We start from the raw sequence: 72,089 nt of genomic DNA on the forward strand, positions 1-72,089 counted from the left end.
GCTTGAAGCCGCACTGACCGAGTTAAACCACGCTAGCTGGCCTGCAGCCAAGCCACACTTGGGACGACATCGTTTCGACGTCTTATGAAAGCAGCAGCCATCTAGCTTGCTGCTTAACAAACCAGGCCACATGCTTGGGTTCCTATCGTTGGGCCATGCAGCGCCTCCAACCCACACTCAAGCCTCCAGGCTAAGCTTGTCCCTTTAATTTTTTCCTCAACCCACTTTGCATGTTGTTGTGGACTTATTTTTTTTTATCTCATGACCAGTACTTTGTTGCAGATTGCAGTCAACACGCTGGGTTACCTTTTCCTAATAGCCCACTTGGGCTTCTATTTGTTTTGGCCTGCACCCAGCTGCTGTTGGGGGTTATAGACATCAAATTTCTGTGTTTACAGGGGTGCCCTTTTTGTTCCCTCGACCTAAGCCCACGCTGGGCTTTATTTCTTGGACAAAATCTAGCAATTTTCACTGCTTACCCAAAACAAATTTTTGGCATATACTGCTTCTAGCCCACACCTAAATAGGTTGGGGTGCCTACGGCCAAGCCTTATTTAGGCTATTTTTTTCTTAATGGTTTGGCACGAAGCTATCTAAGGTGAATATGACCCGAATGTCATTATTTTACTTCCACAATCGACCCCGTATGGTCCATAATCTATTGAATTAATTAAAAGTGACTAGCAGTCCATTAATCTAATAATTAATCCAAAATTATTGGCCTGAAGCTCACTTTTTGACATTAATGATTCAATAAATTATTTTTCTTCTTTGAACCGTTGTCATCCTTTCGTATTCCCGAAGCGCTCACACTTGAGTTCCTGAAACAACTCAAATCCACTACACTTAAATCATCATATTGTATTATGTGTTCTTGTAGGAACCACTAACCGTTCATAAACTAAATTGAACATGTTTACACCTATGAAAACTTGACTTTTTTCATGAAAACCATGTCTTAGAACTCGAATATTCTAACTTTGATGCTTATGGATGATTCATTCCCATAACACCAATCACAATCTTGTTCCCTCCATTCAATGGATTGTTGAATTGTCACAAGTTCGATCTTACTGATTTGGACGTTTCTAACAGAAACCACTTTATGTGGGTATAAGACGTGAATCTCCATTTGACTATCAAGAAGCTAAGAAACCATTGTAACCAACAATGCCATGGAAGAGTTAAATAAGCCTCCGTCATAATCTTCATATGAAGACTTATGCCTGAAGCATTACAAACAAAAATACTTCCTGAATGAGGATTTCATGGCTATTTGGCTCGCCTCTACGGACTGTTTAATCATGAAAGATATTGCCTGAAGCACATCATGATTACATCCATGAATGAGTACAATTTTGAAGTTTATAAATCGAATTGAATTTTGACTAGAAAATATTTCTCTCGTCTTTCCATGTTTGTAACTCGCTCTTGAAGTAATAGTGTAAAGAACAGAAGTTTGCCAAAATTTTCAAATCTGATTACTACCACACTTGTGAGAGAAAGGTACCCCAGCAATTCAGCAGGGGGGTATAGACCTAGTTTTGGCTAGAGTCTACCGAATGGTGATGCCCTGCTTCGACAAGGATGCACCGAACGGTATGGCTCTGCTTTAGCAGAGGCCTACCGAACAGACCCCTCCAACTTCAACTAGAGCCCACCGAACCCAAGTTTGGGTCTGTCTCTCTCACAATCTAATTTCGAGTTTGTTTTTACAACATATGGTAGAATTAGGGCTTGCCAAGGTTTGGCATCATGCCCGAAACATGATCATTGGCACCTAAGACCTAAAACTTCAAAAATAAGGGATAATATTCCTGAACCTTAATTTACTTTCGTCTCGATCGAATAGATCATTGGTTATACACATGTTCGTGCCTCTACCAATGTCGTTGAGGAGTACCATTCTCATAGTCAATATGTGAAACTAATTTTGCTCCACTGAACACTGCTGGAAGAGCAGAATTTTAACATGAATGGCCTTGTTGGCCGAATCCCCTTAGTAATTTTGATTTACTTTGTGAACATTTTTCAATGTTCTTGGGTTCCAATTTGGTGTTTGTTTTAGTTATGGATAATCTTATTGATATTGTCCTCAAATATGAGTTAATTGAATCATGTTTCTTAAAACATGTGACCGAATTCAATTAAATACGTAATTAGGTATGAATGTGGGAAAGTTAGTTGTCTGGATGAATGTGATACTACACACACTAACTTTATACCTAAATCACCTCTTTAGCAATGACTTCAAGTCTATCCAACTTGATTAAGAGCATTGGCACGCTTCTCGTTGTATGAATGGTACTAAATTACCATTTCAGAAACCTTACATTCTCCCTGTTCCTGAAGAACGTCATTGAGCTTAAAAATATTCAAGAGAACAATGATCATGAATAAAACCACTAATGGAAAATAGAGTGAAATATCTTGGCACCACCTCCAAATCACCCATTGCTTTAGGGCCAATGGGTTGTCTCCCAACTAGGAACACGCCACATGTGGCCGACCTATAGCTTGGTAATTCGAGCAGTTTACTTGCCTTGGTATGACCATTTGGGACATTTAGGTTGAACAATGATGCCACGACGGATCTCCCTTACACGAAGTAAGGATCTTGTGCCTACAAGCACACTTTGCCAAGCCTGCTCATTGGGAAAATTGATTTTCTATATCATCCCTAGCAAGGATACGAAACGACCCTTTTTTCAAGGGAATATATGTGGACTAATCCAACCAAAATGTGGACCATATAATATTTATGGTTTTGGTTGATGAATCAACAAACTGATCACATGTTTGTCCACACACATTTCTACTAAACTTCCTGGCCAATTTTAAAATGTTCACCACAGGTTAATTATCCTATAAAGTCTGGAAGACTGGATAATGCCAAAGAGTTTATATCGAAGGTTTTCGATAAGTATTGCACGTCTTTTGGGTTTATAATTAAACATCAAATTCCCATGTTCACCCTAAAACAGCCTCGCAGAGCGATCATAAAGCGTGATCGCCTGAACCTTGGTGAACGCACCAAGCTTTTGGTTTCTGCCTAGGGTAATGTAATATTGTACGCAACTATGTTGGTTCATGAGACCCATTGCCACCCAACTTTTTCGACGTTACAGTTGGTTACTGGGTACGAACCTGATGCTTCATATTTACGTATTTTAGGTATGCTGCCTAACCTGACACTTCGTATTGACGGTTCGCCTTGAGGCCCATTGCCACCCAACCTATGTTGTCGTAACGTACCAACATGGCTCCTCAAAGAAGGATGTGAATCTTTGTCGATCATGATTCTCCTTCACACTAACTCCCTTAGAGCCTCTTGCAAACGATCTCTTTACCACCCATTTGTAGATTCTCACTTCAATGAGACAGTCTTCCCACCGTTAAGGGAAGATAAGAACGTCAATACTCCTGTAGAACGACGTGAATTTGTATAAATGTTGCCCGCACAAGTGTGATAAGCAAGTGAGATGAATTCTAGCTTTCAGAATGTTGTTCCAGACGCGTTCCTCTTATCTAGCTAAAGTGATGAGATCATATACCAGCTGCAAACATGCCTACAAAGATATACATACTTAAAGGACATCGAGTCAACATCCCCAAAGGGTGTGCCGCCTCTGTTGGACGGTGTGGCCTCTCCTATTAGACGGTCCGGTACACCAGTGGATAACTAATCAATCTGTCTTAGCCTAAAACATGATAGATCACTCAGCCCATAAGATTCACTTGCCTAGAAGAGCAAGATCACGTCACAAAATGAATCTATACTTGATCGTTGTCTCAAGTCATTTCCATCTCATGAGATTAATCCGGATTACTCCCGAGACTTAAAGTTCTTGGTCCAGTATACTAGTTTGGATGAGATAATGGAATTGGAATGAGATTATCATCGATGATGTTTTCACTTATATGGTAGCTACCAACATAAATGAAAAGCGATGATATCGAACCATGTTCCGTTGATTAGTGACAACATAAAACTGATTGGACAACCGAAATTACAATCCAGGTTAAATTCCTTACCAAAGTGTGTTTGAACTTATCGTTCCTACACTGCCCAAGGTAACCCTGCTGTGTTACAAGTGGGAAAGGAAGCGTAATGAGATTAATGAAATAGTGCGATGTAATGCACGCCTTATGGTGCAAGGTTTCTCTCAGACGCCCTGTAATTGATTGTAGCATTATGAAATGTGGTTAGTGTTTCTCCATGGGGATATTAATATAGAGATTTACATGTAAGTTCCCGAAGAATTTAATGAACTGATTCATATAGTTCCAAACAATGAAACACCATCTTAACTCTTTTTGAGGCGTTTACTTACATATTAAAGCAATCCGGTGGATGTAGTGTACCCGTCTAGGTGATTATTTGATTAGTTAGGGATATGAATTATGCCCTTGCATGTTAAACTATGAAGTCTTATTTCAAATTGATAGAGTTACAGTTTATATATGTCAAATGACATGAATCTCACTAAAACTCTGGAAGAGCTTGAGAAAATTGCCTCGCACCTAAAAATGGAATTTAAGATGAATGATCTTGGGAAAACTCATTTATGCCTTAACTTGAAGTTGAAACATTGTTTTGATGGTACTTTGGTCTACTAGTCAAACTACACATTAAATGTGTTGTCTTTGAGTATATCTATGATCTTTCTTACGTTATATGCAAATGAAACCCTTGAAGAGGTTATGGAATCTGAAATTCGATATCTGAGTTCAACTTTACGCTTTGTTGTACTTAGCTCATTGTATTAGATATGACATCTCATTCGTTGTTGATCTATTGGTAAAGATGCAGCACCGCGCATACATGCAACCACTGAATTGATATTAAAGAAGTTTTCCGCCACCCTGAAGGTACTACGAATTTGGGCAAATCCCAATGCATCCCGAGCGGATCCAACCCCCTTGATCCTCGGAATGATGCTTGCCTTGTTTGTTATGCTGACATTGGTTACTTATCAAACCTGCATAAGGCACATCCCCGAATGGTTACGTCTTTACCATTAGGGATATCGCAATATCTTGGAGGTCCAAGATAGACCTTAGTTACGAAATCTTCGAAATGTTCCAAGACTCACCTCACTTCACTACGCCACATGTGATGGTTACGAGCTCTTATTGAGCATATTCGAAGTACCTGCACTGTTTTCATCCATCGTTAAGTCTCAACGATGATTCATAAAGACTATGCCAACCCGACCAAGACATGATACATCAACAAAGCCAACACCAAGACATATTGTGTCTACATCATATCAGCAAAGCATAATGAAATTGAAGTCATGCAAGTCGATCCCAGACAACCTTACCAACCTCTACACTACGTCATTGCCGAAGTCAACCTTCTAAAAGCTTGTCCAAGGAATTGGTATGCCTAACTATTCATATGCAATGCTTGTAGTTCTCATTTGGAAGTTCTATCAAACTTAGGGGGAGTATCTAGAAATATTTTCACTTGATCTTAATGTAATATTTTCCCTACGATTATGAGCATTTTTCGCACTATGTTTTTGTTACCTAACTAGGTTTTGACAAGGCACCCATCCTGGATTGGTCATACCCTTGTGAGCTCTTCTACTTGGGTCCATAAGACGTATAGTTTTGACTTAATGCAACTTCTCACTCTTCTCCTTAGTCTATGGGTTTTTCTCCCACCTTAGGTTTTACCATAGCAAAGTTTTGTGAGTTTTACCTTTTTTGCATTTCTTCCGTTGATTTGAGACTCGCATTCGCTCATTGTGTCGACGACTTCATCAACTGTACTTACTTCATCGATGAAGACCTGATGCGTCATTTGTTTGAGTATTTACACACTCAAGGGGGAGTGTTGCAATCCTATTAGATTATGAATGTGATTGTGTAAATCCTAGTGTATCTAGGGATATCTTGGAATATTCTCTAGGATTAGATATTATCCTGTTAGAGTTGTAATTCTATTCGGGTAAGGATTTAACCTTCTCTACTACTATAAATAAAGGCACAATGAGATGAGATAACACACACCTCACAATTACACGTCTCTCTCTTTCTCCCTACTATTGCCGCACCCCGTCTCTTTGGCCTTCATAATTGTTCAGTAAATTATGTTTACAACAATATTTAGCTTCTACAAGTAGGCATAATTAACTTTCATGCTAAGAAATCTTCTTTAAAAAGAAATAAATATTTCATGCTAAGAGATAATATATTTTTGACAGTTGATTATAGCGGAAACTTCGTTGGAGTGAGCGCTTGAACATCCGTGTTACATAAGTAATTGGATCGAATCTAATCCATATATATTTCATCAAGAATCAGTTTGAGTCATTGAAGATAATTTAACTGCCAAAGCGCGGTTGCTCGTTATTAAAATTGGCGCGCAACTTCCCAAAAGAAAAAATAGATAAACACGCGCAACTAAGGAATACAAGTGAGGGGTGACAAATGAAGCAAATAGTTTCTAAAGTGATGTGAATAATTTCGAAAGTGATGATTGTAAATAAACTACGTACTACTTATTGGTTACAAAAACCAAAAGTTAGATCCAATAAAAATACAAAACATGCTCTTTAGTTGTTTTTGCAGTTTTCGTATGTTTTAGTTTTGCCTTTCAAGTTAGGATAATGTTATCCACAAACCTATTTTTACCTTTCACACATCTTTATTCATTTTGGGTCATTGATCTTCTTTAATGTTGTAAAAAGATTTTAATGAAATTTTTCCAAAAGAAAGTGAAGAAAATACCTTTATAAAGTTTTAATTGTTTGAAAGGGGAGAATTGTGAACACAAATTCAAATAATGAACTCTTTTCCATTTAGATTCATTATTTTCTAAAAGAAAAAAGTGTGAAAGTGCCAGATAATTTTTAATACAACGATATATTTATATTAAGGGGTTGAGAGATTTTGGTTAAGCCACAAAATAGGTCAATCATAATAATTTTGTATCAAACTTGTCATTCATGGGAGTTGAACCTAAAGTCTCTCAATTATAAGTGGATAAGAAATCACTAAACCGTAATGCTATGTGACCAAAAAAATTTCGAATTCTTGACCCTTTTCCATATTGTACATTTTTTATACAACATGTCATATTTTACATTTAAATTCACAAAAAAAAAAAAAAAAGTTCAAATGTCTTGAGTGTCTCAGCAATTGTATCACTTTGGTATGTCTAAACAAAATTATTGAATACTCTTAGGCCCCGATTGGAATTGTTTTTTTTCTTTAAAAACCACTTCGCTTTAAAGTGAATGACCTAAAATTTGTCTGGTTAATATTCATAGACCAGCTTACTTTTAAAGTTTGAGCCTTTTCACAATATCTTTTAAAAGTTACTATCCTCTCCGGATCCCTTCCACCAAATCCTCATAACCCACCAATCCAGACCTTTGAAATTTGATCCAACAGCTAAAAATAAGGGGTCTAATTAAAAGTTATAATAAATTTAGCCATTGAATCAAATTTCAAGGGCCTTGATTGATGGGTTATAAGGACTTGGTGGAAGGGATCCGAAGAGGATCCCTTTCCTTTCAAACCCACTTTTTTTTTCGGTCAAATACAAAACCACTTTAAAAAAAATAGAAAAATATAAGAAAAACTAATTAAAATGGCTTGAAAACTTTGAATTTTAACAAAAATGACAAAAATGTGTTGTAAGTGAATAGTACCAAGATTGACTTTTTAAAGTAAAATTGTGGTTTTTCGTTAAAGTGAACAGGTCTGACATTGCAACAAATTTGTAAAATGAGGTATGACATTGTAATGTTTAAAACATGAGATATGAAATTGTGGTTCAACTCATAGTTGAGGTAGTTTTGTGTAATTTATTCTTTTAAATTAAGGAAAACTAATGAAAATAGTTTGAAAACTTTGAGTTTTAACGATAAAGACAAAATAAAGGGTAAAGTGAATAGTACTAATATTGACTTTTTAATGTTAAAATGTGGTTTTTCGTTAAAGTGAACAATATCGGGGCTTTTTGTTAAAGTTCTCTTTAATTTATTAGTTTGAAGTTGGGAGAAAAGTTACAACAGCATAAGTTCTTTGATTTTGCAGTAATCTTTTACCATATTTTTGGGCACTCTAGCAATATGTAACATAACAGAGCAACAATCATGTTATTTATTGTCATCGTTGATGGTAAGCTTAAAAAATAGTTTTTGTTTTAAAAAAAAAATTGACATCATGCTCATTTGTGTCATGATACAAAGATACAATGTTTTTGTATTAATATTTACCAAACGCTTTTATATTGCATACTTATAACAATTTTAAATATGCAGTTTACCAAACGCTCAGCCATTTTACGTTACAGTTGATTATTCTTAAAGCATAATAGAAACAGTTTTTAAAAAAATGCAGTAATCCCAAACTTGCCCTTAGTGACTCACTTAGATAATAGATTGTCTTAATATTTACGCGTAAAAATCTATTGTATTAAAAGATGTCCCAAATCCAAATTCCCATAGCATTGATAAATATATATATATATATATATATATATATATATATATGTGTGTGTGTGTGTGTGTGTGTGTGTGTGTGTGTGTTGATTTAGAGTAACTCTTAGCTCTTTTATCTCCAAAATGCAAATTCCACTTGTTTGATATGTGCGTCTCTCTCTTGGGGTTTGGTCAACTGACAATTATATCCACTATTCATTTCTCAATCACAGTCGTATGCCAGAGAGATCATCTATTTGAATTATATTTTGTAAATTACATGATGTGGCAGTTGATGGTTGGACTCCTTCTTTAAATCATTAACGAGGTAATTCACTCATTAACAATCACATAATGTGGTATACAAAATATAGTTTAAAAATATTATCTCCTTAGCATTTTCTATTTTAAGATGAATCCCATCATTACCCACAACCAATAATTACCAATTTTCCTCGTCACACCAGTAAAATTCACAGTATCAGTCTTCCTCTAGCTCATTTACGTAACCAGAATCAAAACAAGAGAAATTGAATTGAAGATGAATTGAATTGAGGAGGAATTGGAATGAGGAGGAATCAGAATCAGATTCATGTTGAAGTTGTTTACTTAAATATTTTGGAATCGAAATAAAAATAGTACTGAATTCATATAAGTTGTTTACTAATTCACCTGAATCGAAATGAAAATCAGTGTGATTACTATAATGCCCTTCTTTAAAAAAATTAAATTTGTATACAAATTTATTAGAAAATCTCTGCAAATCTCATCCTTCCTTGCTTCTTGTGGAAGCACCAGTGCTCTTCACCAGAGCCATGATTCTCTTTTCTTCCTCGAGGAGACCCATGATATCAATAATGCCCTTATTCAAACCCAGTTGAATAGAACACTCCTCTCTCCCTGCAATTATTCGTATTTTTTATCCATGCCCTCACCTCCATCTTCCCCGCTCACCCTACCCCATGGCCACCACCTCTTCTCCCTGCACATTATTTCATAATTTTTTGGGTTTTTCGGATTTGTGAGTTTGAGTCTAGTTTGAATTGTTTATTTTCAGGGTTTGGGTGATTGATTTTGAATCCGGTTTTGGGATACGTGGATGGGGTTCTTGCGCTGGTGGGTTGGGTAGTGAAGGTCGCATGGGGAGGTGGAATTGGAAGGTAAGGTGTGCCGCATGAAGGCAAAGTGCGTAGGGCAGGATCCAAACGGGGGCCCTTACATGACCTAAAATTTTCGTTGCTATTTTTTCTTTTATACTTTTTATTTTTTGTGTGTATAAATTGATATAATGCACAAGAAAATAAATATAAAAAAAACATGGTGTGTTGGGTTTGTGTATCTATATGCATCCCTTATGTTTTTGGGTTTGAAACTCCTTGCTTTTTAATAGAAAAAGCATGGTATGGTGGATATGTACTTATCGTATCATCATTCAAATATTATACTTAGAACCATTTTTGCTCTTTATTATCATCCAGAGTTCATCTCAAGAAAAATTTATGTGTTAAACAGATCATTGATATATGGATGACAAAATGGTTTTGAAAATTAGATGACCATCAAATAGTGACTAGAAGATAAATGGTTAAATTCATAATTAAAAAAATGGTTAAGTTCATAATTAAAAATAAATGTATCCGTTTGTATTTAATAATACTTATCTAGCTTTGGAGGAAAAAAAAAACCCCAGAAAAAACCTAATATGAAATAAACACAGCTGAAAAAATTCATAATTGTAAATATAGGCAAGCAAGGACTCGAACCCGTGCACAGATAGATAGCAAAAATAACACCTGCCAAATCGGCTATGACTGCTTTGTTTAATTTGCTCACGTTTATGGTATATATCTTGTATATTTCAAAGGTTATTAAATTTAGGGGCCCCAAAAAAAGGGGGGCTCTGTGCGGTCGCACTCCTCGCACCCCTTCAAGGCCGGCCATGGCTCAGGGAGCGGTGGGGAGCAATGAGTTGAGTGACAAACTTGAAATTTTAAAAATAATGAGAGGGCATAATAGGCAGGAAAAATGCATTCCCATTACCTCACTCTCCTGGAACTCAAATACCATATCCATATAGGGAGTTCATGTTGAAATGTCCCACATTGACCGTATCAATGACAAAAGAAGAGTTTAAATACTCTAATCCCACTCCAACTAATACCGAGGCCTTTTGTGATAAAACCCCACACCTAACAGATTGTGCAAGTGGTAATTACCAAGTTAGGGACAATATCGGTGTTGTTGGAAGTGGGCCGTATGACCCGTCTCTGTGATATTTCTACATGGTATCAAAGCCAGCAAGCGGGCTCGCACCGTACTGCCACGTGATGGGTGGGTCCCCTTGGCCTCGTGCGATGATGGTGGGTCCCTTAGCCCCGCGTGTAGGGTGAATCCCCTTGGCTCCACGTGGTTGTCGATGTTTGGATCTCCCATGTGTGACCTGCTAATTGGGTCCCACGTGAGGGGGCGTGTTGAAATGTCCCACATCGACCGTATCAATGACAAAAGAAGAATTTAAATACCCTAATCCCACTCCAACTAATACCGAGACATTTTGTGATAAAACCCCACACCTAACGGGTTGTGCAGGTGGTAATTACCAAGTTGGGGACAATATTGGTGTTGTTAGAAGTGGGCCGTATGGCCCGTCTCTCTGATATTTCTACAGTTCAATTCCTCCAATTTGAAGAGTTGGATTCCCTCTTTCGTGTGGCCACCACGCTTTTGATTCCTCCAAAATTAGTAAACAGTTCAACAATACTCCGTAATCGGATTTCAACTCCTTGTTTTGATTCCGATTACATGTACGTAAGCATGCTATTAAAGTTTTACCTCACAAAAATGTCTCTATTGGCAAAAGATGCTCATATTGGGGTGTACTGTTCACACATATTTTTTTTTTAAATTTTATACATCGTTATTAATTTTTGTCTATTAAATTTCAATAAGATAAATGAAAATAAAAAGAAATATATGAGAAATAAAAATATATGTGTGAATAACATCGTCTTAATAATAAATATCCATAGAGAACTATGTCGTTTTACATAAAAAAATCACCATGTACCAAGACATGTCAATGATGCGGTTGTAAACCATGCAGGTTTACATGACCAATTGAAACTCCAATTTAGTATAACTTGTCAAACATTCATCTGACTAGTCTTTCAAATGATGTAAATAATTCGTACATATACTCAATCAGCAAACAGAAAATTATAATAATGATCATTTAACTTTAATTTAATTGGAGTAATAATTTTTTTAATTAAAAATATGTGACCATTGATCTCTTAACTTATCAAAACAAGTAGTTATAGTTTTTTTCGTCAACTCTGTTAAAACCTTCGTAAGTCACGTGCCATGCATGTGAGGTCAATATCAAAGGGCAAATATGAGAAACTAAATGAAAAAATTATAGAACTTTAACCCAACTGGAGAATAATTCCTCAACTTTAACTCAATTGGAGTAATGGTCTCTCAACTTTAACCCAATTGTAACAATGATTCTTCCAACACGACTTTTTTTTACGGAAGTTCTAAATTAGTTGACAAAAATGACCAAGATGCATGTTTTGAGGAGTTAAGGGACAATTGTTCATGGATTTTTAGTTGCTTGACCATTGCTCCAATTGAATTGAAATTGATGGACCATTACTTCAATTTCTTCATCGTCAAAAGAGAAAAGGAAAATTCATAGATAAGTCCTCCAAAATTCTACCACTTTTTCAACCAGAGTTTTACCATTGTAGTAACGTCTCTTTAACCAGAGTTTTACCATTCTACTGCTTTTTTTACCATTTAATCTAATTTTGCTCTCTATAACTAAAAAATCATCACTTTACTCTCAGAAAACTCAAAGTTCGCTTCATTTTGCCCCTTGGAACTCAACTTTGATCCCATTTTGCGCCCTAAAACTTGAAAGTCGTCTCTATAAAACTTAAAATTCGCTCAACATTGCCTTAGATCTATTAATTTCTTATATAGATTTGATTCGGGTGTGCCAGGTTAATCAATTTTTTTTTTCTTCATCCTTTCAATTTCTATCAAACTTAATATTCTCTAATTGTTAAATCTTAACACATAATGAAGATTTATAATCAAATTTATTGCACATGTGGCATAGTCTTATTGGGTGTTAGGTCCCACATAGATATAAGAGAGAGTCTACAAGTGAAAGTGAAATGAATTTTGAGTTTTAGAGAGTAAAATAGTAACTTTTGAGTTACAAAGAACAAAGTAAGATCAAAATGGAATTCCCGAAAGCGTAGCTAAAAATATGTATTATTATAATGAACTTTGGTCACAATTAGTGAGTGGGCAATGAGTCGTGTTTAGATTTATTCATTTATATTTGTGATATCTCACAGGTTGATCAACACATAAAAAATGCCAAACTCATACTATTCATCTAAAAATTTGAGAAAGATTACCATCTATTAATGAAATATATATTTTTAGTAGAACGCTAAAGTTAATGAATTAGACAGTTAGTTGTTAGGCGAAATAAGAAATCTATGGGAAGTGAACACACACCAAAATACATATGCATAATTATTTTCGTCACTACGATAAAGTGACATCTAATCTATTAATACGATACTAATCAAACAATATTAATCGTGTACACATGATAATGTACTTTAATATATTCATACGTAAGCGTGTCATGTGTTACAAATTTTGAATTATAAATAAAAACTTGTTACCTATGCAAAGTTTCAATTAAATTTTCTAAGGCTTAAGGTTTAACAATGATCCTAATCCTATGTAGAATTTCATTAGCTCTTTTCAGATTTCGCTTTTTAAGTATGCCTGGCTTCTTTCTTGTTCTCTCCAATTATGCTAAGATTGTGCCAATCTCCTTAAATTGGTAGTGGTGAATTATCTTGATAATTAAGGTATAACTCTTCAATTTATTGCGTTCTAAATTGAAGTCCTCTTCTTCTTCTTAGTAGTGCAGATTATCACTTGTAAAAATAAAATAAAAAATACAATTATAGTGAGAGAATCCTAGTAGTAGTACACCAAATTTATTGTGTATTCATTTTTTGAACAAAGGATATTATCCATATTAAAGGAACGGTGGATTTAAATTCACAATGAGCAGCAAATGTAGTTCAAATTCGCATTTGACTATAATCGAATATAAAACATCTCACTTACATGTGAAGAGAAATACCATTAAGGGGAGAGGGAGTTTGGCAAAGCCACACAATGGACTAATTTGTCATCCACGAGATTCGAACCTAAGACCTCTCACTTTTAAGTGAAGAGGAATACCACCAGACTGTAGTACTGAGTGACAATTGTTTACATTTAGTAATATCAGAACTATGAGCATAATATCCACCATCAGATTAAGATTGTTTATGCAGTGAAATAATAGTTTAATTATTTAATGTTTAAGCCTCATAATTTATACAAATTTATATATAGTCACAACCTTTTGGATATTATGGCTATCCACTACTTATCATTGTTATGATGGCAGATTCTATACATCAATCTAAAGCACTCAATATTCATATTTTGTGGTTATCCACTTAAGGATAACGTCTAATTGGTTTAATTGTAGCTAACAAATCACTAAATCAGGTAATTATGGTGCTGTTTATATACAAAATAGTATAGAGCGCAATTTAGTTACCATATATGATTTTCTCAAATCATTTTTCTTTGGGTAAGTTACATAAAATTACCTCAACTATTGGGTCAGTCATAGTTTCATACCCATTCTTTAAAAAAATTCAATGTTATACCTTATCTTCAAATTTGTTGCAATGTCATACCTTTCGTTAGTTGTTTATTAATTCTTTTGTTAAATGCTGATGTGGCTTGAGGCGGGGCCCACTTTTTCTTAACAAAATTAATAAAATATTAAAAAATAATAATTTACTCTTAAAAAAAAAAAAAAAAAAACCTAAACACCCATCTTCCTCGACCCTTCCCTTTCCCTATAACCCAAATCCAAATCCCATATCTCTTCCCCTTCGCCGGGCTTGTCGCCTTGGTGGGCGGCGAGGAAGAATTGGCCGAGGAACAGCTTGTGGATGAGAGTGCCCTTGTAGGCGGAGGAAGTACATATGGACTTGAAATTGGAGAAGGTGAGGGGGACGAGGTGGCCGTAGAGGCCGAGGACGAGGCGGCCGAGGGGGATGGAGTCCGGGCAAAGGTTGGGTTTCGAGTCAGGCGAGGATAAGGAGCGGAATTAGGTGGCACAGAGGCTGAAGTCCATAAAGACGCGATGGTGATGGTAGTGTCGGGCTGCGGGGGAGATGGGGGAGAGGCGTAAGAGGGCGAAGGCTTCAGGGCTAGGGATAGAGGGGTGGAGATGAGGAGGGAAAGTTGTGTCAGGTGAGCAATGGGGTTCGGGTTTTGGCGGTGGTGGCGGGAGAGAAGAGGTGGTGGACCTGGCAGAGGAGTTATAAAGCCCATTAGGGCCTGGGCGAACTTGACGAATGAGGGGATGAGCTAGAGGACGGTGAGGTTTGACTACTTGGCCATTGATTCGACATCGGAGGCTTCAATTACGAATCTAGGTCGGTCCATTTCGAGGAGAGGGGTGGGCGACATAGAAGGAGGAGGTGGGTCTGGAGGGGGAGATGTTGGCGTAGGTGGGGAAGGGGTCGGGGGTTGCCGAGAAGGGGAAGATGGGTGTTTGGGTTTTTTTTTTTTTTTTTTTTTAGGGTAAATTATTATTATTTTTTAATTTTTAAATTTTTTTAATAGAAAGTAGGCTCTGCCTCAAGCCATGTCAGCATTTAACAGAGGAATTGACAGACAACTAACGGAATGTATGACATTGCAATAAATTCGAAGATAAGGTATGACATTGAAATTTTTTAAAGAAGGGGTATGAAACTATGACTAACCTAATAATTGAGGTAGTTTTATGTAATTTACCCTTTTTCTTTTTATGCATATATTGTTCATTTTTTTTTCTTCGGTTCTACTTTAATTTATGAGTAATGCTAGAAAAATACATTTTTTGGACTAAATTTACAAATTTACAAATCTTATGATGTGTCACTTGTAAAAAATAAACACGTTAATTAACACTTAAGAATAATCTAATCATCAACAACCACGTCATATAATTTACAAAATTTAGTTTAAAAAATTGGTCTCCCTAGCATTACCATGTATTATTGTGTCCAACTTTGAAATAATTAGAGTTACGTAAGAAAGAGAAACGAGTTTGTAAAAATCACCAATGATACATAAGTTCGATCAATAAGTTAATGAGCTTAAGTTTGTCCAATCTCGTATGGGGGTGTACTGGGAGTAGGAAGGAGTTCTCGAAGCCTCTAGTTTTGGCAAAGAAATATTATTAACTAGTTGGTTAATCTAGTTTATGTATAAATGTATAAAACTCTCAATTTACGTTTAGAACACTCAAGATCATTAAGTAAAAAGATTCAAGCTAGACATGAGTAACATCATTGGCTAAATTATTTCTTGCAGTAGTTTTATAGAGTATGTTCAAAAGACTAGCCTTATCACCTTTCATATAGCATTTTCCAAATTTTCTTTTAACAAAAGATATTATTTACACTAAGGGAGAGAGAGTTTGAGCTTAGCATCTTAATGGTGAAGACGAATACTACTGAACCGTGGTGTGGCAGCATCTCCTAAAATTTTATATTTAGGAGTTGCACTATCACGCTGTAACATCTCACATCGTCCAGGGGAGTGGATCCTTTAAGCCTTATATGTATATTCTCATCTCTACCTAGCATGAGGCTTTTTGGGAGCTCACTGGCTTTGGGTTCTATCAGAACTCCGAAGTTAAGCGAATTCGAGTGAGAGCAAGCCCATGATGGGTGACCCATTGAGAAGTTCTTGTGTGAGTTCCCAAAAACAAAATTGTGAGAGTGTGGTCGGGGCTCAAAGTGGACAATATCATGCTACGGTGGAGTCGAGCCCAGGAGGTGGTGGGGGCTCGGGCCGGGATGTGACAATTTGGTATCAGAGCCAAATCCTGGCTGGAAGTGTACCGACGACGACGTCGGGCCCCTAAAGGGGGTGGATTGTAACATCCCACATCGCCCAGGGAGTGGATCATTTAAGCATTATATGTATATTCTCAACTCTACCTAACACGAGGCCTTTTGGGAGCTCACTGGCTCTGTACGAGAGCAATCACATGATGGGTGACTCACTGGGAAGTTCTCGTGTGAGTTCCCAGAAACAAACTCAGGGCGTGATAGAGGCTCAAAGCGGACAATATCGTGCTACGTTGGAGTCGAGCCCAGAAGATGATGGGGGCCCGGACCGGGATGTGACACACGCTCTAAAAAGCTATCAAGTTCAAAATTCGCTTGATTACAATAAATGATTAAAGATAATAAGTAATGGAGTATGACACGCCACTTTTTTTTAGAAAACGAACAAGTATTTATGACTCTACTAAGAAATGTGTAAATAAACTCAAAATGGTACTAGCTTTTTTAATTGATCAACAATAATTTTGCCAATCATATGGTTTAGACCGAAAACCTTTTTGTATATGACTTGAGGTTATTTGACTTGAGGAGACTTATAAACTTTTGTTGTAACTAAGGACAGGTATAGTTAAATACTTAAATATTTCTACGTTTTCAAATAAGAGGGTTGAAAAACAACAAAATGGATATTAATTTAAGATTTAAAACACCCGTAACACTGAATGCTACGTAGCATTGAAGTCGCACTCCTAATTTTGCGCATCAACAATCACATTGTAACTTCAACTTAACTTTAATTTGCTCACCTAGACTTGTATAAAAACTTGGAGAGTGGATCAAATGCTATGTATCATTTAACTTTATAGATGTTTTAGTTGTTAAATTTGATTCCAATAACTGTTTAAATTTTTTATTTTCAATCTCGGACATTCAATGTTATTTCTAAAACTTACGATGAATTTAGCTTTTGTTTAACAATGGGCATGCACATGCTATTGTTTGGTGACAGACAAAACCTATACATACATATCCCATTTATATCTATCTATGCATGCCCAACAGAGGAACAATCGTTTCACTTTTATTTGTGTATTCCCTTTCAACATTCCAAAAGAGTGACTTTTTATAATTAATTAGTTAACTAATTAATTAATTAATTACTGTGATGTCAACCTCTGGCTATAATCCTACAAAGTCATATAATTCTCTCCTGCATTGTTATTTTTTCTCAATTAAGCTTTAATTGCAGTGTGATAAATCTTTGACCTCCCAAAACCCTAATTCCTTGATCAAAGTGTGAAAGGAAAGCAACAAGGACTGACTGCAAGGTTGATGCCGCCAACAGCAATGCAGACAATTAATGTGCATAAATTGAAGAGGTATTGCCTTTAAGTCTTCAATCATTATCAATTTAACATCACCATTGACATTTGACAACTAAATAAATCCTATACAAAATTTCATGCACCCTTTGAAATATTTCTTTCCTTTTCTCACCGGAATTAGACAAATGATGCTTGGAAACAATTCATGAAAATGTCATCAAAACGTTTTATCCATTTTGAATGAGAGATTTCAACTACATAACTTGAATTGCGGTGAATGAGAGATTTCTAGCTATAGGTGCATGTGAGTTCCGCAATCTCCATTTGTTTTAAGCTATTAATAAATGTGGAAAGCTTTTAACACAACAGTGGCTCTCGCACTAGAATTCACATAAATCAACGGTTAGAAATCAGATACGTGCCTACTTAATTAACAACCCATTAATTTTCTTTTGCCCCAAATACTGGTCCCTTCGTTACTTGTTCCACAAGCATCCATTCTAATCACTCCCTTTTTCACACCAGGCCTTTGGGAAAACCCCAATTGGAGCAGTTGAAGCTCTGATTGGATGATAGTTTGAAGATGAAGTTCTTGCTATGTTATTGACTTTAGCTGCATCACCATCTTAAGTTTAGCAGTAGCAGGGGGTCCAGGCGTGGTGTGGGGGCAGGCAGATGACCCAAGTGACAGCAGAATTATAAACTTCATGGGTGTTGTCAGACTCAGATGAGAGAGAGAGAGAGAGAGAGAGAGAGGTAGGTTTCTGCTGCTGCTGCTGCTGTTGCTATCATCTGTTTGTTTCTTTTCTCAAACTTTCTCATCAATGAAATGAAATGTTCCCTCCCAATCCAATGACAATGGAATCGAATGGAATAGTTAGACGCCGGTTGTCAGTTTGCCACCTACACGAACACCCACTTGCTTCATACTTCTACATGCATGAGTCTCTTTCCCACATGACCCATCATCTCACCTTTGAGTTTCAAATATCCTTAAATACTAGACTTTCTAGAACGAACTAATTTCTACACATCATTTTTCATCGTTTGCACATTTCTTTTTAGTCTTTGATGTTTGTAGATTTGTTCAATCTAATGACTAAAGACAAGGGTAAGTAGAAAGAAAAAAAGTATGCAGAAATCACTTCCTAACTATATACGGCATCATGTAAATGGGATTGAAGATGAGTTTACGTTGCTTGGAGGGCAAGAAAAGTCACAAAAAATGAAGGGGTTATCTCATAGGTTAGAGTTCGGCTCTTGCCTTCTCCTTAATTAAAAAATACGTTTGTATTTACCTTCCATCAATCCATCTGTTGAACTAGCGTATGAAACCGAGTTCACCTAGGATTCTTTATTTTAGGGAAGGTTTGTGAATGGGATGACGAAAATTGAATTATTCAAATAGAATGGTTCCATATTTTGAAATTTGCCAACCTAACCTACCATTGTTGTTTTCCTTGTGAATAGACAACTCAAATTTTGTAATTATAGCATTGCATTTAGTAGCCTGAAACGGTTGATAGGAGGAGCATATGTGGGATGACTAAAATATTTTGAAGACGCCACATAATACTACAGTCTAGTAGTATTCATCTTCACTCGTAAGTGATAGATCTTAGGTTTGATTCTCACTAGAGATAAATTTGAATTACATTATTGCTAGCTCATTATGAGGCTTCGGGCAACCCGCCTTCCTTATTATATATAATATCATTTATTAAGATGACAAATTATTCTGAAGACAAATGCAATAAAACATTTTTTTAAAAAAATTAAAACAAAGAAAAAAAAATCAAATTTACTGAAGAAATAAAATACAATTACATTATCCTTGGAAACTAAACATATAGGTTGCCTTTTTTTTGTTTTTTTTTCTCTTTCATTTTTTTTTTCCTGTGTAATCTAACAAAACAGAAGTGCATGTCTTCCTATCTTTCAAGCACTCCCTATTCTCAACCTATTAACTCCTTACACAATAGGAAATGGTGGATGATAAGAAAGAAACTGCATCCTTTGATGCATGGAGATGAATTTTCACATCGGATAAAAGATTAAATGGAGAATAGGGATTTATACCAACATTTTAATGGAAAACGGTTGTCAGTTGGACACCGAAGGCAACTGCCAAAAGATTTTCGTTGCAACGAGAACTTTTTCTCGCCCGTGCGATGCTGCTTCTTTTTCATGTATGGTAGCAGTCCACCTTACGGCATGAGCTATCCGAGCTATTTTTTCAATAACTTCAGGGGAGTCTCTGACCACAACGGTTCCTTCGGGCCGCAACATTCGATCCATCTCCACCATCAAATCAACTATGTTACATCTGCAGAAAAATCAAGTCATGAGCATAAGGTTACAATGAAACACGTGCAAAAGTTTAATACTTCTATAAGAATGTAGGAATCTGTTGGTTAAAAAAAAACGGCTGAGAAATTTAGAACTCAGGTTGCCTTTTTAGGTAGAAGTACCTGTTCTTGGTTGAACCTGGATGCTTTATAAGTGATTCGATGCCCGTTACATGGATGAAATCATAAGAACGAGGGTATGTTGAGAAAGGCTCACACCTAGGGCAATCAAGCAAAAACATCAGAACATCAGTAGAAGTTCCCTCAAAAGTATAATAATTCCATAAAATTTAGCAAAGCACATCATGAGCAAAAGAGGACTAGTCAGAAAAAACCATGCATGGATAGAAGACCAGGACTACCATCAATTATAATAACAGCAAACCGAGTAAAAAATTTGGCTATCTTTTGTGCTCAAAATTATAACTGCTTGATCAACAATTTACAAATTAGGACACGGAATAGATATGGTGTGATGTCGCAGGTTTAATGTTTTCTAGCATATAAAGCAACTGAAGGAACACATACAAGAAAGACTTGTTGATGCGATAGTATGATACTAAATCAGGGATAAAAACAGGATGACGTCAAAGGTGCACTCTTCAAAGGACCAACTCGAAGTGGAACAATGCATTGGTCGGTTCCATCACAAGACTCGTGCTTGGAGAACTTGGGGTGAAAATACAACACTCACCAGTCATGGTAGACTCCAATAAGACCTCTGTCAAAGATTACAGAAAGCGTTGAGGACTTGCGGGCTGGAACAACATTCATCACCCACACAGCGTCAGATTTCAGTGCAGCAGCAAAGCCTCCAAAAAATGCATTCATGTCCATGACATTGCGTACAGCTGGAGTTCCAAGCTTCAGGTTTAGGGTGTTCTTATAGTAAGCAACTCTTCTTGCCCATCGTCGTGTGTCAGCCTCAAACACGTCGATGCCATTTCTCATGAGTGTGGCTCTTGCAGGAGCTTTTGTCAGCCTCTCTGGCCACTTTGGAATCATCCCAACAGCAAATTCTCCCTTGACAGAAGACGTCCTACTCACACATTTCTTTAACGTGTAGTACCTGCATAATGATGGAGTTTATTGGTACTGATCTCAGAAATTCTTTGAATATGAGGTTTGTTGATACTAAGGTTGTTTATCCAAGGTGCTATAATGGTTACACTAAAAGAGCTAATTTTTGGCCTGATACATACAAGAGTTTGAAATACGATGACACAATAAGATTTATAAAAAGATTTGGAAAACAATCACTTCATACCAATATAAAGGTTCCATTTTGGGGAAGGGGTAAGAAACACTAAGAAACCATGAACAGATTCTGAGACAATTACCATGCATCACTTGCGTCATCTGATTCATCACACAATTCAAGACCAAATTCATTTTGGTTAGGAAGGCATGAATCACCAGCAGGCTTTTTCCAGACAGCTGTGTTTCCATCCACAGCAATCAGCTCATAACACAATGCTCTTGCGACAGCTTGGAGATCTGCCCATTCCTTGTCTTGATTAGCCCATTGCACGGGAGGGCCAGAGATTACTAGGTATCCTCCTGGGCGGAGTAACCGATCCACTTCAAGGAAATATGTGGCATCTGCATAGTTCAGATTCCTTTATGATTAGAGCAAGTTTCAGGGGTGGGGTGGAAAAATTATAGCAGTGTCAGATGCTACAGTGACAAGAACTCACTATAGGCAGTAAAAGGGATCAAACATCGAGAGCAATGCATCAAATCAAATGAGAAAGCAGGAAATGGAAGTCTGCGAGTGCCAAGCATGGCAACAAATGCTGGAATTCCTCTTTCAAGTGCAAATTGTATCTGTGACTTGTGTGAATCTCTTGGGGCAAAAGACATTGCCAAAATGTCTTTGGATAGAAGATAACCCCCAAAACTGGCAACCTGTAAAGAATCAAAATTTGTGAGATTTGAAAGAAAAATTTAATGTTGTCTCAATGAAAGGAGGAACATTGCTCTTACCCCACAACCCATATCGAGAGCAGTTCTCAGAACACCATCACTTATAGGGATGTACTGTCCAAGTTTATCGATATATTGTATAGCTCCATCGGGAAACATAGTGCCACCACCAGGGAAAATGAAGTGTGGGCCTTCCAGTTTCATCCATCCCTGATGACCTTTCCTGTCTGCTATTTTGTTGTGTGGCATGTTGTCATGCCATATCTGTACACAGTTACAGTATTTTAAGATATGTTGATACAGAACTAATGGTGATGCTTTGATATATCATATAATGAAAGTCATTCTATCTCCTTAAGACGACATCACAAAGGGAGTTACCTCTTCATTCTGAATTTTTCATAAAGAAGGACTAAAAACACAATCACATTTGAAAGTAATCGGCAATTACATTGGGCAAAAGAAAAGAAAAGCCTCACGTAAGGGTCCAAGTTTCACTTATTTGGTTAGCTATTACCAGTTATTTCTGAGCTAGATGGATCTTAAAATCAAAATTCAGGAACATAATACCAAGAATGAATAATACAAGGCTTAAGCAGCTGTCGTAACCAGGGATAGAATGAAGAGTGTGTATGCCGCGAGTAAAGTGCAGTGCTAAATCTCATCAACAATGAGCAAGTGATATTTGCATTCTTCTAGCATATAAAAATGTTCTTTAACTACAATGCACATATCCTAGTTACGAATCTACGTATTACACAAGTAACACAACTTTTAACTCAAGTTGTTTGCATTGCTATTCTCAGTTCAAGAGCATGCATTGAAACAATTAACAAATCTCTCAGACCACGCTTATCGACAAGCTCGGTTGCAGACTCAACAGATCAAACTTGCTGCACCAACTCTCATCAACAGATCCTCAAACCAACCATCCATTGAAATATTCAAATCATATAACAGCTGCAAATCCCAATCCAAAGTTCCAAACTTTCGATCACTCAAGACACAAGACACAAGTTTCAATCTTTCGAATACTAAATCATGGATTAACCCAAGAACTAAATTGATGAATTGAACGAACCCAAAATCACACCAACCTTGGTCAAGCTGTCGGGCCACCGGACCGGAATCTTGTAGCCATTGGGAGGTGGGATCAAGCAGAGCGGGGTCTCCTCAGGCAGAGGGCAATGCCTCTCTCTGTAAAAGTTCATTTCCCGACTCAACTGGCTGTTGCGCCGGGGGTCCTCACAGGGCATATGGTCGACGGCATTGGCTGGGCAGGCTTCAATGGGCTGGTGGTGCTGTCCGAGCTCCACCAACGCCACTAGACGGTGCCGTTGCTTCGGATCGGCGTTGGTCGATAAGAGAAGAGCCTGGCGACCTGAGGCGGCGAGCGAGTCGCCCAAGGGAGTGAAGACTAAGAGGAAGAAGACAATCACTATGCCGAAGAAGACCGCCGAGATAAGGTCCAGGAGGCGCCACTGCCGCGGGCTCCGCTTCGATGCGGGCAGGTTCAGGTGACCCATTAGGGTTCGGATCAAGGGGGTTCGGATCCGATCAAATTGGCATCCGGGTCGGAAAGTTGGACGGATTTGGCTTCTGGGTTTTGAAAAAGAAGGGATTTTGAATAGGGATGGGCAGAATTACGTCGGTGGATTGTTAGGGTTTAAGTGATGGTGGTGAGAGAGTGGCGATGGGAGGAGAAAGAGAGCGGGACTGTAGATGATGAAGATGGAGTGTGACCAACTCCTCTGTGTTGCTTACCGGTGGCTCTCCATTTCAATTTTAATTTAATTAAACCAATTAAATCTAGCAGCACCAATAAATTAATGAATATGGGAAATTATTCCCCGAAAGATTTTTCTTTTTCCCTTCTTTTTTATGATTTGATAGATTTATTCAGGAGAAGGACATGAAACTTCGTAACAACTATACACTCTAAATTTTATGCTCAGGGCTGTGAGGCTTGAAACTTGAACTTGAAGCAAGTAGCATGTAATGGACAGCTGGTGTGGAGCTGATGGAAAATGAATCAACTTGCCTTTTCAATATTTGTAGAGTTCCTCCTCAGTTCACTTCGCAATTAATTTATAAAATTTAGAACATATGATCGAAATCGTTAATATTATAAATTATTTTATAAAGATTAATCTCAGCAAGTAATTATTAAAATATGAGATCATTTAGTTATGAGACTATAAAAAGAACAAATGGACGAATATGGTAAAAAGATTATGAACCGTCTATCTTTTTGCTACTATTGATTATCTAAACAACTTTAATTTTAATTAATTTTTTATAAAGATATTATGTACAAAGTAAATTATAATATAAATGATTTCAATAATAGACATGAAGTTTAGTAAATCGAACATAAAGTAAGTTGAGGAAAATCTCTTCCTTGATCTTAAGAAGTCAAGCTCATCTCGGTATAAAAAAAACTCGGGGAACTCACAAAAATATAATTCAAAAAAAAAAACTCACGAAAAATATAATAATATTGGAGTTGTCTGCTTTCCAAAGGAATATTAAGGAGGTTTTTAGAGAATCATTTAATAATTAACAAGTGCGTATAATTTAAGAGAAAAAAAGATTAGCATTAAATTTTTCAAGCCCCAAAAAGAAAAGAAAATGATAGATACAAATTTCATCCACACGCGTTTATGGAGGTAGACTGGTAGTCAACTAGTAGTGGGACTATGTTTTATTTTTTTTAATTTTTTTTTAAAAGAGAAACAACTAGTGTCAAGTTACGGTTATCTACCATTTTCTAGAGCCGAAAAACTCATAAAGACATTTCAACCTCCCTATTTGCCACAAGTCTGGTGTCAAGCTACGGTTATCCACTCATTCTGGAGGTCGGGAAGACTCACAGAGGCATTTTAACATTCTCCTGGCACCAAGTTTGGCTTCTACACCAGCAGCGGATTTCGAACCCAAAATCTCCAGTTTTTTTATTTGAAGAAAGCCTCACAATCCGTCTTTTGTCACTGGGCCACTAGTTTGTACTTGTAGTGGGACTACGTTGAACATTGTATTCTTATGTAACAAGAAAATAATTGATTATTATTGGCATCTAATCCGAGGCAGTATTTACTTTTGTGCCTATATTATGTAATGAATACAGGTCATTGTACCAATATCTTACAACTTAAATTAAAATGTCAAGTTTTATCACCTAAGTTCTTATTTTAAGGACCTGTAATGATTTATTTCATATAAAATTTGTAGATTAATATAGGGATGTGATATCCATACACCCATTTTTACTTCTTTCACACCTTTTTAATTTTTGGTTGTCGGATCAGATGAATTAAAAAAGATCAAATGACATAAATTAACAAGAGATGTGGGAGAAGTAAAAAGGGGTGTGTGGATAGCACACCCCTTAATATAAGGGTAAATAGATTTATGAGTTTAAAATATCTCCATTATATCTAAACAAAATATAGCCTGTGAACTGATTAAAGAATAACACTATGTTTGGATGGAGAATTTCTAAATTATCACAGAATTTTAAATGACGGGAATTACAATTGACAGTAATTAAATTCCCGTTAAATGAATTTCATCGTTTGGATGTTGGATACATAGAAATTACAAAATGACGGGAATACCAAATTTCATTGTTTGGATATTCTCTAGAATTTGTATTAAATAGAGGAATACAAATTTGAATCAAAAGTTAAAATGGTTATAAATCTATCACTCCCTCATACAAAATACACCAATCATCGTATCAAATTATTCGATTGCAGAAAAAAAATTAGAAAATGATACATATCTGTGGAGATGGCCATTTGAAACATAATATGTTGCGAGCATTATCAAAAGGAAACAGAACTACAGACGCAAAGGGAAAAGTAAAATAAGGTATGAAGGCAAGCTAGGTCTAGTCTGTGAGTGCTTGCTTACACTTATCCATTCGTCGTTTGGATTGATATCAAAAGCTTTCACATGACTGCCAAGAGGAAAGCCAAAGGAGATGGGTAAAAAGAAAATAAGGCAACTGCTATACGTAACTGGGAAATAAGTTTGCCACAGTGCTTCTATTGAAAACACAAAGTTTTATTGGTGGCAAGAGCTGCCATATTAATGCTTGAATGTTCGGTTCTTTCAAGAATTGCTCAAACTAGTTGTTGCACGAAAAATGATTCTGCAGTAACCATTGATGCCAGAAACAGACTAAATTTCATCTTCGGCAGTTATTCCACAGAGTGCATATAGTTACACTCTAATTTTACTTAAGAAAATATGACACCCATATCTTTTGCAGGCAACCCCTCAAACAACTCCCGAGCTGATTCCATATATCCTTAACCTTGGTATAAGCAACTATCAAAAGGGAAAGGAAACAGGTTACTGCTATGTTCAATATTATTTGTACTATTACTTTCACCAACCTAATAAACAACACCAAGGTTGATAATGCAGCACAAATGCCATTAAGCATCTCACTTCCAAATTCTTTTTAATCCTATACCTAACACAAAGACCACCAAATTTTCTTCCACATCTTTTGAACCAGAAAGCAGAAAGCAGATGACTACAAATCAGAAAGCAGATGTCAAAACCAATAACCAGAAAGCAGAGTTGACCAACAACCAGAGTATTAGCATTCACATCACAATCTAATGAACAAAGAATTCTCACTAGTGAACATAGCTGGAAATGATATAGTGCAAGGAAACAAGAAACTCATACTTGGTAATTTTCCCTTAGCTTTTGAGCTTAATAGATCTATTGGAGTAACTGGTTATGTGCTAAATCTAATTTGTTATAAGTACTAAAGTTTGTTTTCATCTTTTTTTTAGCGTTCCTATGGTAGTTGATGAGGTTTAATATGCTTCAACTTTTGAGAAATCTACGATCTCACTCCCAAGGAAAGGAGATGACGGATGCTGATATTTTAAAGTGGGCTAACAACAAAGTCAGAAGCACATGCAGAACTTCTCAAATGGAGAGTTTTAAGGTTCAAACAAAATAAATCTGTTTCCGTTTTAAATGTAGGTTCGGTCATAATTCAACTAATTAACAAGACGATTATAATCTGATTCTTGACTTGAGTTGTTTCCCAAATAAGGTTAGACCCAATACACAATTCAATTGAAAAAAAAATTAATAAACACCCAAGCATATGAGTTTCACCAAAATTCACAACTGTGAAGCCAGTCCCTGTATCCATGACAATAGCCCACATATTCGCAGACGAAGCAACGCAACTAATATGTATACCCAATTAATAAACACCCAAGCATATGAGTATCACCAGAGGTCATTAAACATAATACACTTGATGATTTGAACCTACACGCAGAGATAGACTATATTATAATAATTTGAACCGTAATAATTCAAGAAAGAAGAGAGAAGAGAGAAAAGGCTAACCTAGAATGAAGGAAGAAGATGAAGCACGAGCGTCCCTTCTAAGATTGGTGAGTTATAACAGAGTGAAGCCCTTTTTATTGTAAACTTTGGCGCCAATCATCCCAGTTTGGCACCCTAATCATGAAATTTGCCGCCTGCAAGATTTCCATCCGATGGATTTGGGATTCTCTCTGTTGTTGGAATTGTGAAATTCCACCTATTTTGATGGAAATTAAACTCGGGATTGTTCATCCCCGATTTCCCTTTTTTTTCCCGTGGAATTTGCCGTTTCTCTCGCAGCAGGGTTGCTAAACGTGGGAAAACTGCTTTCCCATCCTAATTCCCTAGTTTAAGTGAAATTCTGTTTTATTTTATTGTATCCAAACAGAGTGTAACGGATTCTTGCTTGCTTGATCCCCATGATTTCTTATATCTCTGTTGTCCCCAAATCTTAGGTGTACGGATCCATTTATATTTTGTTTCCAATGCGGTCTACTAGATTGTTGGCTTGCAACTAGATTCATATCTACTGTATTGAGTACTCATATTAGATTTTGTTTGTACCATACTTGATCAATCTCGAAACTACGAAGTACCGGTCAACTTCATACCTTCAAAGACTCACTAAAGGGTTCATGCTGAGGCACCCTTGCCGAAGCACACAAGTTTCCCTCCACCCAGGAGGTCAATCACAATACAACACGTGTTAACATCAGAATAAAGCTCCTAGAGTCCCACATTGACGGTGGATGAAAGCCGAAGACTCTCCTTCACTATAAAAGAAGACAATTCTTCTACAATTAGAGGGAATGTCATTATTGTACTTAAACTAGTCATTAGAATCTACTAATGATCATTATGCTTGAACCTATGTATTTGTGTAAACTCTTTACTATTAATGAGAACTCATCTATTTTGTGGACGTAGCCAAACTTAGGGTGAACCACATACATCTTTTGTTTGCTTTCCTATCTCGATCTCTTTACATTCTTCACTAGGTGACCAGAGCAACCAAGTGAATGTCACAAACTTGACACTTTATGTTGTTCCAAAGTCTCACTAATTTTATGCATCAACATTTGGCGCTGTCTGTTGGAACAACATTTATTCCTACTCTCGCTAGCTTTGTCAAGCTGGTTTCCATTGTTCATACACTCTATTTTGGTCAGGCATCCCTTTCCAACATGGGGAGTAAAGGAAGCCACAATAAGCACAACAACTCCCATTTCGTGCTTAATGTGAGGCAGCGAAGGAAAGAAAGAAATAAGTTTCATCTTCAAGCTAAGGTTGAAGAGCTTGAAGCTCAAAACAACAAAATAACGATCAGAACGAGATCCTCCAAAAACAGTATAAAAAGCTCTGTGATATGCTCCATGAGGCTAGACAGACTCAATTTCATGTGCCATTCACCCCCGTGACTATAGATCACCACATGGCCACCCTCCAACGTGAAGGTTCACATGTCTTTAACATGGTCACTCTTAATGAGGAACAACCTTCTCACCAAGATATTGATCAACACAAAACTTCTCTCAACCCATCTGTTTCAAATCGAAGCAAGAGAAGCGGATAAAGACATTTCTTTGCAAAAGGAATGGAATGGTCAAAAGCTGTTTACCGTGACTGTCAAGACTTCTTGAGGCAGTGTCGACAAAAACATATCCACATAGGCTCAAGGATCAATGACCCAAGGATCATCGAATGACTTGTTCCCTTACCGTAACCCAGGCCAGCCCCCAGTCCAGGAAATGAACGGATAAGCCTTAGGGCAATAAAAAGGCAAAGACTCAAAGGACTTTCAATAGGCACATTCTGACAACCAGTATGTTGAGTCCAAGAAAAGACCATATGTCCTTGACCGATCTTCCCTACTTTCAAGAAATGATGGAAATTTACAAAAGAAAGCTTCAATTGTGCCTGACTTCACTTATAATCCCCTTATCTTGCAACTTCTTATGGAAGTGAACAAGGTGAAGGCCAAGCGTCAGGCCAGGAGACCTGACTGGAATTAGCTAAGGTCAGGCCATTTGACAAGGAGGATCATCTGCACCCATCTATAAAGAGAAACGAAATAGAAGCTTGGCTTGCAATCGTATACTGGGAAGGAAGATCCAATTGAACATATCCACCTCTTTGGATCCACCATGACATACCAGAGACATAGTGATGAAGAATGCTGTCTCATTTTTCCCTCCACTATTTCTAGTGGAGCTCTTAATTGGTACCGTCGTCTTCAACTTGATACAATAATTTCCTTCACTGAGCTAATGAGACTCTTTATGGCTCAACACATCTTCCAAGCTGATCCCTTACATTCTATTGATGAGTTATACACCATTCATCAGAAATCAGACGAGTCATTGCATGAATATGCCTATCGATTCAACCACGAATACTCTCATTACAGTGAGGCAGATGACAAAACAGTACTCATGGCCTTCATGATAGGCATGCGTGACTGCTTCTTCAAGTAAATGATCAATGTTAACACTTAGAAGACTTACTCTGATGTGATGACGCAAGCTTACAATCATGTCTTTGCTAAGGCAATGACATACCAAGGGAATTCTTATATGGTAAACCTCTATCAACAAGTGGGGAGCGAATGTCAAGTTTTACCAAGTAAGAAGAAGGTTTTGGCCATCCAAACACTCATTGCATCCCCTTCTGTCCCACTTAGCAACCCGTCAGGTGACTAAGCTTATTCACCTTTTGGCAAGAGGAATAAATGTTCTATCAAGACAATCAGGGGTGAACATACCTTCAACTGTTATGACGATGGGGTCAAGCATCATTTTTTCAAAGTGAATGACTGGGTACTGAAGAAAAGGCTATCATAGAAAGGCATACCCATTACAAATGTTTCGACCTTTAATTGTTTGGCATGCTTTGTAGCATAAGCCATTTAGCAAATATTTAATGAAAAGGCAATTCAGACAACTTCATCTAAGTCTTTTGCATTCTTAACACTCAAACACTTGGTCTAATTCTGACCTACCTCTATACTCTAACTTAGAGCTTCAACATACGTACTTCAACACCAAGTAAGTGAAACTAAGTGGTATAACCAACACGGTTCACATATCCAAACAATGGATTCCTTTATGCATAGCAAAACATTCATAAACAACATGCATGTCATGAACATCCCTCATGTTATAAGCATCACTCATGTCAATCAACATAAACTTCATACCTTTCAAAACATTCATACATAAGCCAACTAAGTTACAAAAGGGTGTCAACATACCTTTTTTCTTTTTGACACGTGTTACAATGTGCCTCGGCAACTTGCCGTTCTTTCCACCAACCAGGTGATGAAGAGTACAACTAATGCTCTAAGAAACAATTTTGAGTTTTGACAACTTGCCACTCTTCTTACCAACCGGGTGATGAAAGAACTCACCTTCATATCACCAACCAGGTGGTAAAGAGTACAACCAATACTTTAATAAACAATTTTGTGTTTCGGCAACTTGCCACTTTTCTTATCAACCAGGTTATGAAGGAACTCACATTTGTATCACTAACTAGGTGATGAAGAGCACAACTAGTACTCTAATAAACAATGTTGAGATTCAGCAACTTGCCATTCTTCTTACCAACTAGGTGATGAAGGAACTCACTTTCATATCACCAACCAGGTGGTGGAAGATACAACTAGTACTTTAATAAACATTTTTGCCTCGGCAACTCACTACTCTTCTTACCAACTGCGTGATGAAAGAACTTATCTTCTTTCACCAGCTAGGGAAGAACAATACAACTTACACTTGTGGATTCTTAGCATTTATAAGCAGTCGAAAATTTTCAAGTCAAAATTTTCAAGCCTTACAACTCAGAAAAGGCATATACAAACTCAACAAAGCCTTCCACACTCTTGCTCAAGAGTGTGGAAGCAAAATTGTATTATATGGTTCTTCCGAACTTTCAACTACTACAACATGTAGATTGCCTTCCACACTCTTGCTCAAGAGTGTGGAAGCAAAATCATATCATATGGTTCAACAAACCTTCAACAACTACAACATGTAGATTGCCTTCCACACTTTTTCTTAAGAGTGTGTGTAACGCCCCGCCCTGCCATTTTTTTTTTTTGGAAATACATTTAATGGTAGGCCATAAAATGTCATTGTTACCCTTTAGGTTAACAACCATTCTAACATTTCTTTCTTTGATGATTTTCCACTAAAATTTAATCTCGTTTATTTTATAGTTGCATCTAACTTCTCGTTAGACTGCCTACGTACCCTTTGGAGCGATCAAGCCAATTGTAGTTCACAATTCACAACCGTAGATCAATGACAATAAAATAAAATAACAATTCAATATAAATCATCTATATTATCTTCACTCGTACGTAAATTAAGACCCGTTGTCACAATGAGCCCACTAAGCTTCAAGAAATGTCAACAACACTCTAAGATAGATGGCACGCTAGAAACTCTGTTTAGTTGACTATAAAAAGTCAACCATCGATCAAGATCGAGAGGATAAGGTTCACAACCCTAGAAATCTAAATCGGAAAATCCGCCTATCAAATTTCTGATACGTAACTTCTCAACGTCCACATTACGCTTCTAAAATAACATATTAAAATCTCACCACAATTCAACTATCGGATCTCCGCCAATCATGAATTCAAGTGGTGGTCGACGTTTTATTTTACAAACTTACAAATCCAATTTGGGAAGATCCGTATGTCGGATTTCCGATCCCTAAGTTCCTAATGTCCTCAAATATTCCATACTATAACGTATTAAAGTTTAGTGACGATCCAACGGTCGGATCATTAATTTTTATAATATTCAAGTGTCAGACCTTAATGAAATTATACCCAAATGAAGGAATTATGTCAATCAGATGTCACATATGGAATTGGGGCATCCAATTTATCCTATGAAGTTCAATTGGGGGTCTCGGCCCACGCGCCCCTGCACGCGGCGGTCTGCCGCTCCAACTATCCAGAAAATTCAACTATTTCAAAAAATTACCAAATTTTACAGAAATGTAGAACAAGTCAAGGGGAGCAACTTTGATACCTGGGCTGAAAACCAATTTGACCGGGAAACACCTGAAAATAGCTTCAATCCGTCGGAAACCCTTGAAATGGGTGTGCTCGATTCGACCTCAAAACGAACTCTGATGCCCCCAAACTTGTTTGGGCTTTGTTCTTGAGCTCAAAAGAAGTTAAACCATGGTGGTGGTCGACGATGAGGCTTTTGGAATCGGCTGATCGTCGTTGTGCACCCATGAAACCCTTTGGTGTCGTTTACCCAAACTCGAGGCCTATTTCCATCGATTTTTGGGTGAAAATGGAAGAGGGAAGGTCATGGATTTGATTCTAAGTGATAATTCGGTGCAATTCGCACCAATTTGGCCTGAAAGTGCATCGAAGACCCTTGTTTCCGTCGGGTCGGGTCACAAAAAGGGAACGGGTCGAATGGGGTCTGGTTCCCCACCTTCCCCCTTCTTTCCCTTCCTCTCCCTTCCTCCTCTCCTGATTGGTCCCCCTCCCCTTTATTCTCTCCCACAACTCTCATTTCCTCCACTTTCACGCTGCCAATGTGCCAGCTTCCAGACTCTTCCTTTTTTATTTTTTATTTTTTATTTATTTTTAATTTTTTTTAATTTTTAACCTCTAATTTATTTGTTTCAACTCTGATTCACAAACGGTTTTCGCCTACGTTTTCGTAGGGTCGATGTCACAGCCTATCCCAAACATATAATTTGCGACGATGTAAAATGACAGTTTTATTGTAGTGTGTATGTATGACATATTGAGATTTTGAGTTTATTATGTGGTTTTAAGCATTGTGACCACGTGGACCACACACACACAACACTCACTCCCTCTCTCTTCCTTCCCGTGCCCTCATCTCTCTCGGACTCACTATCTTTCTCTCTTTTTCCTCGTACGAACCAAGCTCAAAGTGAGCTTTCCAGTCGCAGATTGAAGATTCTAAAGGCACCATTGCATTCCTCATGCTATTTCGAGTTGGTTGGTACCCATTTCAGGTAAGGATTCATTAGAAATCTCGAGAACCTAAAACTCATTTTTCATGCACTATTCACGTGGACGTAAAACCTTGTGTTTCAGAAGATTTCAAGCTCACATGGAGCTTTAGGAGGTCCTAAGGAAGCTCGGGGTAGTTCGTTGGAAGAGTTTGGATGTCGGAGGGCCGAGATCGAAGGCTTTCAAAGTTGGCCGGATTATCGAGCTTCCTCAGGTAAAATCTAGTAGATTTCAAGGCTTAAAAATGGTATAACGTGATTCTACATGTTATTAGCTTCATTTTGGTACCAATTTCATGAAAAATGGTTGAGAAACGAGTGAGAATAGTGGGTTTGAAGTTTTACCCTGTTTCCCGGTGACCAACGACTTGCTGGAGAAGATGACGGCATATTCTGTCAATTTGGACGGAATATGCTGATGCCATTATTCAGTTTTAACGGAATCTGTTAGGTTTTAACGAAATATTCCCTAACGGTGGTTAGGGAATCCGTCAGGTTTGGCCGCGTGTGGGGGCGCATTTTGCCGTGCCCTTGCCCGCGCGTGGCGGCGCGTGAGAGCTCAAAAAAAATTTCTAAAAATATCACGATGTTCATGAGGTTGTGTAGGTTACTCTGGTATATTCATATACCCATTTTGAGCAATGTATGAGAAGTTATTAGCTAGTTTTGTCTATGTGCCTTAAAATAACGTTTTTATAGTTAATTCGCATATAGGTGAGACTTATCCAGAGGACGAGCGTATCCACGGGCGACTCAGGGGCTACGACCTTTCGACATACTAGTGAGTGGCCTTTTGTTTTCAGTATATATCTATATACTTGATATATTTCCCAGAAATGTATTTTTAGTAAAGTATGCTTTGAAATAATATGCCAATTGCTTTTATATTCTGAATATGCATTTCATGGTTGCATATATAAATGTGGTGTTGTGGAGGCATAGGTAAGTTCAGGTAAGTTATATTTGTTTATGTGAATCATCGATGATGTGATATGTGATTGAATGATGTTGAGCTCATAAAACTGCACATAGGGTGATTGTGATTTAGTCAGAGATATAAAGTACATGCCTATTTATTTACATCACCTCCCGCATTATATGCTCATATTGGATCCAACTTAAGTGCATAGCCTTGTCGTACAGACCTTATTTATGGTTCTGACTCGTAGGTGACTAGCGATTCATCGCCGGGCTATTATGAGAGAATATAATTAAGCGTAATTATATTTCATCCAATCTTGTCATACAGACCTTATTTATGGTTTCGACTCATAGGTGACTAGCGATTCATTATCCGGCTATTATGAGAGAATAGAATTGAGCATAATTATATTTCACCCAATCTTGTCGTATAGACCCTCTTTAGTGGTTCTGACTTATGTGCAGTATATTGTCGTATAGGTCATTGTAGTGATTCCGGCCAGATTGACTTTTGAGCTATGAATTCAGCCGTACAGACTACCTCAAAGGTTCCGGCTAACATATCATATTTCTATGAAATCATTCTTACCTGGATTGTTTACTTTGTTATATTTTGGCATGGCATACATATGAATATGATTATGTGAAGCATGAATTGAGTTGATATATTTCATATCTAATTATATATATGCTTATATTCTGATTCTGGGAAAAATTATACATGTTTTACAGCGAAGGGTTAGATATGTTGATAAATGAAATGGTTTTGTAAAACATTTGTTTTTGCCCACTCACGTTTTCTGTTTTGCGCCTTTCCAGGTTCTAAGTAAGCTTACTGTTGGTGGCTCGGGATTGTCGGCTGTTCTGACCTATTTGATTAATAGTAGGACATTCCTGGTACTGTGTAACTAATACTTGTCCTACTGGACTGCACCTAGACTTATTATGCTCTGATTAGGAGTGTTTACGGTTGTAACTAACTCCTATCACTTCCTGTTAGTATTGCACTCTAGAAATGTGGTTTTTAATTATTCGTATGTTTGCTATCTTTATCGCTTCCGCACTGTGCACATGGCTACGTTACTCTCACGTGACGGCCAGCATGCCTTGACCTCGGTCGAGGTGTGTCAGTCGAGCTCTATCCAAATATATCAAGAAATACAATAAAATATATACAAGGATAAAATACGTCCTCGTATAATTACGTTAAACCAACTAGGGAATTTTCATCCGTTTCTCTTAACAATAAATTTTACGACGTAAATTATAATAATTTCTGGTAACAAAATTTTAAAATCCCCTAGTTAAATTTTCATACCCATAAATAGATTTATTTTCGATTTTTCCCCACATATTCATAATTATGAATATCAAATTCATATACTTAAAATTTTCAGGATATTACAGTGTGGAAGCAAAATCTATTTATATAGTTCCTCCAAACTTTCAACTACTACAACATATAGATTGCCTTCCACACTCTTGCTCAAGAGTGTGGAAGCAAAATCTATTTATGTGGTCTCTTCCACATTTTTTACTTGACACACCTCGACCCGGAATGTCCACTAGGACCTCGAATCGAGCCGTGCTGGCTGACACTTGGAAGGTGACGAAGCCATAAGTGTGATAATGTATAAAATGTGAATAAATTAAAATATAAAAGTGGTTAAGTACACGAGTGCGCGGTGTACTGGTCTGGACCCATTTCACGCGTGATACAGAGCATAAGTATAGTATAGTAAGGTAAGATAATTATTATACGATCATAATAAGACATCTGTACTGAAAAGTGCCACGAATCCTCGTCGAGGGGTACAAAAATAGAAAAATGTGAGTGAGTGAAACAAAACTTTTCAAACCAATTTCAATTACCAAAGGCAGTAGCCCCTCGCCGTAACACCTGTATAATTTTCTAGAAAATAGAATACATATCTATCTCAATTCCATACACAGCATAACAAAGTCCACATGAATATCATGCCATAGATGTCAATAAACATATATATCTCATCAACATGTTAGCTGGAGTCACCTCACGTGACCTGTACGGCTGAATCAATATCTCATCAACATGTCTCATCAATCATTGCTAGCATATAAATCGGAGTCACCCGTAGTGACCTGTACGACATATCCATATCTCATCAATCAATGCTAGCTCATAAGTCGGAATCACCTGTAGTGATTTGTACGACATATTCATATCTCATCAATCAATGCTAGCTCATAAGTCAAAATCACCTCTAGTGATCTGTATGACATATTCATATCTCATCAACCAATGCTAGCTCATAGGTCAGAATCACCTCTAGTGATCTATACAACATATTCATATCTCATCGCATATGCAAATAATATGTCAGTTGGATCCATCTCTTGTGGCCTGTATGGCTAAGTCTATAGCTCATATCTCATATCTCAATCTAGCCTGCATACGAGTCGGAACCACTGTAGTGGTCTGTATGACAGGACTGGGTGTAAATGAATACGCTCAAGTGCTACGATCACGTGAAGAGTCACCTACGAGTCGGAACCACCTATAGTGGTTTGTACGACAGGCCTATGCACCTACCTTGAATTCAAGGTGAGCGTATGGTGCAGGATGTGAACATTACGTGAAGGACTTTACCCTTGCCATGGACAGGAGCACTAACACTGGGGTGCAGGTTTATGAGCTTTAAATGCATCTAATACCACATGTACGACTCATAAGCAACATATACGACAATGCCGGAGTTGCCTATTATTGCAACATGTACGACCGTGTCGGAGTACTTAAAACATAAATGTAGTCATACCATAACCCCCATCAGTTCAACTAATACCATATACTTACCTGAACTTACCTAAACTTACCTGTGTGTCTTGCGTTCATTCTTGCACTCCAGAGCGTTCATAATAATTATGTGCAAGGAATATACATATGGATATACCAGGATGTAAATCTGAATTTCAACCATATCATAATATTTCTAGATATATAAACATATAAACAAATGGCCTAAAATGCAATAACTGTAACGTCCCACTCTCGAACCATTTACTTTTGGGAATAATTATCAGTGACAAGCCCATTAAAACACTAGTTTAAATTAATTATCACTACTTACGATTCTTTACTTCAATCACGAAATTTCTTACATATCGATTTATGATCAACATTTAACCATCAAATTCATAAGGTTAAACCTCACTTTTTCCACCAACCTTCTTTACATTGTTCAATTCCCCAAACAAGGCTGTTGTCTCAATTATTTAGTCTCATTTATTGTATGGTTGTATCTAACGTCTCGTTAGACTGCCTACGTACCCGAAATAGGGATCAAGCCATTCGTAGTTCATTATAATTATTTGTAGGTACATACATAAATCACTTTAGAAATGTTTGTGGAATTATCAATTATACACCTATGATAAGGGGAAAAGATCTACTCACTTGCTCACTTGCTCACTTGGAGCCCACGCTATGATTCACTATCACGTACATCGAGGCGTCCCGAACAATTGGCGTCTATAACAATTAGAATTACATCTCAGAACTCTTATCAATATAATACGTAATTCACACAAAGCACATCCTCAAGGACATTCTAAATTGATTTGAGATCCATTGACCAAAGGTCAATCGTCAGTCAAAGATCGACAGTGGGGTCCACAACCCTACATAACTCAATCCAGGAGATCCACAACTTAGATTTCTGATTCATAACTTCCAAAGATACACATTGTGCTTCTAAAATAACAAACTAAAATTTCATTACGATCCAACGGTCGAATCTCCGTCAATTGCCCAAAACCAAGTGGCGGTTAACATTTATTTTATAAATTTACAAATCCAATTCGGGAAGATCCGTACATCGGATTCCTGATCCGTAAGTTTCTATGGTCCTCAAATATTACGTACTATAATGTATTAAAGTTTGGTGACGATCCAATGATCGGATTATCGAATACTATTCTTATCAAGTGGTGGACCTTAATGGAACTTCGCCAAACTCTATAGATTTTGCAGATTTCCTGAGCAATTTTTGGAACTCCATATTTCACTTGTTTCTCCACCAAATTCAACCCATAATATACCAAATCGAAGCTAGAGAAATGTAGAACAAAATGATACCATCTTGGAGTCCAAATGGTAGGCGGAGGTCGCCGGAAAATGGTCTGAAATATGGCTGTCCGCGGGAAAACTGGTAACTCGTCGGAATTTCTGGGCAACCTTTCAACATCCATAACTTTGTCAATACTCGACGAGATGAAGAGATTGGTACCTTACAAAATGGCTATCTCGCCGTGATTTGGCCGGAAAACGCCTCAAAAGTAGCGGAGGTCGCCAGAAACTGGGAAACTTTAAATCGTTATAACTTTCTCATTTCTCCACTAAATCACACGATCCAAACATGAAAATTCATCTACACAACAGGAGGAATCGATTTATACCAGTGGCCAAGTCCAATCTAGCTAGGAAAGGCTCCAATTTCACTCAAACTCGCCGAAACCCTAAAATGGGTGAACTTCGATTCTTCTTCCTTGGTGCTCCAACGTCTCTACTACTGGTTGGATCTTGTTCCTGAGTCCAAGGGAAGTTGATTAAGGGTAGTTTTAGGTGGTGGAACTCACCGGAATGGAGGAATTTCCGTTGAGAATTCCCCACGACGTCGTGCGTTGTTCTCACGTTTTAGGAGCCAAGATGCTCGGTTTTGGAAGGGAAAAGAGTTGCATAGAGGTTGGATATTGATATCAAATAAAGGCTAAGCAAAAATCGCCTGACAAAATGGTGGACATGGCCGGAATTGGAACTGGGTTGGGAGTGATGTGCGTGTCGGGCCAACGGGAAAGGGAAGGCAGGTCCTTCCTCTTCTTTTTCTGATTGGTCCACTTAATTTTGCCTAAAATCTAATTGGTTACAATTCCCACATGGTGGGAGTTTATTTTCCTTTAAATCTATAATTTAGTGAAACAACTTCAAATATCCGTAACTATACCGTTATAATCCGGACTCGCGAATGGTTTTGGCCTATGCGTTTGTACTAATGAGTATTACACAATTATGCCAAAAGAATAAGTCATACGTTCCTCTAGACGATGGTCAACCGAAGTCAACACCCTTACCTCTAAGGGCATTTTCGTAAAATCACGCTTTTAAAATTTATAAAATTGTAAAATTAGGGACGGGTTGTCACATTACTTGTTAAAAAAAATCTGTAAAAATAAAAAATAAAAAATAAAAAACTACCAAAAAATAATAATAATAATGAGGGACACTTTGGATACAGTCCCTAACTATCAATATTCTTTGACTAAAATCTTGTTGGTTTTCAATTTTTGATCGAAGTCCCTGAAATTAATGTGATAATGTATTTCTATGTAGGTTACTATATTTTTTAAATTAAAAATTGAAATTTATAGTTGTTTGTATTAATGAGATTTTAAATAAAAAAACCCATAATTTGTGGATTAAAATTATTAAAATATAAATTATATTCTCCAATATATTGTGTGTGTGTGTGTGTGTGTAAACATGGGTACATTCATTAAAATTAACAAAAAAATTATTGTACCAAAATATGGGTACATTCTTCAAAACCACACAAAAATAATAGATATTAGGCTTAATAATATTAGTAAATTTCTTTGATTAAATTTGACATGGATACATTCTCAAATCAAGAAAAAGAATGTACCCATATAAGTTTAAAAATGAATTAGAAAAAAATTGAATAGATTTTGTATAAAAAAAAGGGTACATTTTACTACAACAAATTGATATATTTAAGAATAGGTATATTTTAAGATTAAAATTTTAAAAATTACATTAATGGGTACATATAAGATTAAAAAATTGGAAACCTTTTTATAAAAAAAATTAAGGGGTACAAACTTGTTCTAATTTTTCTTTTTATTTTGGAAATGTTTTGAATTGAAAATTATTTTGGAGTTTAATAAAGGTGTGAGTATTAAAATCCTAAATCAATAATTAATTTTTATTTTAAAAATTATGTAACTGACATGTAAATTTATTATTGGATTAATACTAGGGACCTTGATCAAAATTTAAAAACTAATAAGGTTTCAATCAAAGAACATTAATAACTAAGGACCGGATACTAATTTTTTCTAATAATAATTTGAAATTAATTAATTAATAATTATTTTGATAATTAATAATTATTTCATTAATTGTTAATTATTAATCAAGCAATTAATTAATTATTAATTCTGACAGCCAACAAAGCTTCAACACATAGGAGATAACTACAACATGTAGATTGTCTTCCACACTCTTGCTCAAGAGTGTGGAAGCAAAATCAATTTATGGAGTCCTAAAAAATGTTTCCCACACTCTGAAAGTAGAGCTTCCCACACCCTTGAAGGGAGGGAGCTTCCCACACTTTGAGGGAAGGAAGCTTCCCACACTTTGAAGGGAGAAAGCTTCCTACACTTTGAAGGGTTGAGCTTCCCACACGTTGAAGGGTATAGCTTCCCACACCTTGAAAGAGGAAGCTTCACACTTTGCCTAACTAGAAAAAAAAAATGGAAGCCTTGCACACTCTTGCTCAAGAGTGTGGAAGCAAGGTCTATTTATGTGGTTCAAAAAAGCTTCACCTACAAAACTTCCCCAAAAAGCTTCACCTACAAAGTTTCAACCAAAAAGTTTCACCTACAAATTTTCAACCACTCAAGCTATATGCCCAAAGGAAAAAGCTTCAACCACATTTTCTTCTCTCACCAAAAAGAAAGAAGGAATTGGGCTTAAGAAAAAATATTTATACTTGGGCTACATCCAAAAAAAAAAAAAAAAAAAAACAGAAAAGGAGGAGAGAATTTTTTAAGTCTTTTTTCTTCAATGACTCAAGAAGAATATCAAGCCACCTTCAGATATGCTCTTCGCTTGGAAACTTGGGGGACTCCCACTATATGTTACTACACTTTGGCACTCAGAAGTTTCGTGATTACTCAGTGACTTGGATTTTTCAAGTCCCCAACCAAGAAACTTTCATCACTCGGGAACTTAGAGTGTTTGTACCATACTTGACCAATCCCAAAACTACTAAGCACTGGTTAACTTCATATCTTCAAGGACCCACTAAAGGGTTCATGCTGAGGCACCCCTGCCGAAGCATAAGAGTTTCCCTGTAACGACTTGTCCCCAAAATTATGATTTTTATAATTTTAATATGTGAAATTACTAAAATGCACTTCGACGCAAATACGTTGACTTATGTTGACCACCTTGTTGAGTCACATAAGGTTCGTTTTCTTGGCATATCCTCGTAGTACTCATTGCTATGAACGCATGAGCGCAAACAAAACGTAATTTGGAGTTATAATGAAGGAGTTATTAACTAATGAAGTCGAGGGAAAATTTGTAAATTTATTATTTTCTGGAATGCTCTAGATTTTTGGAGCAAAATCTAGAAAGCCACGTGTGTGGCCTAGATTAAAGGGAAGAAAAGATGGGCGGTGGAGATGAAAGATAAAGGAGGGGCGGGATGCTCAATCAGAAAGAAGAGAAAGAGAGTGACCAATAAGGAGAGCATGAAAGGATGGGAAATGAAGAAAAGGTGAAGCACGGGATCACCAACCCGTTTTCCTTTTCCCGACCCGACCCAGTTCCACAATCTCTTGGTTGGTTTCCATCGGTTTTTCCGTCAAATTGCAGCCATCCACTACCTAGAAAACCTTCCTGACCTCTTATCTTCCATTTCCAATCAAATTTCACTAGTTTTAGCTTTGAATTCGTGAAGAACGGAACCCATGGGTTCCGAGGGTGCCACGGTTGAAATTCAACGATTGTGAAGCTAACTCAACCAATTACCACCACCAATAGGCTACCCTCTACCTCAAGAACAAAACCCATGCATTGGTTGAGGCGTCAGAGCGAGTATGGAGGACGAATCAAAGCACACCCAAATCTAGGGTTCCAACGGATTTTAGTGAAATTGGGGCTTTTCCTGGCCAAATTGGTCATGGCCATAGGCATGGAAGTTGTTCTTCTCATTGAGATTTTCATTCTTGTAAAATTTGGAAATTTTTGGAGTTGTTGGATTTTCCGACGAGTTAGGGCGGCCGACCACCACGCACGGTGGCGCGTGAAGGAAAAACCTCGATGTTCCTCGACGTGCCGAATCCGAATCCGCCATCCGTTTTTCAAAATTATAACGTTTTAGTAGAGTTTTGTTAAAAGATCCCTAATTGTGTTTAGGCGCATTGGCAGGAAGCGATGTTATTCTTGATAGTTCGAGCGGCTTTCGGGCAATGGAAAACTAGTAAGTTGACCCCTTCTAAACTTATATGTTTTTATAAAATATTAACCTAGCATGCATTTCATCTTCATGCATTCCATTTCGGATTTCTATGATTATGGGTTACATAAAAGTCATGATTTAATTAAATTGCTTTACTAAATATTATGATTTATTGAAATTACGTTTTTACGAGTGGATATGAATTATTGGGTTTGCATGGTTTTCGAATATAATTTATATTACGGATTTATGAAATATGGTGGATTTACGGATATGGATTTATTATGGTGATGATGATGGTTTGAACTAGAAAGTTATATGATTTTATGAGATGATGCTTTGAGCATTTGAACTCCGAGATTTAATATGAGTTTTTGAGACATGTTTTTAGTGCTTATCTAGTGGGTTATCATACGGCACATCTGCACACCACGGGTATTATGTGTATGGCCATAGGACACAGATGATAGAGGAGTGAGAAATGATATATTATATACCCCCAGCTTCACTGCCGAAAACGGTGTCGGACAACTTCACTAGCCATGGCTAGTGTCGGTGTGGATGTTATGCTATTTGATTCAGCTTCACTTGCGGGAGATAGATAGGTTATTAGCTTCACCTTCGGGTGATGGACAGGTTATACAGCTTCACCTTTGGGTGATGGACATGTATTGCCTTTGGGCAACTATGATACCCCTAGTTGAGTACATCATGGATATGATTTACGATGTTTTACACATGTTTTTCATGGCATGCTAAGATTTTTATAAAACCTATTATGTAGTATTATATATGTTTTAAAAAACAGGGGTTTAATATGTTCACAAAGAAAATGGTTTTCCTTTTACTAGTATTATTATTATAAACTTTGGTCCACTCACCTTTTCTGGTTTTGCGCTCCCTCAGGAGTTAGGATCGAGGCACATGATCCTGGTGTCAACACTGTACATCATAGACATTCTCGAGTTTTCTCAGTATAAGTATCATTTCTTTGTTCGTACCTTTTCATAATAATTCATTCCATATTATTCTTAGTAGTTGTATGCTTTGAACATGATTCTGCATCGGTATATATCTTTCTAATTAAATATTTTATTGGTATGCATGTTTTTAATGGCTTCGTCACCCTCGGGTGTCGGCTAGCATGTGTCTACCCTGGTATTTGGGGATATCGAGGTTGGGGCGTGTCATTCCCTCCACCTAAGAGGTCAATCACAATACGTCACGTGTCAACGTCAGAATTAAGCTCCTAGAGTCCCACATCAACAACGGATGAAAGCCGAAAACTCTCTTCCACTATAAACGAAGACCATTCTCCTACAATTAGGGGGAATGTCATTATTGTACTTAAACTAGTTAGAATCCACTAATGATGATTATGCTTGAACCTATGTATTTGTGTAAACCCTTTACTATTAATGAGAACTCCTTTACTCCGTAGACGTAGCCAAACTTAGGGTAAACCACGTACATCTTGTGTTTGCTTCCCTATCTCTATCTCTTTACATATTATCCTCACTAGGTGACCGGAGAAACCGAACAAAGGTCACAAACTTGACACTTTACGTTGTTCCAAGGTCTCGCTGATTTTGTGCATCAACGGATTTAGTGGCAACCTATCACGTATTCCTTCACTCCAAACAAATAAACCGTGGAATCAATTTGGTTCATCTGTTTTCGATGATGCGTCAAGAAGATACATGCTGCATTACACAACCCGATACGATTTTGTCATAATTTTTTTTTTTTTTTTGACCTTGCCTTCAAATTTGGCAGCAAAGTGGAAAATGCAATCGATGCAGGGCTTTGACATCTCCTTAGGACCCAGAAAACCACCTTCTTTTTTCAAGACAATCCATGTAAAATTTTTGACATCTCATTTGGAGATACTCTTACGTGAGGTCATATATAGTAAAACGCTGGATGAGTATAGTGCGTATAAATACATACGGTACTTGATAGTTTTCTTAATACAAGTGTTTGTTTTAGTCCAGTAAACTCTAATAGTCATAGTCTTATTAGGTAAGCAAAATCTGAATCTCTCTAGCATGCGAAAGATAACTCACATAAAGGATTTGTATTTACATATAAAAATAGATTGATCTTACGACGCTCAACTAAGCAAACATTTGTTGTTACATCTTCATGCCTCTCAAAAATACATATCTCTATGAAGCTAATCATTAATGTGTTTTGTTAAGATGGGTGGTCCACTCGTATTCGGAGTGCATGTGATATACCTTTAGAAACAAAGACTCCAAAAAGGAATGTTTTGTGAAAAAGGACAAGACTAGACTCATGTCTTCAAAGGTTTTATTTTTGAAGTTCAAAAATTGTATCGACTCACATCGGCTTGATAACAAGCTAGTTAATCCAAGTTTATTGTAATCAGGGAGAGGCGTCAATCAGGGAAAGCATCTAAGAGTATGCTATATTGGCCATGTGAGAAACGTTTTTGTTTTTTTTTTTTCCTTTAGACAATCCATTCATTTCATGAGTTATTATTGGAGAAGTTCTAATGAGACTGTACATCAAAGACTTGTGGCCATACAAAGGGGATTGTTGTAACTGTGGATGACCAACTCTAATGATATTGATTCATCCATGTGACAACACCAAAGCATGAATAGAGTAAACATAAAAGCATGAGTCGTAAAAGTGCTAACAAAGTGGTGGATAATTCACAAACCACTAGTAAAGTCATTTTGTTTGTACTTCACACCATTTCCTATAAATAAGTGTGGCGAGCTCATTTGTAAACACACCAATTCTCATCATCTCCTTGAGAAAGCCAGAAGTTATGCCAAGGCTAGAGAGAAGAGAGAAAAATCATGAGAGTTATCTTTGTACTCATATTATTTCAAATAATGAAAAAAGCCATTATTGCTGCCCACAAGATGTAAGGACACTTGCTGAACCTTGTAAATATTGTGCTTTATTTACTTTATACACCACTACACATGTCATCTTTTTCACAACATTTATGAAGTTAAAGCCTCCAAATTTAAACGTGAAAGAGTGAAACATTTCACAACACTTGCTTGTGTGAGTGAAATCAAGAAACTGAAGAATAGCAGATGCAACAGACCACACAATAATCAGAATCAAAATAAAACTCTGGATATACAAGACAGTAACCATTTCATAGCGTAATTTTCGCATATATTTGCACCCTGGTTTCCTACATGTGTCTAATCCTCCACCATGCTACTTGACCAAGTTGATGAACGTTAAAAATAAAAAGTACAGGCGCAAACCTTGGCTAGACTGCCAGATTTACACATTGTCCAAAAATAAATTCAGTGCTTCCTCGCTGCCCTGAGATTGTACTCGTGCTTTATGAGATTTACCCTAAGCAGCATCGACTTAACATCCCGATCAAACTCATTCCCTATCTGTAGCACCCGTTGAAAAGTTGCATTCCTTTGATCTGCATGCCGTGCATAGAGGATTTTGTTCTGCGAGTCAATTTTAGCCTGCAGTGTTGTCATGAATTGGGTCAATAAAGAACAGAATACTAAACGTGAAAAACAATAGACCCTCAAGTTTCACTTCAAACCCACCACCCCAAACCCTACCACAAAAATTGATTCTGATTCATTATGCATCATACCACAATTAACCGATTTAGTTCCAAACTCCATGCCTAAAATACTACACATGAAAAACAGACTCTGAAGTTTCACTTCACTTCAACCCGACCCTCCAAATCCTACCACAAATGCTGATTCATTGTGCATAATACCTCAATTACCTATTGGGTTCCACACTTAAGTGAACCAATATATATGAGGTCCATTTGACAATTGGGTATGGAGTGAATTACCAAGATTTTGTAACATTACAAGCTAGGTAAATATCCCATATAAGTAGATACAGTAGATATCATTAAAAAGCACACCTGGACTTGGTTGTCAGTGATCAAAGCTTCAAGTTCTTTCTCCAGCCCTGCAACATCAGTTTTGAACGCATTGGCCATCATGTTTAAATCTACCGATACAAAGGGGTGCATATACTGGATGAGGGCCTTGTGGCGGATCTGGCCATAGAGTGTCTCAAGGTGATCATGTAAATGGATGTCAAGCAGCAGATTTGCTTTGAGATTCCCAAGGTAATCCAGGCATGAAGCATAATGGCTATAAAAGATGAGAAGATCAATGTTACTAAAACTGAATCTCTGAGCATCATCAGATAACAAGTATTCTACACTGCCAAGTGCCAACCGATAACAGCAATTGCATAAGCACCCTCAACTTTTCATATTCAATCTAAACAAGGAATTGGAAAACATTAACTCATTGCAACTAAAACTACGAGTATGCAATGTTTAATGTCACTTGATAAGATTGTTTAAAAAGAACAACTAATATTAAGAAGCTCACATGATTGAAACCTATAAATCTTTCAGACTATATCTTAGTATAACTTGAACTTCCCCTACCATATCCATTGTGCATGTCGAAGCACCATTGCCAAAATTAACACACTAATAAAGCAAGTCAACAACTAAAAAGATCACATTACAATAGATTACCTTGTGTAAAAATCATTGATAAGCTCCCTGACTTCAGGTACCAACTCTAAAAAATTCCTGAAATTCAGGTTGTCTATAACTTTGTTCTGTAATATAAAATCATTTACTGAGAAAGAGTGTTGTACTTCTGAACAAAAAAAACCCAAAAGATCAAAGGGAGAGATAGTTGAAAGGAAAGAAAGAATATATGCCTTCAGTTCCATGCGGTCAAAAGTTGCAAGGGCACAAAGCCCACCATATGTTGTTACATCTTGAGGAGCAATCACTTCATTGTAGTGATTTCCCAATTCAGGCCCGGTTTCCAAGAACTGTAATGTCACAATGAATGAGAATGATAAAAACATTAGATGTCTCACAAGAGCAGCAGATAAAGAAAAGGCATAGACTACTACATTGACAAAACATTGCAGTTGATTGATTTTACAAGGTAATGGGGGTAATAACACTCTTCAAATTGGACAGACACAAAATTTAGAGAATCAGGGACAATCTTAAAACTTGGAGACCAAGAAAAACTAAATTAGCAATAATTAAAGACCAACTGTTTCCTTTGATTTTAAAGGCATAAGTTCAATATTATCCAAGTATCTGTCATATATTCTGCCCAACAAGAGCATATAGATTACAACTGAAATAAGATTACAAAATGACAACATAGTACAATTAAAGCGAGTTGTAAACAAATAATTACACTATGAAGGTTCTCATAAGGCATATTAAAAATGATCCAGAAAATCAGATAAAAAACGAAAGATGTCATTATATACTGAGCATGTACATGAAAAAGTTCATTGTGTGAAGTGTGAACACCAAATGCTGAGCATCCAAACACTCCCTCACGGTCTGCACTTATATCTTTAAAGATACACACACAAACACAGACATATCATCAAGTCATCATTAACTCATTCACATCCTCTTAGTTTGCAGTTGAAACAAATTTAGTGCATGAAATCATTGACTGTTAAATTGTTAATTGACCTTCTGAACATCTGTAAATCATATTAGCATACCAAGCATAACATGCCTAACCAAATAAAGGAAAAACACAGAGATCATAAACTCACAAGTACTTTATGTTAAAGCACAAAGCTACAAGATTTTATATCCATTTCAAAAAATATAAAATGACAATACGATAAAAAATAAAAATAAAAACAATAAGAAACATCCACCAACCTTACGAGCAGCAAGTTTGTACTTTTTAGATTCCAATTGAGCCAAGCCAGCAGCACAACGAAGTTTAGCAACAGTGACTGGGTCAAGGGCTTCTGGTATTTGTTCTGCTTTGGTAATATAGCTTGTGACATGAGTAAATTGACCCATCTCAATGCTGACCAAAGTTGAACTCATGCACATGTGAACAATATGCTTTGACGTAATGCAATAATCACGAGTCCGAACGTAATTTTTAAAAGCATCCCCAAGTTGACCATGAGCATAATAAAAATCTCCAAAATCATTGTAACCCATTCTTATGCTTTCTTTGATCAGATTTGTCTGCACAAAAGCATTTGAAGGAAGAATGAGAGATCATGGTACGAGATAATGGGAGCCAAAGAAGATTCAATCACATATATTGCACTTATTTCACCATTTATGAACATGAGCAAGGAAATATGCATAACAACCCTCAGAGAGAGAAATCCCAAATGTAGGTTTTTTCCCACCATTAAAGATAGCAGAACCCTAATCATTGCATATGAAAACTGATTAGAGCCCAATAAGAAGTTACAAAAAAGAAGTTCTAAGAGGATAAACAGTTGAAAAACATGCAACACGTATAAGTTAAATGTGTCTGAAAAAATATGTGATGCATTAACCAATGACAATGTTGCACTTGGAAACCTTCATTTTGAGCCCAAAGTTGATTATTACCCGACAGATTCACTAGGTTCACGAGAATAATGACCACTATCCATTTCAATTAACTAATCATCAAAACCCCGTATTCATTTACTTGTACAAAACTGTAGTCCACCATCTCATTTACTTCTCCTATACCCAAAAAAAAAAAAATGAAATCTATTCTATCCCTTTAACACATTTTCACTCATCGACCAAAGCATCTGAAATCAAGTTCACTCATCCACCAAAGCATCTGAAAGCAAGTTAAAGTTGAGGGGTGAACAAGTTGTTTGCTTACTACCCAACACTGCCTAAAATACAAACCAAAGGACCATCACTACCCTGTATCCTGAATACAACATCTCATCCATAACCACATTCCTTTGTCAGGTGTCAAATGCGATGCTGTACCTGATCGTTTAAATCAGGTCTCTATTTCGGTACAGCGAGAGGGAGTTTGCAATAGTCAGTGTATACATATCATACTCCGAAAACGATATACTATGACAAACCATACAATAAAACAGTCTTATTACAATAAACCCAGCAAATAGACTATAGGCACACCATATCAGTTATAACAACATGAACAAATGGAATTAGCTAGTTTTTTTATTTGGTGGATTTCTTTTCCGCTTGTTGTGATTCGTTCTATTGTTTTTATAAAATTCTATCGGTTTCTTCTCAAAACAAAAATATCAAATATATAACAACATGAACAATTAAACACAAATTACAAGAAACCCAGAAGAAATCACCACAAAAACCTATATACTATTTAATCACATAAATCCTAGAAATTCCAGAGTCATAAAACTACATACCTTGTAGGCATTGAGCTCGTTCTCGAGCTTCTCCTTCTTCTGCTCGGCCCTCCTATCCACCGCGTCGCACCAAGCCACGTCCATTCCATACTCGGGCCCAATCGACCACCGATCTTCTGCACAACCTCTCTGTGCAACTGGGTGTTCTCCGCCTTCTTGATTTCGTCGTACGCCATGCGAAGAGCCTCCAACTCCATAGCCTGGTTGCTCTGGCTCCTCTCGACGGTGAAAATGAGGTGCATGATCTTGGTACGGCCGCTGTACAGGCTCGCGTAGGCCTTGATATCGAATTGCTCGCTGTTGATGATCGGTCGGCTGCGCTTCTCGTCATGGCCGTAAACGCCATTAGTGTAGATCTCGTCGTCGATCATTGGTCCCGATGTCTCATCATCGCTTTCCATTTGGGGAAACTCTGAAACCCTGGGGCAGAAATTTGGGGGGAATTTTTGGGTACGTTGTACGGGTAGTGCTACAGTGCTGCTCCGCTCTCTCGCTCCCTCTCTTCACTCTTCCTCTTTCTACTTCTTAAGAGAATGAAACGAATCGTGGGCTGATCGGACTGTTCCTTTTCCTGGGCTTTCGGATTGGGCGGGCTTTTGTTTAAGGCTTTTGAGCCTTTGAACCCAGTTTGAATTAAGAAGCATACATGCAAGGGAATCATAATGCACCTTAAAAAGTGTATACTACTATACTTATCACATATTTGTACCATTATTTGTATTATCATTTTAATACAGGTAGGGTCTACCAACACATGTGCGTCTTATATCTATTAGAGAGATGATACAAATATGTGGAAGAGTAGCATTTTTGCCCTAAAAATCTAATTAATACCTGCATCTTAATTTTCAAAAATGCTATTCTTATCATATTTGTATCACTTCTCTAATAGAGATGGAACCCATATGTGTTGGTGTTGTGACGACCCGTCCCTAATTTTATGTTTTTACAAATTTTAAAAACGTTGTTTTACGAAAATGTCCTAGAGATGAAGGTATTGACTTTCGTTGACCAACGTTTAGTGAGACATACGACTTATACTTTTAGCGTATTTGCATAGTATTTGGTGATACGAACGCATAGACGCAAGAGAAAGTGAATTTGGAGTTACGGTCGAAGTTTTACAGAGCTACAAATCTGAAAATTACGTTTCTAAGGATTTCCATTTATTATATATATTCTCATAAGTATTATTATATGGGTTGGAGGTTATTTTGTAAAAGAGAAAAAGTGGTAGGAAGAAAAAAGGAAAAAATAAGGGTCTGCTGCCCAATCGGGAAAAAGGAAAAGAAAGGAAAGAAGAAAGGAGAAGGAGGAGGAAGGCTTAGCGAATGGGGAAGAGAGAGAGGAAAGACAAGAACCAATCAGGAAGAAGAAGGAGAAGATCAAGAAGGGAAGGAGTGAACAGAGGATTAGAAACCCCTTTTTTTATGACCTGTTTCTCTTACGTGACTCGACTCGGACTCCATGCTAGTTCCTACGGAATTTGGTCCATCTCACCGGTGTTTCACGATCGCCTACCACTTCCAAACAATTTCTCAACCTTCCTTCTTCAAATTTCCACTTTAGATTGACGAGATTTAATCCCCATTTTGTGAAGAACACACTCACGGGTCCGTACACCCTTCGCCGGCAATCCACCCATTATGAAACACTTACCTTCAATTACCACCACCAAAGCACTCCTTAAGAGGTCAGGAACAAAGCCCAATTAGTGGTTGGAGCGTCAGAGTCAATTTGAGGACGAATCACAAACACCCAAATTCTAGGGTTCCGTACGGTTTTAGCAAAATTGGAGCCTTTTCAGGTCAAATTGGACTTGGCCACAGGTATAAAGTTTACTTTTCTCATTGAGACCTACAATTCTGTAAAATTTGGTAATTTTAGAAATAGTTGGATTTTCCGGCGAGTCAAGCCGGTCGACCACCACCCACGGCGGCGCGTGGCCAGGGGACCGTCGATGCAGATCTTCCGAATTGAATTTCCTAGGGTTGTGGACCCTACCGTTGATCGTTGACTAACGATCGACTTTTGGTCAATGGGGCTTAAATCACTTTAAAATGTTTTTAGGGATGTGTTTTACGTAAATTACATGATCTATTGATAAGAATTCTAAGATGTGGTTTGATAATTGTCCTAGGCGTCGATCGTTTGGGACGCCTTGATGGTCGTGCTAGGAAATTGTAGCACAGACTCCGGGTGAGTTGATCTTTTTCTTCTTATCATATATATATATATATGATTGACTAGGGGTGGGTTCAAAAAACCGAAAACCAAACCGAACAGAGGCCGAAAAAAATCGAACCGAAAAAAACCAAACTGAAACTACCAAACCGAACCGAACCGAATCTGGCTGGTTCGGTTTCGGTTTTTAAGGTCAGGAAACCGAACTGAACCGAAAAAAAAATCATATATAAATACTAAAAAAATACATGTCGGCATCAGGGTTTGAACCCATTCCCTGCAGGTTGGGGTTAGTTGGTGCAAGCCAACTTGCTGTAGGCTCCATGTTGTTATAATTGTACGAGTAATATATCTATAGGTTTCTTATGTTTAATGCTTTATAAAATTTTCTAACTTTACAAACCCTAGCCGTCTCACTCCCATTTCATTTCAGATCTCAAACACTTCTCTATTTCTCTCTGTCCGTTCGCTGCTTCCTTTCTACCTTTGCTTCCTCAGTCTCTCTCTCTCTCTCTCTCTCCTTCCTCTCTTCCTCCAAATCACTCTCTCTCCAGTCCTCTCCTGTCCTTCTCGCGGATTCCTTCTTCCAAACCATGATTTTCCCTCACCCATTTCGAGACCCGACAAAAAGAGGAATTGTAAGAGCTTGCAACGGTCATGGTGATATCGCTGCAGCAAAGGTTGTGGGTTTTATTTATTTGTCAGTTCATGGGTTTTTAATTTTATGGTTACCCATTTGAAATTTATGTAATTTAAGGTGAAAAAGTTTGTATTTTTCTCTCAATAAGTTTTGGAATTTTCTAGATCTATTGTGGACTTGACTATGAATTTGAATGTGGGCACTGGGCATGCAATATTGGAGTCCGATTATGGCATTTTGACGAACCCACTTGCTTTTTTTTTTGTTTCGATCTGCATCGATCAACTAATTTGTTGAATTATTTCATGATTTTGTAAATTTTAAAGTTTTAGAATTTTGAATCCTGACGATGTACATTTCCTTGAAGAATATATGTTTCTGTATTTGCTTAAGTTTTGAGAATTTTGAATATATGTTTCTGTATTATTTCATGATCATAAGTAGTTGAATTACTTGAATATATTCAGGATTTTAAGGCTCTCAATTCTCTGATATATGAGACCTGGGAGGTTGCTAGGGAGGTTCCTTCCATTTACATCATTTAAAAAATAAAAATAAAAAACCGAAAAAAAACCGAAACCGAACCGAAAAAAACCGAAACCGAAAAAAACCGAACTGAAAAAAAATGAGCCGAACTGAACCAAACCGAAATTTTGGTTCGGTTTCGGTTTTGGTAAAAAACCGAACCGTTTTGAATCGAACCCAGCCCTATGATTGACAATTCCACAAACGTTTATAAATTGATTATTGCATATAACTACTGTGAATACTTTGAAGTACTTATGCGAACTACGAATGACTTGATCCTTGTTTAGGGTACATAGGCAGTCTAACGAGACGTTAGATGCAGCCATACAATAATTGAGATTAAACAATTGAGACAAAGCCTTGTTTAGGGAATTGGGCAAGGTGAAGGAATTTGGTAAAAATGTGAGATTTAACCTTATGAATTGGTGTTAAATATTGGTCATAAATCAATGTGTAAAGAATCAAGAATCTGAAGTAAGGAAACGTAAGTAATGATAATTAATTAAACTAGTGTTTAGTTGGGTTGTCACCTATAATTATTTCCGAAAATGAATAATTCGGGAGTAGGGCGCTATAGCTTATGCATTTTTATGCCACATTACATATATATATATATATAATTGGAAATGCTATAAAGTGGTTGAGTATCAGATTTCATCACGGTTTATCTATATGTATATTACATGCACACAATTATTCGCACAGTCTTCACGTGATCGTAACACTTGAGTGTATTTATTTACACACAGTCTTGTCGTACATACCACTTTAGGTGGTTCCGACTCGTGTGCATGTATACTTATTGAGCTATGGATAAGTCGTGCAAGTCACTAAAGGTGACTCCGACTTATGTGATGAGTTAGCATATGTGATGAAATATGTGATGAGCTGGCATATGTGATGAGCTAGCATATGTGATGAAATATGTGATAAGCTAGCATATGTGATGAGATATGGGTAAGTCGTACAGGTCACCATAGGTGACTCCGACTTGCGTGCTAGTACGGATTATTAATCACATGATTAATGATATTGCTAATGAGATGTTGTGTTATGGTAGAGTTATGATTTTTCTGAAAACTATACAGATGTTGTAGCGAGGGGTTATAATGTTTTATATGGTTTCTATTAAAATTTTATTTCCAAGGCCACTCACCTTTGTTTTGTCTTCACTCTCCAGGCTTTTTTAGCTGAGCTTTCTTATCGTTGAAGATTCGTGGCAATTCTTAGTATTGGAGATTATTTCGAGAGTACGATTCTTAATTCACTCTACTATACTTGCTTATGATCTAACGTCACGTGTGAAGTGAGTTCATTCCCGCTCACCAGTACATTATGGTATTTAGGCACTCTTAGGTTTAAATTTATTCACATTTTTCCACATTATCATACTTTATGGCTTCGTCACCCTCCAGGTATCGGCCATCACAGTTCGATTCGGAGTCCTAATGGACATCCCGGATCGGCCGAATCGGGGTGTGTCAGGTGTACTATACTTTTATTAGAAAGATAATACAAATATGATGAAAAATGTGGTAAGGGTATTATTACTCATTAATTTTAGAGTAGCCCTCAAGTATCGTGAAATTCCAACTTTCATCCATAAAACTTTTTCGTCTTACTTTTAATAAAACTTTTATTCTTTCATTTTTTTGTTTTTTACAGGAGAGATTTTTTTTAAAAATTTTTTTAGTAAAACTTTTATTATTTCAGTTTTCATTTTTTATTGTGTCCATCTCCTACTCCTCTATCTTTCCCACCTCTTACCCCACTGTCATCGCTTCACCACCAGCCACCTCCTTTGTTACCACCAGCCACCTCCGATGTCACCACCAACCACCTCCCATGTCACCACCAGCGTGTCCCATGTCACCAAGATGCGCTCAACCCTTTTACTGCACGCAATGCTGAGATCTATCGTGACATTATCTTGCAATTCCCACTTTTGTAAGGCTATTACACTCTGTTTAACAAACAAAAAAGGAGAGTTTTGTGACCAATAAGTTAGATGGGCTTGATCCAAATTTAGAGTCTAGTTGTAATGTCATAGACGGCCCTCCTTTTAATGTGGGGGTTTAGGCCCACTTATTTTTAGCGTTTTTGTTGGGCTTCCTTCTATCATTTTGATAATAAAAAATAAATAAAAAATTACACTTGGTACTACAGCCTGATATTCTTTTTTATTTGTAAGTTAGAAGGGTTATGTTCGATTCTTGCAAAAAGTGAATTTAAATCACATTATTACTAATCTATTATAAATCTTAACTTACTCTCTTATGTTTTTAATGTAAATAATATCGTTTGATTCAAAAAAGAAAAAAAATCTACTAAAATTAAATTATTCAAGAAGAACAAATGAGTCTGGTTCTGCATAATTTGGGCGCATGTCACGTGACCGGACAATCATTGCATTTTGCTTTAAGACGCGTGTCCCTGGTGAAAAAGGCGCGCAGAAGCCGTTGGTCTGTTCCTTTGGCCCTTCTCCTCATTTCTTTACACACACACATTCTGCACTACTCCCAATAACATCCAACATTGGATTCCAGAGATCTCTATCTCTCTCTCTCTCTCTGCAACTTCTCTCTGAAATCGAACGGCAATGGCGAGTCCAACTCAGGACATGATCGACACGTACATGAGCATCACCGGCGCGTCTCACTCACTCGCGATTCGGAAGCTGGAGGTTCGATTCTCTCTCTCTCTCTCTCTCTCTCTCTCTCTCTCTCTATTAATTTTCAGTGACTTAGCATATTGTAGAGTCGCTGTGCAAGCTTTCATTGCGTTCTTTGAGTCTTTGTTTTGTAAGATTATTATTAGTTTTTGTTTTTAATTTTTTCAAAATTAGCAAAAACGGTGCCGCTTTTCTGCCTAGGGTTTCTTGATCCATTCTCTTTAGTGCAAGATTGTGCAATTTATTGACTTGTTGATGAAATGTAGGTAGTCATCCTTAAGTTGTTGAATTCCAAGTTTATAAGCTATTTATTTCCCCTTTTTTCTTAGTAGAAAGCTTGTGCGGTTTCTTGAATTCTTGGTAAAATAAGTTCTTGAATTCGGGATCGTACATTATTTCCGGTTAGACGTCTAAGATTTGGTACTTCTTTCTGCAAATTAAAAAGGTTTAGTGTGCAATGTTAAGGGAGATGCACAAGTATTCGTCGATTACGAAGAATAGAGCCTTGGTGCTACCACTAAGGCTTTGGTGGCCCTGGTTGTGAGGTTGGAAGCTGAGCCGAGGTGGGATTAGTTCATTAGGATTGATTGAATGTGGATTATCTATTGTCACCGTGCTATCCTGCTCAAAAGTGGTATTTAAATTTTTTGCACCCTGTAATGTGAATTGTATTTTCTTTATGTTGGACTTGTATGTTTTCTGAGTTGTCTGGTGCGTCTTGGCTGGTAAACAGGAATACGGAGGAAATCTCAGTGAAGCTGTGAATGCACATTTTGGGGGAGGATATAGAGACTTGTATTGCATCTTGAGTTCATCTTACTCCTCGTTATCTTCGTGCTCAACTTAGTAGTAAATTTTAACATTCTACACTGGTTTTTCTTCACTATTTGATAATTGTTTTACTTCTGTTCTTCCGGCTGCAGTACAAATCCGGGGTCGGCTGCTAACCCCCAGTACAATTTCTCTCATATGGACGGTCAGAATCAAGTTGCACCACATGCTTACCCGCAATACAATAATATGAGTGCTCAGAATCAAGTTGCACCGCAAGGACTTGGACCACTTCTCTCTGCTGCTAGGAGTTTCAGGCCCTCGTTACTATTTGATCCTAATTACAGTAGAGATCTCTTTAATCGAATCACCGGTCGTGCACCATTAATTTCACAGCCAGGAGCGGTACCTGGGGTTCCTGTGGAGTTTAACAGAGGGAATGATCAGCCTCATCTCTCAGGACAGAGGCCTCCCATTCAGGACATGACAGGAAATCTACATGGAAGTGATGTGGAGGAGGAAATGATTCGAGCTGCTATTGAGGCTTCAAAACAAGACGCTCAAAAGGCTTATCTTCTGAATATGCAAAGCAGGGCTCAAAATGTATGCTACTGCCAATTTAACTCAAGTTTTGTCATTCTTAAGTTATGACTCTTGTCAGATTTTTTTCATGCAGGTGTCTCCTGTTAATGGGCTTCCAGATAATCAAATTCACCTAGATAACAGTGATTTTAATCGTGCAGTTTCACTGTCCCTGAAGGTTCCTAATCTTGAATGCTTTGCCTTGTTTTGGGGGGTTGCTTCCATATCTTAGAGGGTATTGATCTATTTAAAATTGAATTGAGTTCAGACAGCAGAACGAGAGAAAGCGATGCGTGAGCAACAAATGAAAGATAAGAATCAAGTACCAGGAACTTATAGTACATCAAAGGTATGGCCTCTACTTATGGTGTATATATATTACTGTGCACATACAGTGAGAAATTTAAGGAATTTAAGGAAGAAAAAGACTTTTGAATTAGAATTGTATAGAAATTTTCATTCAGACATTTTCACTACAGGTTATAGGCTCTGGGAATGGAAATTGTAGGATTTTGCGCCATACATGTTAGAACCTTTCACAGAAATTGTTTCAGATAAATTTTAGGCAGTTTTTCTGGCAAAAAATGTGATTAGTATTCTTGCCGAACTTTTGAGTATTATACATTCTAAATCGTAAATAGAAATATCAGTTTCTTCCCATTCTGAAGGAAAAGGTTTTGTTTCTTCTAAAATGGTTGTTCCTAATTTATAGTGGGAAACCTCAATGCACCAAGATGGAGATGGAACTGTAGAAAGAAAACAAGCGAGTCAAGAGTTGTGGCATGATTCTGGTAACAATCTTCAGCAGGGTAACATTGCCATTAATTCTGAAGAGGTATCATTTTCTTGTTCTAAATGTTTTTTACTTAGCCCATTTAAAGAACATGGACTGCTATACTAATGCAATTGTTTACATATCCTTGTAGTTAGGCGGCATTTCTTCCAAAGAGCTTGACGAAGCTATACTGCTTGAGAATGCACTTTTTGGTGAATCCTCATATGCACCTAATTTTCCAAGTGGTCCAAGTAGAAATTTGGATCCTAATTTGCAGCCTGTTCATGGCCCTTCATCATCCGCTCTAACAAGACAATTGCTTAGAGAACAACAGGTTTTAAAATCCTTCTCGAAATCACTATCGTGAGTGTTGGTATTCCAGTTGTCCAACTCTTGACTGCTAGAAATAATGCTTGCAGGATTGTGAGTATCTCGCATCCCTCTTGGCTGATAAAGAAAAGGAAATGAATGGTGTTAATGAAGTTGGAACTTGTGACATAAAGGATGTCGGCTCTGACAACAAAAAGATTGATCCATTGGTATCTGTCAATATTGTTGAATTGTTTTATGCTATTGTTTACAATTGATTTTTGGATTCCACTTCTCTGCATAAAACTTGATATTGTGATGTTTTCCTCAACTTTTAAGTGTTGCAAGAGATACTAGGAAACAAGTGTAATTCTGATTGTCTAATTTGTTCCCGATGTCCTACATGTTGAAGAAGTTTATTAGTGTATCTCTATAAGAATGGTTCTTTGATATTCATGTGTTTTTAGTGCTTAAGTTCATGTGGTTCAGAACTCATGGTGGAGTTATTGATCTGAAGAACCTGAGAGTTCGACTAAAGACAAATGTATAGTCAAAGATGCAGGCCGCTGACTTCACAACTGCATATGATAACTAAAATGTGTAGTGCTGTCTGCATCTGCCGATACAAAACTGTAAATTTTGTTGCACAGGCTTTGGTCACCTTGAATATGAGTATTCCTTTTTGTTGTTTGGTAGTTTTCAATGTGTTCCATGACTGTATCAGGGAAATAGAATTAGATTCCAGTGACTTCTATGACTGTCTTTGCACCCTCAATTTACACAGCTTTCCTCTTTCCCAATATTGTTTGACAGTTTATCAGTCAATGAGGTTGAGGTTTATGGTGGAATGATTACCATTTTGATTTTTCAATGGCATAATGTTATAATTCTTTTCCCTACAGTCTAATTGTCTCACTGATGGCAGGAACTCGAGAGTAGGCTTGCTGCGAAAGGGGCTTCGCTTCCTTGTGAACCAGCAATAGATGATCAGAATGCTGTGACTCTTCTTGTTAGGATGCCAAATGGAACTCGCCTTAGTCGCCGCTTTAACAAGTCCGACAAGCTTCAGGTACAGTTTTAAAATCTTTATAAGTTTAAAAGAACGTCTCTTTGTCTCAACTGACAAAAAATCTTGTTCCAATTTAGGTTCTGTTCGACTTCATAGATGTTGGTAGAGAGGTGAAGCCTGGAACTTACAGAGTGGTAAACACTCCTCTTTTCTTTGGCTTTTTGGTTTTTTTGTTTGTTATTTTATTTTATTTTATTTTTTTTAACGAAATTGGATGAAATTCATAAAATAAAAAAGTAGAAAATAGTAGAACACTTTTAATTGGTTTTCAGATTGGGGCATTAGCGAACTGTTAAGGCATGGGCTGTTATATCCAGTTGCAGGATTCAATAACAGAATCATGGGCTGTTAAAATGGAATATTTGACCCCGAATGTGGTAATTTAAGACGGGGACGATGCCATAGACTCTAAATCGCATGCGATGACATGGTTGGCATACTGTCCAGCAAAAGTTTGGTTGTTTTTCGTCATCTAAAAAGGACGATGCTGCACATCTACTTGCAGACATGACGTGGTTGGCATTCTGGTTGAGGTTTTTTATTTCTGTGAACAGGTGAGGTCATATCCTCGGCGTGCTTTTACTGTTGGTGACAGCATACTATCATTGAGTGAACTTGGCTTGACAAATAAACAAGAAGCTCTGTTTCTGGAATTGATTTAGAGTACAGCTCTTCCTTCGAAGTTTCGTCTCTGATCATACAACTTGACACAAGATGAAAGGTATAGTCTCTGTCTACGGTTGATTCATTCTACTAGGGAGCTAAAGGGACATGACCCGGGCCAGGTTTGGAACCTAGATCATGTCCTCGGAAGGTAGTGGACGTTTGAACTGGTTGATTGCTTCATTTTAAATATCGATGTGGCTCCGTTAATGCTGTTAGTAATCCTTCTTTTGGGAGGTAATGTCTCAAACAACCTGCCGTACCTCAATCCTTGTAAACCAAAGAAAAGTGACATGCATTCATCAGGATAATGCCGGTGTGTATAATTTACCTTCTCCATGTTGCATGCCTTGTGAGTTTATACGACATGTTCGATCTTGTAGCGTGCTCTGTTGGTGGATCTTCGATCACCGACACAAAAGGATGTTTTTGTTGTAGAAAAATTGCATTTAAAATGCTTCTTTCCATTGGTATAGAATTCTCAATCCAAGTTTCACTCCACAAATCTTGAGCGCATGAAAAAAAAAATCATTAAATTTCAAAATTATCGACATAAAAATTGGAATATTTTGAAGTAAAATAAAAAAGGGGGAAGCCCTTAAGGTAGAGGCCTATGAATTCGATTTGCTTTGTTCTTGAGTTTCTAGGGCAGGAGCTGGGGCAGTCCAGTACTGCTTGACCGCCAACAAAATCTTCTCTCTCACCTTTGGTCCGTTTTCATGGTCGACGATTCTGGCGTCGTATTGCATTGCATCCAAGATGCTCTTGACTTTCACCAACACGTCCACGTCATCACGGAAGATTATACTGCCCTCTGGCCTTAAAATCCTATCCATTTCTAAAAGAATATCTTCCGCTTCACATCTGCAACACAAATGAATCATGTTCGAGTTAGTAATTTTAAATGCTTTTGATAATTTTTTAGGGATGGTTTGTTCGTGCGACTGATCCAAGTATTGTTAGTACAATGTTAGCATCAGTAGTTCGTGCATATTTGACGTATTGTGGGATTAAAAGCATCGATGAGACACAATCACTTCACGTATCAAGAGAGTTTGTGCGCATGAATGATTGATGCTGAAATAATAGTTGAAATCATAGTAAAGTAAACTAACTCAATGTTCAAGAGTGCAAGGCTGAGGAAGTCACCTGTCCTTGTAGAGGGTAAAAACTGAATCAGAGTGAATCAAGTCATAGGTTCTTGGGTAAGTAGACATAGCTTCACACCTGCCAAGTAACAAGTCATTAGCACTAACAAAGCAATGCATAAGATTGCATACGACAAACGGTATTCCGTACCATATCTCTAATTGATGCGGAACCCACTTGTATACATAGGTCCCACCTCGATTGGAGACGTGGTTCATAGCATGATTCGTAAATGCGGTTCAAAGTTTTATCGTTATTGCATGGGCAAAGAGCATACCAATTCTGATAAGTTCCAATCAATCCTCGTTCATAAATGGCTCCAAGGGCGTTAACCTCAGCCTCAACAGGGACAATGTTCATAACCCACACAGGGTCATGAACAAGTACAGCTGCAAAGCCGCCCAAGTAAGCGTTCATATCGAGCAGATTCCGGTACCTCCCGGCCTCTGCCAACTGATAATCCACGGTCTTGTAATATTCTACTCTTTTCTTCCAAAGCTCTGTGTTTTCTCTGAAGGTCTCAGCTGTGATTCCTGTCAAACTCCCACTGCTGATTCTTGGAGGGACTGTGTTTAGCCTCTCTGGCCATTTAGCCAATTGCCCTCCTGCAATTTCCTTTATGTTGTTCACTCCAGGAAGTGGGGTCAAACAATCCTCCATTTTCGTATACCTACCAAAAAAAAAGATGCAAGGATGTTGAGTAAAACTTAAACAAAAAAAGATTAAAAAAACATTCGAGTAAAGAACAAAAAAGCAGCAACAAAACGCTGAGTGTATGGATGGTTCGACTTGGACAGTTTAACTACTCTACCTGCCTTTGCTATCAGGTTGGTTTTGGATCACTGCCAAAGTGTACATTCTTTAACAGCTGGAAAACTTGTCTTAACTATACCGGGAACTCTACTGTGATGGTATCTCAAACTAATAACGTATTACTACGTGAAAAAGTTAAATTGTGTTCTAGGTATGGAATATCACCAGAGACATGTTCGGTGTAGGTAAGTTCTAGTACTATAGACACCAAATTTTAAGATATCAGCTAATGTGTCACTATTTCATGCTAGGCCCATCCTCGACCTTATTTGTTCAAAGCAAATAAGAAATAGTCACATTTATTGGTAACCAAATTTTAGTATAGTAAGTTCATGTCTAGTATTATTGTTAGAGAGCACAAAAAGATAAAACAAAATTCTAATCCACTCAATAACCAAAAATCTACGAAAATCTAAAAGAAAAATTATTTCAGAAATTGCATAGACATGATAATTTAAGAAAGGAAAAGCACATTACCATGCAGTGTCAGGATCTTGAGCTTGGCAGAAGGATGGTTTCTTGAAGAGCTTTCTGTTGACCTTACAGTGAACATGGTTAGTGGGTTTTTGCCAAATTGCAAGGTCACCCTTCTGCTTCAGTTTCTTCCAACACAATCTTTTTGCTACATTCTCAATCGTTGTCTGCTCAGCTTTAAGATCTTCAGCTGTTCTTTCCCATCCTTTCCAGTGATTCTCCCAGTTTATTGGTGGCCCGGAAAGAATCCAGTACCCACCGGGGCGTAAAACTCGATCAACTTCAATCAAGTAAAGCCCATCTGCATGATCAAAATCCTAAGTTAAACATCTTCATCTTCAAGCATCATATATAATAGAGCAAAGAAAATGTTTTAACCTAAAGTTGATCAGGGTTTACAGTGAATTTACCATATTGGCCCCAGGGGATGAGGCATCGAGAGCAGTGAGCCATGTCAAAAGCTCTTGAGGGGTAAGGAAGTCTTTTGGAAGCAAGAATGCCAATCAATGCAGGAACTCCTCTTTCAAGAGCAAATTGAACTTGTGCTTCATGTGTGTCTCTTGGTGCAAATGACACTGTTAGAATGTCCCTGGACAAAAGGTAAGCTCCCCAACTTGCAACCTAAAAGGAAAATTATAAGAATAATCGTCACTCTAATTACACATGACAAATATCAGCATGAGAAAATCTTCATTTCAAGCGGTTACATTTTCCATGGTTTTTGTCACTATTACGTGACTGCACCACGAATATTGAATGTTAAAGAAATATGAACAGGTAACAGAACGAGCAATTGAATAGTCTAACTTATTTTTTCATAAGGGGAAGTGATTTTCACACACTTTTTTTGGTCTCCTATACACCTTTTACCCTTGTTTAGTTATAGCAACTGTATCAATGTAAAGAGTAGTGTATGAGAAGCTAAATTAGGCATGTCAAAAGCACTTCCCTTTGTAAATAAACTTTCAATTAAATAAAAGTTATTGACAAAGAATTCTGTTGAACTGTTAGAGAGTGACTTGTACAAATTAATTAAGGAGATAGTTGGTATAACTGAGGAAGGTTGGAAAGTCTATGAACAAATATTATGTAAACATATCTACATTTAATTTAGCATTAAAAGCAGATTAAGTAACTAACATTATAAATAAGTACATTGCAAGATATATAGAATCGCTTTTTCGACAAGTCAATGCTAATTAATAGTAAAATAAACGTATCATGTTCATCAATATCTTTTATGCACTTTGCTTCAGTGCCAGGGTACATAAATAAAAAAGATTTTCAAATTATTTTCATTTGTTGTCTAATTTCTACTAGACAATTGTTTTCCAGAAATTTTAGCATTTGCTGAAATAGATTTTTTAATTTTTTTGAACAAACAATATTACCTGATAAGAAAATAATGGGCTGAAATTGATATTTAACTGTATAACTTTTCACTACTTAATTAAGACAACATGGTTTTCAAAAACCATTTTCCAATTTGGTTTTTCCCAAAATAATGTAGAATCATCCTACCCACCACCCTGCCAACCCACATTTTTGCTAATTTATTTCCATAATATCATGCTAAACAGGAAATATATTTTTTGTTTAATTTCTAATTTTGATTTCTACAACTTACCTTTCTGGGTCCACAAAGACAACTCAACCTTATATGAACAAAAACAAAAAACAAAAAAAACAGAGCTGCAACTTCCCTTTTTTTTTTTTTTTTTTTTTTTTTGAGTATGAAGTTTCTGCCCATAAAAGGTGGAAATATTTCTGTAGTTTTCCTTAGGATTTCTCTTTCCTTGAATTACTCAAGTTATCAAAAACAAAAGGAAACAAATAAAAAGAAAATTCCCTCGTACCCTATCACCTTTGACGCGCTTACTTTCTACTCAAACAATCCTCAATTAAAAAGAAAAAAAAAAAAAAAAAAGACCAATGTGTCACATATTGGCCGATTCGGCCATTCCGGCTGGCAGATCACAGTTCCAACAAATTATGCAGCATAAACATTGTAAAAATGTCGTACTCCTTGACAAAGAACCAACCTACCTACTCCTAACGAACATATGCATTTACAAATGAACATTGAGGCCATAGCCAAACTACCATTCACCAAACTCGTAACCGTAACCATGATAGCTTTTCAAACCGAAATAATAAATAAAAAAAAGTAAATAAAACTTGCTTACCCCGCAACCGGTATCGATGGCGGTCCGTATAGACCCATCTCTGAGATTAATCAACTTTCCGATATCATCAATATACGCATCTGCACCGCGAGGAAACATGGTCCCTCCACCAGGGAATCTAAACCGATCCCCTTCGTAATGAACCCAATTCTGCATCTTCTTCTCCACGGTCAACTCCTTGTGCGGCACATTTGCATACCAAACCGATTCTCGGCTCTCCGGCCACCGAAACGGTACCGTGTAGCCGTGAGGCGCTGGAATCCGACACTTCAGAAGCTCCTCCTTGTCCGGGCAATGCCTCTCCCTGTACACCAACCTATCCCTGTCGAACTTGAGCGATCTCGTGACGTCCTCGCACGGGGTGTACTCGCTGTGCTTGGCGTCGCAGGCCGGCAGGTGAGCCACACGCGCAGCCACGGGAGGTAGGGGGAGGTCCTCGGCGCGGTGGTGGGCGTTGAAGTCGAGAGTGATTGTTGTGTTTGTGGTGATTGGAGGACATGAGGTGACGGCGGAGACAGGTGTGTAAATTGCGGCGCGGCTGGTTGAGTGCTGCCAAATTCCGACAAGGTAGCAGATCGTGCAGAGGACTGCGGCTACCGTCATGTAATAAAGGTTGGCTCTTTTGGGTTTCAGTGAAAAGTACTGTAGTGGAGTTTGGAAAGCCATCGTTTTAGAGAGAGAGAGAGAGAGAGAGAGAGAGAGAGAGAGAGGGTGTATATATATAGGGAAAGAGGTCGATGATTTGAGTGAGAGGTTTTCAAGGCTGATATTATAAAAAATTTCTATAGCCTTGTTAATGGTCGGCTGAAACTTAAACTGGATCGGGTGTATATACCTGTTTGAATTTGAAACTGTTGACGCAAGAGCTTGCGGGAATCTAAATTACCAACAAAAACGTATATCTGCTTGTGTCTGTCTCTCTCGATCCCGACGCTACTACGACAACTTGGAATTGATTTGAAGAAAGTAGTTGCCTCTTGCACACGAGACGAGAGTGTAGGAATTTATTCAAACAATGTGTGCAATGTGTGTGTGAATGCATGGTCAATATGGATTTCAAGGTAACAATGCATTTACCATAAGTCCATATTGACTTCGGATTCTGTGCACCTTTTATTACACCCATTTGTTTTCGGAATTTGCCTTTCTTGGAATGTCCATGGAAATTTCTTTCTGTTTTTTTTTCACTATAATTAATTCCTTATTAATCATTAAGATTTCCCATCAAAATACGAGGAATTTTGATAAACGCACTAACGATTATTTCTGAAAAAAATGACAAAAATTGGAAAACCAATTGGCTATTGAATTTGTATCATCACATTTTTTAGTGTTATTGTATTTATTGTGTTTGTCTATTTATTTGATCATAGTTAAATGAATTTATTTATATTTGAACGCTCTTTCATATATATAATTAATTATAGCCATTAAAAAACTACTATTGTGAGGTGAGTCAAACACTGTAATTCATGCGATATCAAGTTAAAATAAGTGGTGGATGATCTTAGTGGTTAGCGTTTTCTTTTTCAACTCACTACGTACTTAATTTAAACCCTTCATCTCTTTTAGTGTAAATTAGTATAAAATATCTTTTATGCTCAAAACAATTCCCATCAAATCATACAAAAATATAATTTCAAATTGAAATGACATGAATTTAGATATAAATGCAATAATATATATATATATAATGGGGGCACCCTCTTAACCGTTGGATTTGACTTTAATGAAATTGTGTGGCCTGTGATATAATCGCAATCATACAATTTCATTAAAGTCAATCCAACGATCAAGAGGGTGTCCCCATTTTTTTAGAAAAATGGGGATCCCTCTTATTAAAGGGCATGTATAAATGCAATAATATATATATATATATATATATATATATATATATATATATATATATATATAACTATAGCTTTAGTGGGTTAATTAATTAATTGTTAGGGGAGAGGAGAATCGGTGGAGATCGAACCCACACTAGAATGCATAAACATGATTGATTTTCTCCATTGAGGTAAAGCGTCATTTGCGATTTTATGTAATTCTTAAGATCATCAAATTATTCATTCATAGTAAATGTTATTCAATTCCTTTTACTATAGTTACTATTGTGCATTATAAATGTTATTCAGTTCCGTAACGAAACCAAACCGAACAAATCTCGAATCAACAATACTGAAAAATTTCCTTAATCTCAACCGTTCAATCAAAGTTAACATTTCTTTCTTTCTTTCTCTTTGTCTCTTTGTCTCTCTGTCTCTCTTTCTCTCCCTCACCTCACTCAGATCACTCTCTCTAGTCTTCTGCCTAACCTTGAACCTCGAATCCCCGATCTTTCTCTTCTCTCTCTCCTCCACACACAGTGGGTTCTTTCTTTTCGTTGCAAAAAATGCTCGATCATCATCTCACTTCTCTCTCTAGAAACCAAGGAAAACTGACACACCCCGATCCTAAAATCAGGGCGTGCTGGCCGTCACGTGGGTGTGACGTAACCAAAAGTACGATGCGGAAGCAAAAAGGTAAAAGAAATACGAAGGAATAAAAACCAACTACTAGCAAAATATCCAACTAACATGCTAGAGTGAGTTTAAGTGTGAAACACACATAATCAGAACATAAGTACTAGGTGCAGTCAAGTAGGACCATTACTAAATTACAACACCCGAAGGTGAGTCCTACATTTAAGTAGTCTGTCAGAACGCCGTGGGAATCCTCGTGAGTCACCAACACTGCTAACTAGAACCTGGAGGGGCGCAAAACAAGATTGAGTGGGTCAGTAAAACAAAGCTTTTCAAAAATATTTCGTTTAATAATACATCTAACCCCTCGCTGTAAAACCTATATACTTTCGCATACAAAATAGTATATATATAACCATATATAACAGCAAAATAATTCAAATCACAAGTCTTTAACACTTTTCAGGAAAATATGTCATGCTATGCTTCAAAACATAATAAGGATGCATCAATATAACAGGTGAAATAAGGAATCAACCGGAGACTCTGCAGTTATCCTATACGGCTAATTCTATCGCTCAATATCCAATCCAGCCGAAGTCATCAACTATGACCTGTACAGCACTACTCTGCAAATAAGTCGGAACTATCTGAAGTAGTCTGTACGACAAGAATGGTGTAAGAATACGCTCTAGTGCTTCTCTCATCAACAGCTGTATAATAATCTAAAGTCACCTACAAGTCGGAACCACCTTTAATGGTCTGTACGACATGCACCTACTTGGATCCAAGGTGAGCGTGTGGTGCGGGGTGAATAATATAAGCACTAACACCAGGGGTGCAGGTTATGAGCTCTCAACACAATTCACATCATCAATAAATCACATGAACAACATAAAACTCACCTGATACTCACCTGTGGGTCCACAACACCATTTAACATATATGCATCAAATACTAGTTCATATATTTCATATAATATGTATGCATGACATTTTAAAAACATACTATCATTTAAATTCCATTTCTGGGAAAAATCAGTAGTATATAGGTATATACAGAAAATAACTACCCACTCACTGGTATGTCGAAGGGTCGTAACCCCCGTGACGCCCTTGAATGCTCTCGTCCTCGAGATAGGTCTCACCTATATGCGAAACAACTGTAAAAACGTTATTTAAAAGCACATAACCAACAATACGTAATAACTTCTCATACGATGCTCAATTTGGGTATATGAATATACCACAGTGACCTACTCGACGTCACGGACGTCGAGATATTTTTAGAATAATTTTTCAACGCCGCACGCGCCTCCACGCGCCGGGAGAGGCACGATGCTAAGCGCCCCCACGTGTGTCATCCCCTACCTCCAGACGCTGAAAAATCTTGCCGGTGCCGGAAAACTGGGCAGACCTGTAAATGTCATTTTCTCGCTCAATTTTGCACCATTTTCCACGAAATTTTCACCAAAATGTCACAAATCACGAGAGGAAAAAGGCTATACCTCTTTGGAGCCTCAAACCTTCGAAATCACGTCGGGAAATTTCTACCAAAACCGGCCACCTTCGAACTTTATGATCCTGACGTCCAAAACCTTCAAACGAACGTCCCCGAGCTTCGTGGGAACCTTCTAGAGCTCACCGTGAGTTTGGATTGTCCTAAAAACCAACCATTACAAAGTTCGTGAACAGTGATATCAAACGGGGTTACGGTTTCGACGTGATTTCGAGGGTTTCCAGTTCTAAAAGTAGTACCAATCAATTCAGGAGGTTGTAAGGATGAAGGAACTCATCTTTTTGATGTCGATCTGCGAAGTTTTGAGGGGTTTGGTTCCTTGTCCGTACAAGTTCGAAAGAGAGAGAGAGAGAGAGAGAGAGAGAGAGAGAGAGTGAACTGAGAGGGAGGAGAGAGAGAGAGAGTATAGGGTGAGTGTGTACGTGTGTCCCGTGTGTGTGTGTGGTCCAACCAATTCAAACCACAAGCCAAAAATTCTTTAAGTCCTTAGTTCACTTTAGGTCAAACTTTAACAATATTAAAAAATTAATCCAACTTAAATAAGTCACATATAAGTCACCACTTGACGACCAAGGACAAATTTGTAACTTCATATCCTCAAATATGAAATTCTGGGACGGGTTGTGACAAAAACCCTTGGGGGCTAAAACCATAGAAACTAGAAGGCAAAAGCAAGGTTCCAAAAAGCGCTAGGGGTTAGTCGGGCCCCGCCTAGAAGATTTTATGATTATAATTAATTTATTATGTAACATATAAATAGAATAATATATAGATTATAAAGTATTGAAAGCATAGGAAACAATCATATAATGAGTGTTCATCCAAGTATCAACAAGTATGTTACAAATTAATGAAAAATAAAATGCAAAATGAAAGTTATCTATTTTCTGTCTAAGTGAGAGTTGAGATTTAGACAGGTGCCTTAGTAAGTCTAGACGGGCGCCTAGGTGGTTTTAGACGTTCTTCTTAATTTTCAAACGCCTAGGGATTAATCACGGCAGCCTTGGAAGGGCATAGGCGGCGCTAGGCCAGTATTTTTAGAACAGTGGACAAAAACAATTGAGGAGCAGGAATAGCTACAATGCGGCTACCAACGTCTCCCAAGCCATTATTGTAGCTCCTGATTGGAGCTCCACTCCTAACATCTACAAAGCAATTGTTGCTTTCCTCAAATGGACTCTGTCTTCTTCCTCTCTCAAGAAAACTTTACGTTGTGTTTTATTAGAACTATTAGTTGTCCTTCTCTCTCTAGATTTAAGGATTCAAGGGTGGAATTAGGGTTTATTTTACTATAGCATACATTGTCTCTTCAATGTAAGCAATTATTAGACTAATGCACTAAATTAATTTCTAATTTAGAGTGCACAATTAGATTTCTGGAGTGCCAATAACAGTTTATTTTACTATAGCATACATTGTCTCTTCATTGTAAGCAAATTTTTTTCTTCACATGGGTAATTATAACTCTTAACATTTGTTTAATTGGCAAATTCTTAACTAAGAAACATTTATCTTTGTCTCATAAATAGTATATAGGAGATAAATTACGTTCCTATATGTATTCAAAAAATTTATTTCTCGGATAAGTAAAAATAGCTAATGATATTTTATAAGTTTGATCACTTCCATAAGTTGTAGTGGTTTCAGTATGTACATCCTGCTAAAACCACGTTAATTGTTGTAAGCTCATACCAGAAAAAGTAATAAGTTATAAGTAAGCGGCACAGTTACTTTCTCGTCTTGTATTTACTCAAAAATTTTGTACTGAATGTGTGTTTCAATTGTGATTCTATTTCTCTCAAAAATAATAATTGTGAATTTATTTCCTCTGTAATACATCCACATATATGTTTAAATTGTGATTTAATCATTTTCTCTGTTAGGAATTTAGGAGACGATCACACTGGAAATAGAAGACTGAAAGCCATTAAAATTGGTCTTGAGTCTTTTCATGTACAATTAGTTTTGAGTTAGATGCTCTATTTTAACATGATACCAAATCCAACTATCTATATGTTGAGTCTTATAGCCTCACATGCTCCCCATACTGTTTGTAATGGACTATGATAGTTTCTTTTCTTCGGCACTAGATATGTAATACTTTGATCATGATATGCTCCCCAACTAGGGCAAATACCCATTGGTTATGTGTAACCGCGGTTATCCGCCCATTTAAATTTGACGGTTACGGTTATTTTCACATCCCGGGCCAGTTCCACCACCGTAGCACGATATTGTCCGCTTTGGGCTTACCATTCCCTCACGATTTTGTTTTTGGGAACTCACGAGCAACTTCTCAGTGGGTCACGCTCCCCAACTAGGGCAAATACCCATTGGTTATGTGTAACCGCGGTTATCCGCCCATTTAAATTTGACAGTTACGGTTATTTTCACATCTCGGCCCCGGTCCATCACATCCCGGGCCAGTTCCACCACCATAGCACGATATTGTCCGCTTTGGGCTTACCATTCCCTCACGGTTTTGTTTTTGGGAACTCACGAGCAACTTCTCAGTGGGTCACCCATCCTGAGAGTGCTCTGGCCTCCTTCTCGCTTAACTTCGGAGTTCCTATGAAACCCGAAGCCAATGAGCTCCCAAAATGCCTCGTGCTAGGTAGGGATGGGAATATACATTTAAGGATCACTCCCCTGGGCGATGTGGGATGTTACAATCCACCCCCTTAGGGGCCCGACGTCCTCGTCGGCACATTTCCGGCCAGGGATTGGCTTTGATAACTTTTTTCACATCCCCGCCCAGGTCCACCACATCTCAGTCCCGTTCCACCACCGTAGCACAATATTGTCTACTTTGGGCTTACCATTCCCTCACAGTTTTGTTTTTGGGAACTCACGAGCAACTTCCCAGTGGGTCACCCATCTTGGGAGTGCTCTGGCCTCCTTCTTGCTTAACTTCGGAGTTCCTACGGAACCCGAAGGTGATCCTTAAATGTATATTCCCATCCCTACCTAGCACGAGGTCTTTTGGGAGCTCACTGGCTTTGGGTTCCATCGGAACTCTGAAGTTAAGCGAGTAGTGCGCGAGAACAATCTCATGATGGGTAACCCATTGGGAAGTTGCTCGTGAGTTCCTAAAAATAAAACCGTGAGGGAATGGTAAGCCCAAAGCGGATAATATTGTGCTACGGTGGTGGAATGGGCTCATGAAATGGTCCGCCTCGGGCCGGGATGTGACAAATGGTATCAGAGCTTAACCCTGGCCGTGGTGTGCCGACGAGGTCGTTGGGCCCCTAAGGGGGGGTGGATTGTAAGATCCCACATCGCCCAGGGGAGTGATCCTTAAATGTATATTCTCATCCCTACCTAGCACGAAGCTTTTTGGGAGCTCACTGGCTTCGGGTTCCATCGGAACTCCGAAGTTAAGCGAGTAGCGCGAGAGTAATCTCATGATGGGTGACTCACTGGGAAGTTGCTCGTGAATTCCCAAAAACAAAACTATAAGGGAATGGTAAGCCCAAAACAGACAATATCGTGCTACAGTGGTGGAACAGGCTCGAGAAGTGGTCCGCCTCGGGCCGGGATGTGACAGT

General features: G+C 37.5%; 3 protein-coding genes, 1 long non-coding RNA gene and 1 pseudogene across 13 annotated transcripts; 1 reads left to right on the forward strand and 4 right to left on the reverse strand.

Annotated features, from left to right (window-relative positions):
• Positions 1-19,490: 19,490 nt before the first annotated feature.
• Positions 19,491-24,013, reverse strand: LOC103445963 (probable pectin methyltransferase QUA3). Its single transcript, XM_008385019.4, has 7 exons — positions 23,087-24,013; positions 22,050-22,253; positions 21,761-21,971; positions 21,404-21,665; positions 20,758-21,132; positions 20,187-20,282; positions 19,491-20,041 (listed from the first exon to the last, which is right to left on the reverse strand). The coding sequence occupies exons 1-7, from the start codon at positions 23,513-23,515 to the stop codon at positions 19,819-19,821; spliced, it is 1,800 nt and encodes a 599-aa protein (XP_008383241.2). The 5' UTR covers positions 23,516-24,013; the 3' UTR covers positions 19,491-19,818.
• Positions 24,014-25,751: 1,738 nt separating this feature from the next.
• Positions 25,752-27,642, reverse strand: LOC139195848 (uncharacterized). Its single transcript, XR_011580922.1, has 2 exons — positions 27,378-27,642; positions 25,752-26,324 (listed from the first exon to the last, which is right to left on the reverse strand). It is a non-coding gene; the product is annotated as an uncharacterized lncRNA (long non-coding RNA).
• Positions 27,643-45,609: 17,967 nt separating this feature from the next.
• On the reverse strand, positions 45,610-50,234 carry LOC103445953 (COP9 signalosome complex subunit 1-like; annotated as a pseudogene).
• A 5,313-nt stretch (positions 50,235-55,547) lies between these two features.
• Positions 55,548-60,414, forward strand: LOC103406662 (plant UBX domain-containing protein 9). 10 transcript variants are annotated; one of them, XM_070823566.1, is made up of 12 exons: positions 55,592-55,779; positions 56,213-56,401; positions 56,501-56,562; positions 56,691-57,141; positions 57,215-57,298; positions 57,389-57,469; positions 57,833-57,955; positions 58,047-58,229; positions 58,315-58,434; positions 59,130-59,273; positions 59,351-59,407; positions 59,828-60,414. In XM_070823566.1, exons 4-12 carry the CDS (start codon positions 56,737-56,739, stop codon positions 59,933-59,935), a joined length of 1,305 nt encoding a protein of 434 aa, XP_070679667.1. In that variant the 5' UTR covers positions 55,592-55,779; positions 56,213-56,401; positions 56,501-56,562; positions 56,691-56,736; the 3' UTR covers positions 59,936-60,414. The 10 variants fall into 10 exon arrangements, with proteins under 10 accessions (XP_028947321.1, XP_028947268.1, XP_070679656.1 ...); XM_070823571.1 differs by having other exon boundaries at positions 55,612-55,779; positions 56,233-56,401; XM_070823576.1 differs by having other exon boundaries at positions 55,617-55,779; positions 59,591-60,282.
• Positions 60,363-65,481, reverse strand: LOC103418096 (probable methyltransferase PMT15). Its single transcript, XM_008356245.4, has 6 exons — positions 64,559-65,481; positions 62,783-62,993; positions 62,376-62,673; positions 61,363-61,755; positions 61,086-61,163; positions 60,363-60,800 (listed from the first exon to the last, which is right to left on the reverse strand). Exons 1-6 carry the CDS (start codon positions 65,222-65,224, stop codon positions 60,548-60,550), a joined length of 1,899 nt encoding a protein of 632 aa, XP_008354467.3. The 5' UTR covers positions 65,225-65,481; the 3' UTR covers positions 60,363-60,547.
• Between the last annotated feature and the right edge of the window lie 6,608 nt (positions 65,482-72,089).

Source organism: Malus domestica, chromosome 01 (assembly GCF_042453785.1).
Source record: "Malus domestica chromosome 01, GDT2T_hap1".
In the NCBI taxonomy this organism is placed as follows: Eukaryota; Viridiplantae; Streptophyta; class Magnoliopsida; order Rosales; family Rosaceae; genus Malus; species Malus domestica.

Coding starts and splice junctions, on each gene's coding strand:
- LOC103445963 (XM_008385019.4), bottom strand. CDS start 23,515: ATGGGTCACCTGAACCTGCCCGCATCGAAGCGGAGCCCGCGGCAGTGG. Junction 22,254..23,086: donor GGCCCGACAGCTTGACCAAG/GTTGGTGTGATT, acceptor AACTGTGTACAG/ATATGGCATGACAACATGCC. Junction 21,972..22,049: donor CTCTCGATATGGGTTGTGGG/GTAAGAGCAATG, acceptor GATTCTTTACAG/GTTGCCAGTTTTGGGGGTTA.
- LOC103406662 (XM_029091435.2), top strand. CDS start 55,696: ATGGCGAGTCCAACTCAGGACATGATCGACACGTACATGAGCATCACC. Junction 57,470..57,832: donor GAACTTATAGTACATCAAAG/GTATGGCCTCTA, acceptor CCTAATTTATAG/TGGGAAACCTCAATGCACCA. Junction 57,956..58,046: donor TTGCCATTAATTCTGAAGAG/GTATCATTTTCT, acceptor ATATCCTTGTAG/TTAGGCGGCATTTCTTCCAA.
- LOC103418096 (XM_008356245.4), bottom strand. CDS start 65,224: ATGGCTTTCCAAACTCCACTACAGTACTTTTCACTGAAACCCAAAAGA. Junction 62,674..62,782: donor CATCCCCTGGGGCCAATATG/GTAAATTCACTG, acceptor TTGATCATGCAG/ATGGGCTTTACTTGATTGAA. Junction 61,164..61,362: donor ATTGGAACTTATCAGAATTG/GTATGCTCTTTG, acceptor GTTACTTGGCAG/GTGTGAAGCTATGTCTACTT.